This window comes from Anomaloglossus baeobatrachus, chromosome 8 (genome assembly GCF_048569485.1).
Source record: "Anomaloglossus baeobatrachus isolate aAnoBae1 chromosome 8, aAnoBae1.hap1, whole genome shotgun sequence".
Lineage (NCBI taxonomy): Eukaryota > Metazoa > Chordata > Amphibia > Anura > Aromobatidae > Anomaloglossus > Anomaloglossus baeobatrachus.
Window position 1 is genome coordinate 25216152 of NC_134360.1, and position 72089 is coordinate 25288240.

Sequence of the window (72089 nt, forward strand, 5' to 3'; positions counted from 1 at the left end):
CTCTCTACCTGTCCTCCATGTGTAGTGCGGGGTCTGTCACTCTCTACCTGTCCTCCATGTGTAGTTCGGGATCTGTCACTCTCTACCTATCCTCCATGTGTAGTGTGGGATCAGTCACTACCTGTCCTCCATGTGTAATGCGGGGTCTGTCGCTCTCTACCTGCCCTCCATGTGTAGTGTGGGATCTGTCACTCTCTACCTGCCCTCCATGTGTAGTGTGGGATCTGTCACTCTCTACCTGTCCCCCATGTGTAGTGTGGGGTCTGTCACTCTCTACCTGTCCCCCATGTGTAGTGTGGGGTCTGTCACTCTCTACCTGCCCTCCATGTGTAGTGCGGGGTCTGTCACTCTCTACCTGTCCCCCATGTGTAGTGTGGGATCTGTCACTCTCTCCCTGCCCTCCATGTGTAGTGTGGGATCCGTCACTCTCTACCTGTCCTCCATGTGTAGTGTGGGGTCTGTCACTCTCTACCTGTCCTCTATGTGTAGTTCGGGATCTGTCACTCTCTACCTGCCCTCCATGTGTAGTGCGGGGTCTGTCACTATCTACCTGTCCTCCATGTGTAGTGCGGGGTCTGTCACTCTCTACCTGTCCTCCATGGGTAGTGTGGGATAAGTCACTACCTGTCCTCCATGTGTAGTGTGGGGTCTGTCGCTCTCTACCTGCCCTCCATGTGTAGTGTGGGATCTGTCACTCTCTACCTGCCCTCCATGTGTAGTGTGGGATCTGTCACTCTCTACCTGTCCTCCATGTGTAGTGTGGGATCTGTCACTCTCTACCTGTCCCCCATGTGTAGTGTGGGGTCTGTCACTCTCTACCTGTCCCCCATGTGTAGTGTGGGGTCTGTCACTCTCTACCTGTCCCCCATGTGTAGTGTGAGATCTGTCACTCTCTACCTGTCCTCCATGTGTAGTGTGGGATCTGTCACTCTCTACCTGTCCTCCATGTGTAGTGTGGGGTCTGTCACTCTCTCCCTGTCCTCCATGTGTAGTGTGGGGTCTGTCACTCTCTACCTGTCCTCCATGTGTAGTGTGGGATCTGTCACTCTCTACCTGTCCCCCATGTGTAGTGTGGGGTCTGTCACTCTCTACCTGTCCCCCATGTGTAGTGTGAGATCTGTCACTCTCTACCTGTCCCCCATGTGTAGTGTGGGATCTGTCACTCTCTACCTGTCCCCCATGTGTAGTGTGGGGTCTGTCCCTCTCTACCTGTCCCCCTTGTGTAATGTGAGGTCTGTCATTCTCTACCTGCCCTCCATGTGTAGTGTGGGGTCTGTCACTCTCTACCTGTCCCCCATGTGTAGTGTGGGATCTGTCACTCTCTACCTGTCCCCCATGTGTAGTGTGGGGTCTGTCACTCTCTACCTGTCCCCCATGTGTAGTGTGGGGTCTGTCATTCTCTACCTGTCCCCCATGTGTAGTGTGGGGTCTTTCACTCTCTACCTGTCCTCCATGTGTAGTGTGCGGTCTGTCACTCTCTACCTGTCCCCCATGTGTAGTGTGGGGTCTGTCACTCTCTACCTGTCCCCCATGTGTAGTGTGGGGTCTGTCACTCTCTACCTGTCCTCCATGTGTAGTGTGGGGTCTGTCATTCTCTACCTGTCCCCCATGTGTAGTGTGGGATCTGTCACTCTCTCCCTGCCCTCCATGTGTAGTGTGGGATCCGTCACTCTCTACCTGCCCTCCATGTGTAGTGTGGGATCTGTCACTCTCTACCTGTCCCCCATGTGTAGTGTGGGGTCTGTCACTCTCTACCTGCCCTCCATGTGTAGTGCGGTGTCTGTCACTCTCTACCTGCCCTCCATGTGTAGTGCAAGGTCTGTCACTCTCTACCTGTCCTCCATGTGTAGTGTGAGATCTGTCACTCTCTACCTGTCCTCCATGTGTAGTGTGGGATCTGTCCCTCTCTACCTGTCCTCCATGTGTAGTTCGGGATCTGTCACTCTCTACCTGCTCTCCATGTGTAGTGCGGGGTCTGTCACTCTCTACCTGTCCTCCATGGGTAGTGTGGGATCAGTCACCACCTGTCCTCCATGTGTAGTGTGGGGTCTGTCGCTCTCTACCTGCCCTCCATGTTTAGTGTGGGATCTGTCACTCTCTACCTGCCCTCCATGTGTAGTGTGGGATCTGTCACTCTCTACCTGTCCTCCATGTGTAGTGTGGGATCTGTCACTCTCTACCTGTCCCCCATGTGTAGTGTGGGGTGTGTCACTCTCTACCTGTCCCCCATGTGTATTGTGGGGTCTGTCACTCTCTACCTGCCCTCCATGTGTAGTGCGGGGTCTGTCACTCTCTACCTGCCCTCCATGTGTAGTGTGGGGTCTGTCACTCTCTACCTGTCATCCATGTGTATTGTGGGGTCTGTCACTCTCTACCTGCCCTCCATGTGTAGTGTGGGATCCTTCACTCTCTACCTGTCCTCCATGTGTAGTGTGGGGTCTGTCACTCTCTACCTGTCCTCTATGTGTAGTTCGGGATCTGTAACTCTCTACCTGTCCTCCATGGGTAGTGTGGGATCAGTCACTACCTGTCCTCCATGTGTAGTGTGGGGTCTGTCGCTCTCTACATGCCCTCTATGTGTAGTGTGGGATCTCTCACGCTCTACCTGCCCTCCATGTGTAGTGTGGGATCTGTCACTCTCTTCCTGTCCTCCATGTGTAGTGTGGGATCTGTCACTCTCTACCTGTCCCCCATGTGTAGTGTGGGGTGTGTCACTTTCTACCTGTCCCCCATGTGTAGTGTGGGGTCTGTCACTCTCTACCTGTCCCCCATGTGTAGTGTGAGATCTGTCACTCTCTACCTGTCCCCCATGTGTAGTGTGGGATCTGTCACTCTCTACCTGTCCTCCATGTGTAGTGTGGGATCTGTCACTCTCTACCTGTCCCCCATGTGTAGTGTGGGGTCTGTCCCTCTCTACCTGTCCCCCATGTGTAGTGTGGGATCTGTCACTCTCTACCTGTCCCCCATGTGTAGTGTGGGGTCTGTCACTCTCTACCTGTCCCCCATGTGTAGTGTGGGGTCTGTCATTCTCTACCTGTCCCCCATGTGTAGTGTGGGGTCTTTCACTCTCTACCTGTCCTCCATGTGTAGTGTGGGGTCTGTCACTCTCTACCTGTCCCCCATGTGTAGTGTGGGGTCTGTCACTCTCTACCTGTCCCCCATGTGTAGTGTGGGGTCTGTCACTCTCTACCTGTCATCCATGTGTAGTGTGGGGTCTGTCATTCTCTACCTGTCCCCCATGTGTAGTGTGGGATCTGTCACTCTCTCCCTGCCCTCCATGTGTAGTGTGGGATCCGTCACTCTCTACCTGCCCTCCATGTGTAGTGCAAGGTCTGTCATTCTCTACCTGTCCTCCAAGTGTAGTGTGAGATCTGTCACTCTCTACCTGTCCTCCATGTGTAGTGTGGGATCTGTCCCTTTCTACCTGTCCTCCATGTGTAGTTCGAAATCTGTCACTCTCTACCTGTCCTCCATGTGTAGTGTGGGATCTGTCCCTCTCTACCTGTCCTCCATGTGTAGTTCGAGATCTGTCACTCTCTACCTGCACTCCATGTGTAGTGCGGGGTCTGTCACTCTCTACCTGTCCTCCATGGGTAGTGTGGGATCAGTCACTACCTGTCCTCCATGTGTAGTGTGGGGTCTGTCGCTCTCTACCTGCCCTCCATGTGTAGTGTGGGATCTGTCACTCTCTACCTGCCCTCCATGTGTAGTGTGGGATCTGTCACTCTCTACCTGTCCTCCATGTGTAGTGTGGGATCTGTCACTCTCTACCTGTCCCCCATGTGTAGTGTGGGGTCTGTCACTCTCTACCTGTCCCCCATGTGTAGTGTGGGGTCTGTCACTCTCTACCTGTCCCCCATGTGTAGTGTGGGATCTGTCACTCTCTACCTGTCCTCCATGTGTAGTGTGGGATCTGTCACTCTCTACCTGTCCCCCATGTGTAGTGTGGGGTCTGTCACTCTCTACCTGTCCCCCATGTGTAGTGTGGGGTCTGTCATTCTCTACCTGCCCTCCATGTGTAGTGTGGGGTCTGTCACTCTCTACCTGTCCCCCATGTGTAGTGTGGGATCTGTCACTCTCTACCTGTCCCCCATGGGTAGTGTGGGGTCTGTCATTCTCTACCTGTCCCCCATGTGTAGTGTGGGGTCTGTCACTCTCTACCTGTCCTCCATGTGTAGTGTGGGATCTGTCACTCTCTACCTGTCCTCCATGTGTAGTGTGGGATCTGTCACTCTCTACCTGTCCCCCATGTGTAGTGTGGGATCTGTCATTCTCTACCTATCCTCCATGTGTAGTGTGGGATCTGTCACTCTCTACCAGTTCCCCATGTGTAGTGTGGGGTCTGTCACTCTCTACCTGTCCCCCATGTGTAGTGTGGGGTCTATCATTCTCTACCTGCCCTTCATGTGTAGTGTGGGGTCTGTCACTCTCTACCTGTCCCCCATGTGTAGTGTGGGGTCTGTCACTCTCTACCTGTCCCCCATGTGTAGTGTGGGATCTGTCACTCTCTACCTGTCCCCCATGTGTAGTGTGGGGTCTGTCACTCTCTACCTGTCCCCCATGTGTAGTATGCGGTCTGTCACTCTCTACCTGTCCCCCATGTGTAGTGTGGGATCTGTCACTCTCTACCTGTCCCCCATGTGTAGTGTGGGGTCTGTCACTCTCTACCTGTCCCCCATGTATAGTGTGGGGTCTGTCACTCTCTACTTGTCCCCCATGTGTAGTGTGGGGTCTGTCATTCTCTACCTGCCCTCCATGTGTAGTGTGGGATCTGTCACTCTCTACCTGTCCTCCATGTATAATGCAGGGTCTGTCTCTCTCTACTTGCCCTCCATGTGTAGTGTGGGGTCTGTCACTCTCTACCTGTCCCCCATGTGTAGTATGCGGTCTGTCACTCTCTACCTGTCCCCCATGTGTAGTGTGGGATCTGTCACTCTCTACCTGTCCCCCATGTGTAGTGTGGGGTCTGTCACTCTCTACCTGTCCCCCATGTGTAGTATGCGGTCTGTCATTCTCTACCTGTCCCCCATGTGTAGTGTGGGATCTGTCACTCTCTACCTGTCCCCCATGTGTAGTGTGGGGTCTGTCACTCTCTACCTGTCCCCCATGTATAGTGTGGGGTCTGTCACTCTCTACTTGTCCCCCATGTGTAGTGTGGGGTCTGTCATTCTCTACCTGCCCTCCATGTGTAGTGTGGGATCTGTCACTCTCTACCTGTCCTCCATGTGTAGTGTGGGATCCGTCACTCTCTACCTGCCCTCCATGTGTAGTGTGGGATTCGTCACTCTCTACCTGTCCCCCATGTGTAGTGTGGGATCTGTCACTCTCTACCTGTCCCCCTTGTGTAGTGTGGGATCTGTCACTCTCTACCTGTCCTCCATGTGTAGTGTGGGATCTGTCACTCTCTACCTGCCCTCCATGTGTAGTGTGGGATCTGTCACTCTCTACCTGTCCTCCATGTGTAGTGCGGGGTCTGTCTCTCTCTACTTGCCCTCCATGTGTAGTGTGGGGTCTGTCACTCTCTACCTGTCCCCCATGTGTAGTGTGGGGTCTGTCACTCTCTACCTGTCCCCCATGTGTAGTGTGGGGTCTGTCACTCTCTACCTGTCCCCCATGTATAGTGTGGGGTCTGTCACTCTCTACCTGTCCCCCATGTATAGTGTGGGGTCTGTCACTCTCTACCTGTCCCCCATGTGTAGTGTGGGGTCTGTCACTCTCTACCTGTCCCCCATGTATAGTGTGGGGTCTGTCACTCTCTACCTGTCCCCCATGTGTAGTGTGGGATCTGTCACTCTCTACCTGTCCTCCATGTGTAGTGTGGGATCCGTCACTCTCTACTTGCCCTCCATGTGTAGTGTGGGATCCGTCACTCTCTACCTCTCCTCCATGTATAGTGTGGGATCTGTCACTCTCTACCTGTCCTCCATGTGTAGTGCAGGGTCTGTCTCTCTCTACTTGCCCTCCATGTATAATGCAGGGTCTGTCTCTCTCTACTTGCAGGCCAGTTAGGAGTCAAAAGTAATTTGTAGGAATTATATGTGTGTCGCCCTGGGCAAGCCAGGGGACACAAGTCACAACACCACCACACCCCACACTCCAGGTAGGCACACCTGCTAACTACAAATCCTTGTTGCCTTCCTCCAGAGGTTGATGATGCACACCAGGGGGTGGGCCAGGCGGTTGGCTCCGCCCACCAAGGAGCTCACAACACTGGAGGCAGGAAGAAACCAGGCAGTTCTGTCAGGGAGGAGGAAGTGGAAGGAGTGAAGCCCAGGCAGGGCAAGAGTAAAGAGGAGCTAAAGTGGAGGAGTTAAGGGAGGAAAGTAGAAAAGACGGAAAGCAAGTAAAGTGACAGCGAAGGAAGACAGCCTGAGAGCCCAGCTTTGTGTAGGGCCAGAACAGCAAGGTCAGCAACGGCGGTGACTGTTTGGAGGGGGACCGTTTGGAAGTTCCTGGAAGGACCCCGTTGGCTGTGTGCCCGGTGGTCTGGAGCAGTGTTCCGAAGGACAGTCAGCACCAGGGCAGGGGCCTCTCGGACCCCGGCAAGGCTAGGAGTCGCCAAATTTGCCAAATCCGTCAGTGACGGGGACACAGATCCCCCAGCAACCAAGTCCCGATTGACGGCAACAGCCCGACCATTACCGGGGAGACACCGCCACCGCCAAGGCACCAGTTTCCCCAGGGCCAGCGCCTGCGGGAGTGCAGGTGCAGCCGTCTGTGGGACCGTCCTACCAGCCGTTGGTTTACCGTACAAACTGTGTCCGTGTGTCAGGCTGAGTGAGTACCATAGTGCCGCAAGGCACAGCGCTGCCCCCGCGTCCCTGCGCCCTCCAGGCCCTACACTTCACATCTCATCACCGGGCCCCGGGATCACCAACCCCTACCCACGGAGGGGCAACACAACACCTGGCTGCTCCGCATCACCATCCCCGGGACCCCCACACTGAGCAGCGGTGGTGCAATCACCACAACCGTGGGTGGCGTCACGAACTATAACAATCCCCACATCAAACACCCCCCTTTCACTCACGGGCGAGGAGTGTCGCTCGAGACACCCCGGGATCCGGCCCACGGCTCGAGCCACCAGGAGCAGCTGCCGGACCCGAGCAGAAGGGGTGAGCGCGGTGTGCTGACACCCTCCTCCCCGCCCGCGACAACTTGGCGTCATGAACAGGATCTTACCGCTCTGCCGTCAGGTAGAGGTGCGCCTTGTTACCGCCGGAGGCATCCGGCAGAAAAATTTCAGAAGCCGCCATCTTTGGCGCGAAAAGTTCCCGCTCGAGCGTCTTCTCGAGCAGTAGAGGCGCGAAGGCCAAAACCCCGCCCCGAGAGAGGAGGGGCCGGAAAGAGCTAAGGGGGACGGAAACAAGATGTCTGCGCCCGACGGAGCCGCTGGAGGAGCGGTGGTCGCAGCCGCAGCGGCACCCGCGGATGGGAATGGGCCTGCCCAAGTCCCGGTTGTACCGGCGGGAGGTGCCGCGGCCCCCGCGCTTGCTCAGGTCATGCCGTTTTCCTTGCCCTATGCACCCGGAGCTGCCTGGCTACCGCAGTATGACGGGAAACCGGATGCCCTACAGGCTTTCCGGAAGAAGCTTAACCCGTTGCTAGAGCTGTATCCCCTGACTGATAAGCAACGTGCGGCGATAGTGCTAGGCCAGTTAACCGGTGCGGCGGAGCAGGAAGCGGAGACCTGGGCCGAGGGGGACCGGCTCTCTGTAGCCGCCATCTTCGAGAGGCTACAGACTGCCTTCGAGACCCGGACCGAAGCTGAGCTGAGGATGCAGTTTTACCAGTGCCGGCAACGAGCTGGGGATAGCATTCGGGACTATGCTCTACGTCTGCAGACCGCCCTCCGCACGCTGAAGCGGGTGAACTCTATTAATGAGGCGGATAGCAACAAGATGTTAGTGGAGCAATTTGCGCAGGGGATGAGGTCCCCTGAGGATCGTAAACAACTCCGGCTGTGGGCCCTAGAACACCCTGATGTGGACTTTGCTGTGTTAAAGGAGCGGGCTATTAAAGCACTACAGCCCCTGTGCCCATCCCCCACACCTCGGCTGAGGTGGCGCCGGGTTGTCGCTGCAAGGCAGCGCCCAAGGCCATGACACCGCGGGATACGCTACCCACCTTCCTGACAGTGGGTAACGTGCTGGATGTCCCGCGGGGCTCAACCCGTGCGCCGGAACCATACTGGGACAGGGAGCCGACCAAGCTGGGCCTGGAGATCGCGGAGAGGGAGCGAAAGAAAGCCGAGCTGGTGGCCCGAGCCATAAGGGAGAAGGAAAACCTGCGGCAAGCGACCTTCCGTGTCCGGGGCCCGTTCTACGAGGGGCAGGTGAGGCGATTCGATATCCGCCGGGGCTACGGGTTCATATACGAACCGGGCCTGGAGGCCGAGGTGTTTGTAGCCCGGCGGGATGTACATGCTCACCTGCCCGAAGAGCATCCTGGCCGCAATTTGATACCGGGAGACATGGTGCGGTATACTCGGCACTGCGGAGAGAGGGGGTGGTTTGCCCTGGATGTGAAGCTGAGGGGCAGCCCGGAGAGCAAGGTGAGCTCTGCACCCCCTCCCTCGGAAGAAGCCGCAGACGGACCGGAGTAGGGCAGCGGATGCCCGTTGCACCGTCCCCGTGGGGACCACCAGAAGTTTGCTGTTTGTTTGTTAAGTTTGAAAGTTTGAAATGATGAAAATGAAAATGACCGAGTTTTTCACCTGATTTGCTGTGTTGATTTGCAACCGGCCGGAGCCGGCACCGTTGTCCCCGTGGGGACCGTTTAAAATGCATGGGAACTATCCATGGACAAGCCCGTGAACTCTGCAGGGCAACCACAAACGTTAAGTGGCTTGTAAATATGTTGGGTACCGTTACCGTTTCCGCAGTGCCGCCTCCGGAGAGGCAGGTTGGAGGGAGGGCCCTGAGCAGAGCAGGCCAGGGCCCAGCCACCAAAGGAACCGGTGGCTACCCTCTGGAGGGGAAGGACAGATCCCGCTCGGGTGACTTGTGCTGGACTGTGGGTCAAGGGGTGCTGCCTGGGCTTTAGGGACAGCATCAGGGCCAGGTTGCTTGGGTGGGAGAGAGCGGAAACCGTGACCGTATACCGTTGCAACGTTTAAGTAAATGTGCCTCCCGTCTTGGGAAGAGTTTGATTAAAAATGTCATTTATGTTTGATTAACCCTTGTTATCCCCTTTTACAGAAAAATAAAACCGGTGTAGGACGGCAGCCCGTGGACGGTCTGCATTTTGCTAAGGGGGAATGTGTCGCCCTGGGCAAGCCAGGGGACACAAGTCACAACACCACCACACCCCACACTCCAGGTAGGCACACCTGCTAACTACAAATCCTTGTTGCCTTCCTCCAGAGGTTGATGATGCACACCAGGGGGTGGGCCAGGCGGTTGGCTCCGCCCACCAAGGAGCTCACAACACTGGAGGCAGGAAGAAACCAGGCAGTTCTGTCAGGGAGGAGGAAGTGGAAGGAGTGAAGCCCAGGCAGGGCAAGAGTAAAGAGGAGCTAAAGTGGAGGAGTTAAGGGAGGAAAGTAGAAAAGACGGAAAGCAAGTAAAGTGACAGCGAAGGAAGACAGCCTGAGAGCCCAGCTTTGTGTAGGGCCAGAACAGCAAGGTCATCAACGGCGGTGACTGTTTGGAGGGGGACCGTTTGGAAGTTCCTGGAAGGACCCCGTTGGCTATGTGCCCGGTGGTCTGGAGCAGTGTTCCGAAGGACAGTCAGCACCAGGGCAGGGGCCTCTCGGACCCCGGCAAGGCTAGGAGTCGCCAAATTTGCCAAATCCGTCAGTGACGGGGACGCAGATTCCCCCAGCAACCAAGTCCCGATTGACGGCAACAGCCCGACCATTACCGGGGAGACACCGCCACCGCCAAGGCACCAGTTTCCCCAGGGCCAGCGCCTGCGGGCAAAAGTGTAGAGCTCCTCCGGCCCAGATTGCAGTCGGGGAGCGGGTAACCGGAGGGAATCCACCGCTACCATCAGACAACATAGGTGCAAGGAAGAGAAACGTCACCGCTACCTACCGGGAGTGCAGGTGCAGCCGTCTGTGGGACCGTCCTACCAGCCGTTGGTTTACCGTACAAACTGTGTCCGTGTGTCAGGCTGAGTGAGTACCATAGTGCCGCAAGGCACAGCGCTGCCCCCGCGTCCCTGCGCCCTCCAGGCCCTACACTTCACATCTCATCACCGGGCCCCGGGATCACCAACCCCTACCCACGGAGGGGCAACACAACACCTGGCTGCTCCGCATCACCATCCCCGGGACCCCCACACTGAGCAGCGGTGGTGCAATCACCACAACCGTGGGTGGCGTCACGAACTATAACAATCCCCACATCAAACACCCCCCTTTCACTCACGGGCGAGGAGTGTCGCTCGAGACACCCCGGGATCCGGCCCACGGCTCGAGCCACCAGGAGCAGCTGCCGGACCCGAGCAGAAGGGGTGAGCGCGGTGTGCTGACACCCTCCTCCCCGCCCGCGACATATGAAATGTTGGAAATTTCCAAATTGTTTCTGATTTTGGCTTCTTGGGATTCTACCTAGTTCTTGAATTAAGAATCAAATATCTAAATGGATGATGGATGGTCTCCAATCGATGAGGCCATTCAATAGAGTGAAAGTCTTACATGTATCCGTTGAGAATGGAAAGTAATTGCACTTGTAGCAATATAACATATAACAGACAGACTTTTCCTGGTATTTTATCTTATTTTGACTTTTTAAATGTCCAGTCGTCACATTTGTGCCCCCCCATCCCTGTATATGTGTAGACTGCATTTTGCTGTTGATTTCCCTCTAGTTATCAGATGTCAGGCAGATAAGTTGCACGCCTTACATGCTGGCAGCGTATCCATAAGTGAAACACTGACATTGGCATGATACCGTATGTGTTTCTTTTAGAGGAAAGTAAAAATAACACAGCACAACAATGTTTTTGCTACTGAGGGTAAAACATGTGTTCTTTACTAATTTGAACATGCTGATTCCAAATATGAACTCAGAATTTGCACAGCACGTCCAGATTTTGAGTTATACTTAGAAAAGGCCATACGCCTATTCAGGCATTGTTGAAGATATTCTTACACACATTCGTTGACCTCCCCGGACCTATGGGCTTATGCTAGAGTTGGGTTGTAGACATTTTCCAGATCAATGGAGACTGTTCATAGACTCTAGTAAAGCAAGCTTGAAAGCTGTTCTGTTGCACAATGGCAATGAAAAGCCATCTGTCCCCATTGCACATGCGGTTGGAATGAAAGAGACCTATGCTTCTATGCAGATCATTCTGAAATTGATTAAATATTCAGAACATCAATGGAACATTTGTGCTGACCTCAAAGTTGTTGCACTAGTCCTTGGTTTGCAGTTAGGTTACACTAAGCATATGTGCTTTCTGTGCCTATGGAACAGTCGAGATGACAACAACCATTATAAAATTAAACGGTGGCCCAATAGAGATGAACATAAGATTGGTAAGCACAATGTTCAACACGAATCACTTGTCGATCCACTTAAAGTTTATCTTCCACCTCTTCACATTAAACTAGGACTAATGAAAAATTTTGTAGTAGCAATGGATCGTCAAGGGAATGGATTTAAATATCTGAAGGAAAAGTTTAGTGCATTGAAAACTGAGGCCAAACTCAAAGCGGGAATCTTTATTGGTCCTGAAATCCACCAACTAATCCACGATGAAATCTTCAAGAAAGAACTCACCCCACTTGAACTAACTGCATGGGATGCATTTATATTAGTAGTTCAAAACTTCCTTGGAAACGAAAGAGCAGAAAACTATGCTGAACTAATAGACAATATGCTTCAAGCATACGAAATGCATGGTGCCCAAATGTCATTGAAAATGCATTTCCTACATTCACATCTTGACTTCTTTCCTCCAAATATGGGTAATGTCAGTGATGAACATGGTGAGAGATTCCACCAGGACATTTCTACTATGGAAAAAAGATACCCAGGTCGCTTTAACCCCAACATGATGGGCGATTACTGCTGGTTTTTGCAACGGGCCACTAGGATCACTCACAAGCGCAAAAGCAAGTGCCTGAATCACTTTTAAAAGTACTCTGCTGAGTTCAAGGCGATTTCTTAAGCTACTATAAGTGATTTTTAAGTTTTTTGGTTTATTTACCTATACTTCTTTTTCAATAAAAATGATAATACATGTTGTGAAACTGTGGGACATAACGATTCTGTATCTTTATTAATTGCTTATTTTAATTTTCACAAAAATTGGAATAACTTAATATCCTGACGTGCTACAAAAAAACTAACTTCAGATTTGGATTCAGCGCATTCGATTTAGTATAGCGCACATGATTTTTGCCAAGTAGCAGACAAAAAGTGTTTATTTGTTGTGCTGTGAATCAGAGTAATGATGACGATGATGAAACCCGCTATTAAAGGAGCAATAAAGAAAAAAAAAAAAAGTTACCATCAGTCACGTGTGCGTAAAAGTTTCTGGAGTTTCTCTGAACTGTAGAAATAAGAGATAAAGTAGTAATTTTTGGGGGTTGGAATATTTTGCTAGACTTTTTGTCAACCTCAAATAGCTGATAAGAGTAAACAACAAATGTAATTCACAATGGAAAAACATAAGTGCTGTAAAGATGTTTCCACGACCAAAAGCTCCACCGATCCCGAGAACAGGCTCCAATATGCCACGTTTGCGCCATACGCAATCCACCTCTACAATCATCGTCTATGAGACCAGAGAAGATAATTGAGTGATATACTGAGAAATCTTGGGCAGTCACATAGACAAAGAATAGAGCCGTAGTGGTAGCATTCAGACATCCAATTTTCTTGTACAATTGCTATCTGTGGTTTTCGCACTTAGATGTCACACTGGCTGTGAGAGGGCACCCAGCCAGTGCCACAACACAAAGGGAACAACAAGGATAAGTACAAAGAAAGGACCTAACAATAGGGAGAAGGAGATAAAGTCAACCCTAAAGGCCCAGTCACACACAACGACTTACCAGCGATCCCGAAAACGATGCGACCTGATAGGGATCGCAGGTAGGTCGCTGGTAGATCGCAGGTGAGATGTCACACAGTCAGATCTTACCAGCGATGCAGGAACGATACAGGTCACAGTAGCGACCTGTATAATGATCTCAGCAGTCACTGTGACCTTGTCACACAGTATCAAACACAGCGATGTGTCCTGCCCAGCAGGACATCGCCTTTGAAGAAAATGGCCTGGACCATTCAGCAACGACTAGAGATTTCACAGCAGGGGCCTGATCGCTGGTAGGTGTCACACATAACAAGATCGCTAACGGGATCGCTACTGCGTCACGGAAACCGTGACTCAGCTGCGATCTCGCTAGCGATCTCGTTATGTGTGATAGTACCTTAACACTCACTTGAGTCTGATCCCTGCACTCCTTAAATTCACTAGATTGATCTTTTCCCCATGGGCCGCCACGTGTCCAAAGCTTCGCTGGCCCTAAACTCAACCTGACTAGTGTGAAGACAATAGTCTCACTACTGCAATGAAACAACATGAAGAAGGTTTTTAAGGACTAACCGACATAGTGATAAAACCTGCGGATAAAGGCGGGAATGTTGTGTTGTGGCCGGTGCGCATGTATGAGGATGAGGCTTTTAGATTGCTCAATGACAAGCAGTGCTATAAGCGCTTATCCTGCTCTCCCTTAGCTACCTTTTCTCAGGAGCTGAGATCCCTCCTTGATGATGGAGTTGAGGGTAGGGCTATTACATCTAAAATGCGGGATGCCTTGTATCCTGCCTGTCCTACCATTCCTACGTTTTACCTTCTTCCTAAGGTTCACAAGGACCCCCGGTCCCCACCGGGGAGACCCATAGTTTCAGGGATTGGGGGTCTTTGTGAACCTGCTTGTCAGTTTATTGATTTTTATTTGCAGCAAAGTGTCCTGACCTTACCATCCTTTGTTCAGGACACGAATGATGTTCTTAGGAGGCTTGATGGCGTTGTTCTTGAGGATGATATGTGGCTTGTCAGTTGTGATGTGGAGTCCCTTTATACATCTATTCGCCATGAACAGGGTGTAGCAGCATCCCAGTTTTTTCTCACCATGACCAACTTGGAACCGGAATTGAAGGAATTCATCATTCTTCTCCTCCGGTTCATCCTCAGTCGGAATTTTTTCGTGTTCAAGGACCGCCCCTTCCTTCAGCTCCAGGGCACGGCTATGGGGGCTGCTTGTGCACCCTCATACGCCAACCTTTTCCTGGGCCTGTGGGAAAGGGATACGGTCCTTGACACTGAGGGACATGGGGCAGTCATCTCCTGGATGCGCTACATAGATGACATCCTGTTCATCTGGCAGGGCTCCACATCACAACTTGATACCTTCCTCGGCCTCCTTAATCACAACAACAGGAACATTAGACTGACATGGAAGTACAGCCGAGACACAATTGATTTTTTGGACTTATCTATTTCTGTTACGCCCGATGGCTCATTACATACTGATATTTTTCGTAAGAGCACCTCCACCAACTCCCTCCTTCATTTCTCCTCTTCACATCCCTTGCAGCTCAAGCGCTCTATCCCAGTCGGGCAGTTTCTCCGGGCTCGGAGAATTTGTTCTGATGACAATACATTTCATCGGCAGGCATCAGTTCTGTCGCGCCGATTTCGCGATCGGGGCTACAGGCCTATAGACATCACTGCCGGGTACGAACGTGCCTGTCAGACTACAAGACAGTCTTTGCTCTCCAGAAATAGATCTCGGGGTGATTCTGCTGATCAAACCATTCGGTTTATTACCATGTTCAATGCAGAATCCCATGAGATCCGTAATGTTCTGGAGAAACATTGGTCTGTGTTACTTACTGACAGGGATTTGCGCTTGGCTCTTACCCCACATCCAGCTATTACATGGCGTAGATCTCGTAATCTCAAGGATATGTTGACTAAGAGTCATTACATCTCTCCTCGCAGTAAGTTTATTTTTGATAGTCCTGGTCCTCCTTGGGGTTCTTCGTCTTGCGGCACATGTTCTGCTTGTCCGTTTATCCCTAAGAAGTTTGATTTTCTGAGTTCTTGCGGCGGTAAGACCTTCAGAATCGTTCACTCCATTTCTTGTGGTACGGAGGCAGTCATTTACCATCTTACCTGCCCATGCGGTCTTATTTATATTGGCATGACTACACGCACTTTGCGTGTCCGTACCCAAGAACATGTGCGTGACATTAGGAACGCGGCCAAGTCCTTAGAACCCGAAAAACTAAAGACTATCCCCAAACATTTCCGGGCCTGTCATGGATGTAGTCCCCGAGGCCTCTGTGTGCGTGGTATTGACCGCGTTTACATTGGCTCCAGGGGGGGTGATGTTAAACGCAAACTTTTGCAAAAGGAGACAAGATGGATGACGGTCTTGGGTACGGTTGCTCCATTGGGCCTTAATGAGGCAGTTAGCTTTAAATCTTTTTTGTAAACAGCGCGAATTTTATGGTGGGTCTTTGTGTTCTTTTTGGGATTTTAATTTTTTATTCTCTTTCTTAGGCGCCCATTCGCATTCTTGTTGTAGTTATGTCATCACCTGGGACGTCGGGGACAACCGCCTTGAGGAATGCTGTTCCACATGGACCCCTTCCTTTCGCAATTTTATTCCGGATTGGATAAAGTCTGCACGATTATTAATTCTGTGCCTATAATTCTGTATATGTCATTTTTGTATTGAACAACTTTTGATATGTATTCACTCTCTGTATACAAGGGTGTGTATATATGTATGTCGATGCCCTCATGATATGTACATGCTCCATGGCCCTCTAACTATATAATAGACTCTATTTACCATTTATGGAAAATGTATTTCCTACATATTCATGCGTGTCTAGATTCATAGCTTTTGTGAGCATGTTTTTGATGCATAAATTTCGTTCATATGTCTTTTCATCTTTGAGGGTGACATGCATGTATGCCATTTTTTGTACTTTGATGTATTCCGACTATGATACATTTTATTTTGTCCCTTATATGGACATATACTATGATATGTACATGCCTTATGGCCCTTTCACTATATATTAACCCTCATTGATTATATACGGTGAATTTATTCCCTGCATATGTTTGCGGTTTTTGCATCCATATTGCATATGTGCAGGTATTTTATGTACACATGCAGTCTTTGCTAATATATCCTTTGGTCTGTCCAGAGGGTATTATACATATATACAATAATCATTGTATCATTGATATATTCCAATCATGACATTTTCTGTCCCTCTATGTGGATGTATACTATCCCTGCTGCAGCATTTGGCTGTAATAGCCAATGACTGGTTTATCTTTGAATGCTAGCTGCTAATACTATTGTGTTCACACATTTGTGCTCCACTATCAGCTCCCCATGACGTGCTGGCTTCTCTAACACCTATTTGACTGGCATAGACGCGCTCCTGCTATGCGCTGCTAACACTACTGTGTTTGCATACTAGTGATCCATTATCAGCTCCCCATGACGTCCGCGGTCCCTCCTTCATTTACTATGCATCTGATTGGCACAGACACGCCTCTGTGTTTGCATACTAGTGATTCATTATCAGCTCCCCATGACGTCCCCGGTCCCTCCTTCATTTACTATGCATCTGATTGGCACAGACGCGCCTCTGTCATGCGCTGCCTCCTCCCCCCTGCGGCCTGGGCTCGGACGGGTCTCCGTGCTGAGCGTGGGAATGAAGTCACTTCCTTCTCACGCTTTTGATCACGGGACTCGGCGTGCCCTGCCGTTCGGGGGGGCGTGGCAACATGACGCTGCGCGCGCCGATTTGCTAATGGGCCCCTACACTTCCCTATTTATACCCTTCACTTTTAATCTATAGCCACGCCTCCTGACGAAGCCTTTGGTGAAACGCGCGTCGAGGCCCCGCCCCCACGCCAGGAAACATCCACCATCACTGCTCTGACATGACGCAAGGTAAAATAGATTAATCACTTATGCCCCCCTGCCTCTGGGACTTTTTTAGGGGATCCTACAGATCTCCTATGTACAATTGTCTTTCTCACACTGTCCCTTTGGACTCTCTACGGGCCAGTTTATACCTTGTTTATTCCCTCTCTCTATTGCTGCCTGTCAGCAGGTTGTGCCATCTGGTGGTGTGCCCTGGTATTGTTGTGGGTTGTTTCCTGGTAGGCTGTTTCCATCTAGCCTCCTTCCACTGTGTGTCCTGTATCACTTTTTGTATATTCAATAAATTTGTATTTCACTTTGATAATCCGTGGTCCTCTCTCTTTTGTATCCCCACCTCCACCCTTTGGTAAATTGGGGCTACATTATTTTAGGTTTCATATTCTTGTGGACCTCTTCCGGTCATAGGAAAGGTTGTTTAGGTTATGTTGATTTTCTTGTTCCACAGAATCCCATACAGGGTTCATGGATTTTAAAAAACGTGACAGAGCCTGGGTATCACAACTCAGTGCTGTATTTGGCGAACAGGCCACGGTTGGTACGGAAACACAGAATGTTACTGATTTAAAGCTAGAAATTAAGTCTCTTCTCAAGAAACGTGTCAAGGTGTGGTGGAACAAGGCTGCTTTAGAGAACTACCCGCAGAAAAATATAATTCCTAGGGGTTTGAGGGTACAGCTTTTTCCCACCCTTGGTGTGCAGGATACCACCTTTTCTGACAGGTGGGAGGAGGCACTTTCTAAGTGTTCCCTCACTCTTTTGGAACTTCTCATTGGTGCGGACAAAAGGAGCTTGGACACTCTTGAGAAAGATATTGAGAACATCAGGTCCAAGCTGCAGACTGCTCTTTCTGCTGAGGATTTGAAAACTTTTGAGTGCTCCTTAGAGGAAACACTTGATAAGTGGGAACGTGATATCCAGGCCTCTAAGGCCAAAAAATTCCAGCGTGATCTTAATGATTATCAGTGCAATCAGGTCTACCGCTGGCATTTGGGATCTAGGGGCGCCCCTCGCCTACAGTCGGCCTCCAGTGTCTCTTCTCTTTCGGAGGAAGAATGTTCTACTCGTTTTTTAGGAAAACGGTCAGCCCCTGGAGAGGCTCCTGGTCCTACATCTCTACAAATAAAAACATCTACAGGGCGGGGACAACCCCATGGTTACAACACCAGGAAAAGGACCAACAGGAGATTCTAAAGGTAATCAATTTGTCCCCGCATGTACTCACATCATCACAGATCACTGTACTATCTCGTGGTCTTTCTTTCGCACCGGTCAGTAAATTTGATTGTTTTGAGGCCATCAAGGACCTGGAGCTTTTTGCAAGAAAATTAACATTCAAAAAGTATTTCTCTTCGGAGGTTCCATCCTCCTTTTCTGACGTAGAGCTCCAGGCCCTTAGGGACCTTGAGTCCTTGGCCCAGGAACATGATGCCCCCCCTAATTCCTCTGTCCCCACGCATCTGCACCGCCACTCACAGCACTTCCCGCCCAAATACGGCTGTCCTCAAATTGAGATCTTTGTGCGGCTGGTCCGGGACGAGTTTTCTCGCTTGCGGACTCACATCCATCATGACAATCTTTCTCACACTGAAAGGGCGGCCATCCGCTCCCTTAAAGGACTAACCGACATAGTGATAAAACCTGCGGATAAAGGCGGGAATGTTGTGTTGTGGCCGGTGCGCATGTATGAGGATGAGGCTTTTAGATTGCTCAATGACAAGCAGTGCTATAAGCGCTTATCCTGCTCTCCCTTAGCTACCTTTTCTCAGGAGCTGAGATCCCTCCTTGATGATGGAGTTGAGGGTAGGGCTATTACATCTAAAATGCGGGATGCCTTGTATCCTGCCTGTCCTACCATTCCTACGTTTTACCTTCTTCCTAAGGTTCACAAGGACCCCCGGTCCCCACCGGGGAGACCCATAGTTTCAGGGATTGGGGGTCTTTGTGAACCTGCTTGTCAGTTTATTGATTTTTATTTGCAGCAAAGTGTCCTGACCTTACCATCCTTTGTTCAGGACACGAATGATGTTCTTAGGAGGCTTGATGGCGTTGTTCTTGAGGATGATATGTGGCTTGTCAGTTGTGATGTGGAGTCCCTTTATACATCTATTCGCCATGAACAGGGTGTAGCAGCATCCCAGTTTTTTCTCACCATGACCAACTTGGAACCGGAATTGAAGGAATTCATCATTCTTCTCCTCCGGTTCATCCTCAGTCGGAATTTTTTCGTGTTCAAGGACCGCCCCTTCCTTCAGCTCCAGGGCACGGCTATGGGGGCTGCTTGTGCACCCTCATACGCCAACCTTTTCCTGGGCCTGTGGGAAAGGGATACGGTCCTTGACACTGAGGGACATGGGGCAGTCATCTCCTGGATGCGCTACATAGATGACATCCTGTTCATCTGGCAGGGCTCCACATCACAACTTGATACCTTCCTCGGCCTCCTTAATCACAACAACAGGAACATTAGACTGACATGGAAGTACAGCCGAGACACAATTGATTTTTTGGACTTATCTATTTCTGTTACGCCCGATGGCTCATTACATACTGATATTTTTCGTAAGAGCACCTCCACCAACTCCCTCCTTCATTTCTCCTCTTCACATCCCTTGCAGCTCAAGCGCTCTATCCCAGTCGGGCAGTTTCTCCGGGCTCGGAGAATTTGTTCTGATGACAATACATTTCATCGGCAGGCATCAGTTCTGTCGCGCCGATTTCGCGATCGGGGCTACAGGCCTATAGACATCACTGCCGGGTACGAACGTGCCTGTCAGACTACAAGACAGTCTTTGCTCTCCAGAAATAGATCTCGGGGTGATTCTGCTGATCAAACCATTCGGTTTATTACCATGTTCAATGCAGAATCCCATGAGATCCGTAATGTTCTGGAGAAACATTGGTCTGTGTTACTTACTGACAGGGATTTGCGCTTGGCTCTTACCCCACATCCAGCTATTACATGGCGTAGATCTCGTAATCTCAAGGATATGTTGACTAAGAGTCATTACATCTCTCCTCGCAGTAAGTTTATTTTTGATAGTCCTGGTCCTCCTTGGGGTTCTTCGTCTTGCGGCACATGTTCTGCTTGTCCGTTTATCCCTAAGAAGTTTGATTTTCTGAGTTCTTGCGGCGGTAAGACCTTCAGAATCGTTCACTCCATTTCTTGTGGTACGGAGGCAGTCATTTACCATCTTACCTGCCCATGCGGTCTTATTTATATTGGCATGACTACACGCACTTTGCGTGTCCGTACCCAAGAACATGTGCGTGACATTAGGAACGCGGCCAAGTCCTTAGAACCCGAAAAACTAAAGACTATCCCCAAACATTTCCGGGCCTGTCATGGATGTAGTCCCCGAGGCCTCTGTGTGCGTGGTATTGACCGCGTTTACATTGGCTCCAGGGGGGGTGATGTTAAACGCAAACTTTTGCAAAAGGAGACAAGATGGATGACGGTCTTGGGTACGGTTGCTCCATTGGGCCTTAATGAGGCAGTTAGCTTTAAATCTTTTTTGTAAACAGCGCGAATTTTATGGTGGGTCTTTGTGTTCTTTTTGGGATTTTAATTTTTTATTCTCTTTCTTAGGCGCCCATTCGCATTCTTGTTGTAGTTATGTCATCACCTGGGACGTCGGGGACAACCGCCTTGAGGAATGCTGTTCCACATGGACCCCTTCCTTTCGCAATTTTATTCCGGATTGGATAAAGTCTGCACGATTATTAATTCTGTGCCTATAATTCTGTATATGTCATTTTTGTATTGAACAACTTTTGATATGTATTCACTCTCTGTATACAAGGGTGTGTATATATGTATGTCGATGCCCTCATGATATGTACATGCTCCATGGCCCTCTAACTATATAATAGACTCTATTTACCATTTATGGAAAATGTATTTCCTACATATTCATGCGTGTCTAGATTCATAGCTTTTGTGAGCATGTTTTTGATGCATAAATTTCGTTCATATGTCTTTTCATCTTTGAGGGTGACATGCATGTATGCCATTTTTTGTACTTTGATGTATTCCGACTATGATACATTTTATTTTGTCCCTTATATGGACATATACTATGATATGTACATGCCTTATGGCCCTTTCACTATATATTAACCCTCATTGATTATATACGGTGAATTTATTCCCTGCATATGTTTGCGGTTTTTGCATCCATATTGCATATGTGCAGGTATTTTATGTACACATGCAGTCTTTGCTAATATATCCTTTGGTCTGTCCAGAGGGTATTATACATATATACAATAATCATTGTATCATTGATATATTCCAATCATGACATTTTCTGTCCCTCTATGTGGATGTATACTATCCCTGCTGCAGCATTTGGCTGTAATAGCCAATGACTGGTTTATCTTTGAATGCTAGCTGCTAATACTATTGTGTTCACACATTTGTGCTCCACTATCAGCTCCCCATGACGTGCTGGCTTCTCTAACACCTATTTGACTGGCATAGACGCGCTCCTGCTATGCGCTGCTAACACTACTGTGTTTGCATACTAGTGATCCATTATCAGCTCCCCATGACGTCCGCGGTCCCTCCTTCATTTACTATGCATCTGATTGGCACAGACACGCCTCTGTGTTTGCATACTAGTGATTCATTATCAGCTCCCCATGACGTCCCCGGTCCCTCCTTCATTTACTATGCATCTGATTGGCACAGACGCGCCTCTGTCATGCGCTGCCTCCTCCCCCCTGCGGCCTGGGCTCGGACGGGTCTCCGTGCTGAGCGTGGGAATGAAGTCACTTCCTTCTCACGCTTTTGATCACGGGACTCGGCGTGCCCTGCCGTTCGGGGGGGCGTGGCAACATGACGCTGCGCGCGCCGATTTGCTAATGGGCCCCTACACTTCCCTATTTATACCCTTCACTTTTAATCTATAGCCACGCCTCCTGACGAAGCCTTTGGTGAAACGCGCGTCGAGGCCCCGCCCCCACGCCAGGACACATCCACCATCACTGCTCTGACATGACGCAAGGTAAAATAGATTAATCACTTATGCCCCCCTGCCTCTGGGACTTTTTTAGGGGATCCTACAGATCTCCTATGTACAATTGTCTTTCTCACACTGTCCCTTTGGACTCTCTACGGGCCAGTTTATACCTTGTTTATTCCCTCTCTCTATTGCTGCCTGTCAGCAGGTTGTGCCATCTGGTGGTGTGCCCTGGTATTGTTGTGGGTTGTTTCCTGGTAGGCTGTTTCCATCTAGCCTCCTTCCACTGTGTGTCCTGTATCACTTTTTGTATATTCAATAAATTTGTATTTCACTTTGATAATCCGTGGTCCTCTCTCTTTTGTATCCCCACCTCCACCCTTTGGTAAATTGGGGCTACATTATTTTAGGTTTCATATTCTTGTGGACCTCTTCCGGTCATAGGAAAGGTTGTTTAGGTTATAATGTTTTGTGTACTGAGGAAATCATCCAGCCCTTCTATAAAAGCTGTTATAGTATCTGCCATTACTACCTCTTGTGGTCGGCATTCCACAGTCTGACTGCTCTAACTGTAAAGAACCCTTTCCTATTTAGCTGTCGGAATCGCTTTTCTTCCACTCGCAGTGAGTGCGCCCTGGTCCTTAGGGCATCATTCACACCCTTGAAAAATTAAGAGCGATGGTCGCATGATCACCCTGTTTATATGGTGAAGGAGAAGGAGAACACGAAAAACAAGAAGTCATAAACTTTATATTCTTGTCTGGATGGAAAGGGGTGCATGGGCATACACCAGAAAAAAAGGAAAAGGCCTTGTTCATCTTGATTAGAGTCAGTCTGTCAGCATTTTCAGTTGACATGTGGATGCGCCTATCAGTTATTATGCACTAAAAACCCGTTTAGTCAAACGCTATCAGGGCAGGTAGGCAGGCCAGCACCTCTAAGGCGTAGAGGGACAGCTCATGTCACTTGTCCGGCTTGGATACCCAATAGTTGTACAACAGAGAGGACGCTGGTACGGTCGGCTAGGTACTCTTTCACTATGTTGCAAATTTTTTTCCTCCTTCTCAGAGTACCGGCGCATCAGAACCTGGGTGCTGGGAGAGTCTCATTAAACTGCACCAGACCTTTGACAGTGTTCCCCTGCCTTTGTTGGACCTGGTGTGTGTCTCCCTCCTCTCTCCTCCTTGGTTGACCAAGGAAGCATAACCCCAAACGCCAGCATTGTGAGATAGGAGTTCATGTTTTTGATACTTCCATAGTGTGCTGTTTGCTTTTATGTGTATATATACATTATATATACAGTATATATTTATTGTATATGTATAGATAGCAGTATCTCTCTCTCTATATATACTGTATATAATATATATGTGATGCCCTGGCCTGTCGGGTCATCTCGGGGGTACCGTGCAGTCTGCCCTTCTGCGTGGTGCCTGCTCCTCCTTGGTTACGGGTCCTGTTTCTTTGGTGTATATACAAATCCTGAGGCACACTCTGCACCACACCCACCAAACACCCATTGGGCAGCCTGAGGGGAATAGGGCCGCCCAGATGGAGGGATGGTAGAAGTAGGGCCAGAAGTGTCAGTTGTAGTCAGAGAGTGTTAGTGAGCAGTGACAGGTCACGCTGCGGAGCTGGGCTCCTGTACCCGTCCCAGGTGCCGGATGTTGGCCTGGCCTGGAAGGAGCTGGAACCCCGGTCGCAGGGGGTAGTGGCAAGGGGCACGGCACTGCCATGGAGGGCTGTTCAGCAGCCTTGTGCAACAACCGGGCAGGGGCCAGGGCACAATGGGGTACGCGGACCCTAGGCTGGGAAGTAGCTTTATGCAGCCCAGTAATTCACCCGACGAGGACTGAATCTTCATGAACCGCTCTCCACCCGCTCCAAAATCGGGGTACTAGCGCATCGAGAGGGATAGGACTTCCCAAAACCGTCCAGAAAATCCCAAGCGTGAACCCTGAGAGCAAGCTCACCCTGCTAGCCATGCAGGTGAGCGGGACCCAAGTAGTTTTAAATGAAAGGGATCCACCAAGTGTAAACACAGTGCCAAGGGACAAGGCTTCAGACCAACCAGCAATGCCAAAAGGGCACAGACCCAGCGTGTTCGAACTAAAGCTACAGGCCATTCAAGACTTTGGTTTACCCGGTGTCAGTGTCAGCATCTCTGGACTGTGTGAGTACGTTGTGCCCCTTTGCCTCCAACGGGTCCCCACTCTGCCATCACCGAGCCCCGGGACACCTTCCCCTACCCATGGAGGGGTTAACATCACCAGCTGCTATTCCATCGCTCACGGATGCTCCCTCTCTCTCCCAAACGCAGCAGCGGTGGTATTCCGCTTTACCACGACCTGCGGGTGGCGTCACGAACACTATGCAATCCACCCATCATCCCCCCTTTTCTAAATACCTTTCTTCTACCCCCCTTTTCATTTCGAGCATCCGCGCGACCCCGCCTCGGGTCCGGAGACCCCTTGAGCCACTGCGGATCTGGATACGAGCAGCCCTTCGGCTGTCGCGGGGGCGGCACATATATACATATATATATATATATATATATACATATATATATATGTATATATGTGTATACACATATACATATATATATATATGTGTATAAATGAATACACATGGAACCATATATGGCCTGGCAGTGATGTCACAATATCAGTGTTCTATAGAGTGATTATGTCATACAGGTGATGATGTCACAATTGGAACACATGATAAAAAGCCCTGCGCGCGCCACAATTCTCTCTGAGGGTGTTAGAGTTAGTGGAGTTTGGATTTTGTTTTGCATTTCTGTTGAGCAAAATGTCTAAAAATATGCGCAAACGTCGCTTTATTATTGATCCTGATACAGAGAACAGCGGTAGCAATGACCAGGTGAGCGGTGACTCCGATATATTAACCATACTATGGGCCCTATTCGTCGTTTATCGGTTTTTAGGTCACTTTTCTATATTTTTTATCTTGTATTTAATTATATTTTTTGCTTCCAAACTCATCAACATGGTGATGAATTTGGAAGAATGGATCAGGCCCTATGTGTTCGGCAATAATAGTCTTGTAAGTTTCCTCTGTTGCACCCCAGCTCCAATCCTTATACCATATACAAAGTTTGGTACATTTTAAAATTGACCCTTGCTAATGAGACATTTTGGTTAAACGTTTATAGAAATTGGAAGCAAAAATTATTTTATTTTTTAATTCTTTTTTTTTTATACAGTTACAGGTCAAGAAAAAATGCCGCACAGTTTCTGCGTCCGACACAGAGGACGACAACGGTGATGAGAATCTCCATCAGGTGAGCGCTCGCTTCTCTCCAGCGCGGTCGCTCTGTTACGCCGCATTATGTGATTATACCGCTATATCGTTGCTGCTTCTTTATTATACATTTTTGTGTCTTTGTGTTTCTTTTCTTCAGTCTCATCTACTTATTCCGAGGTCTCAGAGGAGCCTTGATGGAGGAGATGTCGGCTCTGTTCCTCAACAGCCATACATAGAGTCAGGTCTGTAACAAAGAATCTAGAAGGATCATAAAATCCTTCAAAGAAATTAGACTTTTTGTTGATTAGGAAAACTAAACGACAAAAAAATAAATGACGATTTTTGTTTTTTTTTTCTCAAGAGCCTCATGCTCCCCAAGTCAGCTTTGTGCAGGAGGAGACAGCGAGGTAATGTATTCCTGTATATCCGTATTATCTGGGTTATGTTCATTTTATCCGGTCACTAGGTGGCGCTGTTATTGTCTACAGGTCGTGTGCGCTCTCAATATATGTATATTTGATGTTTTTTTTCCCCAGGAAACAGAAGTGTCCCATCAATTACTGTATCCTGAGAGATCTGTCTTCTCCCACATCCAAATACGTCACCAGCTTCCATAAGAACAAGGAGGAGCTGAAGAGACGTCTGTACAAGTTTTTTAACCGGACCGTGTTTGAGAACCAGGTATACCACACAGCCCAGTGTAGGGGGTACGGGGGTGACGGGATAGGGCTAGGATCAGTGTGTCCTGTATATATTGTATATACCTCTATATTCAGTATATATAGCGCAATATGAGGGATAGTGAGTTAAAGAGTAAGATTAGTTTATCCAGTGTATATATAGTATATATTGTATATACCCCTATATTCTGTAGGTATAGGGTGATATAGGGGGATAGTGAACAGAGGGTTAGAGCTAGGGATAGTGTATCTAGTATATATGGTATATACCTCAATATTCTGTATGTATAGGGCAATATCGGGAATAATGGATGAAGGGTTAGAGCTAGGGTTAGTGTATCCAGTATGTATGGTATATAGCCCTATATTCTGTAGGTTTAGGGTTATAGGGGAATAGTGAACGGAGGGTTAGCACTACGGATAGTGTATCCAGTATATATTGTGTATACTTCTATATTCTGTATGTATAGGGTGATATAGGGAATACTGGGTGAAGGGTTAGATCTAGGGTTAGTGTATCCATTATTTATGGTATATACCTCTATATTTTGTAGGTATAGGGTTATAGGGGAATAGTGAACGGAGGGTTAGCACTACGGATAGTGTATCCAGTACATATTGTGTATACTTCTATATTCTGTATGTATAGGGTGATATAGGGAATATTGGGTGAAGGGTTAGATCTAGGGTTAGTGTATCCATTATTTATGGTATATACCTCTATATTTTGTAGGTATAGGGTTATAGGGGAATAGTGAACGGAGGGTTAGCACTACGGATAGTGTATCCAGTATATATTGTGTATACCTCTATATTCTGTATGTATAGGGTGATATAGGGAATATTGGGTGAAGGGTTAGATCTAGGGTTAGTGTATCCATTATTTATGGTATATACCTCTATATTTTGTAGGTATAGGGTTATAGGGGAATAGTGAACGGAGGATTAGAGTGCAGGTTAGTGTATCTATTATGTATGGTATATAGCCCTATATTCTGTAGGTATAGGGTTATAGGGAAATAGTGAACGAAGAGTTAGAGCTAGGGATAGTGTATACATTATGTATGGTCTATAGCTCTATATTCTGTAGGTATAGGGTTATAGGGATATAGTGAAAAGAGGGTAAGTGTGCCCCGTGTATATACCGTAGTATATACTGCTCTATACTAAATTATCTCTTTCCTACCTCCGTAGCTTCCTGCAGATGTGGACATCAGCTGGAATAAAAGGCTGAGAGTAACAGCTGGCCGCACCGGCGGTTTCACGATGAAGAACGGGGAGCGCCACGCCTTCATTGAGATATCAGATAAAATCTGCGATTCTGCAGGTAGGACTCACATCGGGCACAATTTATAGATTATCTGTGGTGAAATCTTCCGTACGTCTTTACTGATTGTAATTATTTGCTGCTTTCTCCTCAGATCGACTTCGAGACACATTGATACATGAGATGTGTCATGTTGCCTGCTGGATCATTGATGGCAATGGAATATTTGCCCATCACCAGCTATGGGAGCAATATTGTGGGAAGGTGGCACAGATCCACCCAGATCTCCCACGCATTACTGAATTTCACAATTGGGAGATCCACTACCCAGTGATGTATGAATGCTCTGGCTGCCAGAACAGGTAAGATCGCATAAACTATGGACATGGAGGGGGGGAAATATTCTTGTATGTTTCTGTAAATGTGTTCATGGCTTTAGGTTTCTACAATGAAAGGGGCTCTGTCATTGATTTTGATGTGTTTGGACCTTTTGGATCAGTCTTTAATACAAGCTTTGTCTCCCACCATAGATTTGGACGTTGGACAGATTCTCTCAATACTGAGAAGTTTGGCTGCTACTACTGTGACAGCGATATGGTCCTTGTAACGTAACCCAAACCTGAGAAGATCAATCAGCCAGAACATGGCAGTAGATGGATGAAGTCATCCAGAAGACCAGAACATGGCAATAGATGGATGAAGTCATCTAGAAGACCAGAACATGGCAATAGATGGATGAAGTCATCCAGAAGACCAGAACATGGCAGTAGATGGATAAAGTCATCCAGAAGACCAGAGCATGGCAATAGATGGATGAAGTCATCCAGAAGACCGGTGGAAAGTCATATCTTAGTCTTCCACCATAATGGCGTCTTCTTGCCATCTCTTGGGCGGCACGGTGACTCAGTGGTAAGCACTGGTATCTGCATGGAGTTTGTATATTCTCGCCGTGTCTGCGTGGGTTTCCTCCGGGTTCTCCCACACTCCAAAAATATACTGATAGATTGCAGATAGTACTTGTAACCCAAGCCTGAGAAGATCCATCACTGACCAATCAAGATGGCAGCACATGGATGAAGTCATCAAGAAGACAGGTGGAAAGTCACATCTTAGTCTTCCACCATAATGGCATCTTCTCGCAATCTCTTGGGCGGCACGGTGGCTCAGTGGTAAGCACTGATGTCTGTATGGAGTTTGTATGTTCTCCCCGTGTCTGCGTGGGTTTCTTCCGGGTACTCCGGCTTCCTCCTACACTCCAAAATATACTGATAGGTTACAGATAGTTCTTGTAACCCAAGCCTGAGAAGATCCATCACTGACCATCCAAGATGGCAGCACATGGATGAAGTCATCCAGAAGACAGGTGGAAAGTCACATCTTAGTCTTCCACCATAATGGCATCTTCTTGCCATCTCTTGGGCGGCACGGTGGCTCAGTGGTTAGCACTGGTGTCTGCATGGAGTTTGTATGTTCTCCCCGTGTCTGCGTGGGTTTCCTCCGGGTACTCCGGTTTCCTCCCACATTAAAAAAATATACTGATAGGAAATTTGGCAACTTCTAATATGAATGATGGTCATCCCTTTACAGCGCCGCAGAACATGTTGGTGTTATAATATCAAGCGGGAATAAATGAATCATCAATAAAATGTCAAACTCATTTATTGTTTCTTGGTGTCAGTCATTCAGTGTACACATCTTTTTACAGAAAAAATGGGACCCCTAGAAACATGAGCTAAACTAGAAGAGTCAAAGAGGTTCTGCAGCAGTTGACGTGTGTATTATAACATATTGCTCAGAGTCCAAACTGCTGCTACATCTGAAAATAGAAAATCAGAACTTCAGTGAAAACCTGAAGACACTTCTTTAGTATCAAACTGCCCCAGCCATAGGATTTCTGGTCCAAAACCTGGGACAAGATGGAGTCTGTCCTCTCCCTCAGCACTAGCTCCTCCCCCCAAGGCCTAATCCCAACTGCGAACCTGACTCTGGGCGCCATTATTTAAAGAACTTACCGCCGACATCTTCAGAATGGCCCGTGCCTCTCTGCACGCCCACCCGCTACACAGAACCTCACTGCTTGCCCACCGTACAAAGCCTCGCTGTCTGCCCGCCACACAGAGCCTCACTGTCTGCCCGCCACACAGAGCCTCACTGCCCGCCCGCCACACAGAACCTCACTGCCCGCCCGCCACACAGAACCTCACTGCCTGCCCACCGCACAGAGCCTCGCTGTCTGCCCGCCACACAGAGCCTCACTGCCCGCCCGCCACACAGAACCTCACTGCCCGCCCGCCACACAGAACCTCACTGCCTGCCCACTGCACAGAGCCTCGCTGTCCGCCCGCCACACAGAGCCTCACTGCCCGCTCGCCACACAGAGCCTCACTGCCCGCCCACCACACAGAGCCTCGCGGCCCACACACCACACAGAGCCTCGCTGCCCGCCAGCTGCACCGAGCCTCACTGCCCACCCACCACACAGAGCCTCGCTGCTTTCCCACCGCACAGCGCCTCCCTGCCCGCCCACCACACATAGCCTCACTGCTCGCCTGCCGCACCAAGCCTCAATGCCCGTCCACCACACAGAGCCTCGGTGCTCGCCTGCCACACAGCGCCTCGCTGCCCGCCCACCACACACAGCCTCGCTGCCCTCCCGCCGCACAGCCCCTCACTGCCCGCCCACCACACAGAGCCTCGCTGCTCGCCTGCCGCACCAAGCCTCGCTGCCCGCCCACCATAAAGAGCCTCACTGCTTGCCCGCCGCACAGAGCCTCACTGCCCACCAACCGTACAGAGCTTTGCTGCCCACTAGCCGCACAGAACAGCACCGCAGAGAGCAGCACAGCACACAGCATTGTCCTGCCTCCTGTGACCCCTGTCCACCACCCCCTGTTAAGCTGCATTCGGATTTTAAGACGCACCCCTCATTTTCTTCCCAAATTTTTGGAGGAAAAGTGTGTCTTATAATCTCAAAAATACGGTACATAGAACATGTCTACATAAGCCGCCTTCATCAATTCCCCAAAACTTATTCTCCCGGAATAAATTCAGATTATAGAGCCGAAAATAAGTTCAGCATCGAAAACTCCCAAATTATTACAGAATCAGATTAGATCCCAGAATTAATAAAGACCCCAGACCAGACCACCAAAGGTTAAAACTGCAGGAATAGCCAAAGGATTCATAATAACTTGCTGATCAGCGGAGATCTCAGGGGACTTGGCTATCTCGGGCTGTCCCATAGACAATGAAAAGAGTGGAGGGGCACATCTACTGCCACCAATCTACTGACCTACTAATTGGACTCTTGTCAATCAGTAAATTATCCTCTTTTCTTTGATTGGTCACTGTCATGGAAAAATTATATATCCATGAGATATCTCTCTGAAGGGACAAACATACATTTACCCTTATGCATTGAAGACATGGGATCAGTTGTAACTGATGAGTAGAGATGAGCTAACTTTGTATGAAAAAGTTTGCAAATCTCAAATTTGGCACAAGCCTTGCCCATTCGGATTCCCAAACACTTTTCTCAAAATTGGCAAAATTTGGACTTTGTTGGGCAACTCTTAACATTTGCACTAATGCTTTTCTTCTACCTTATTATGACTTTGGCTAGGATAGTGGTGCTGTATGATGAGTTGGGGAAGGTGTTTGATGAGAAGATTATTTACCAATCCTCGCATGCGTGACTATCACACTGCTTCTGGGTCTGCTCATTGCATCTCATGCATATGCACTGCTTCCTCCACCCACCGTCGGTGAAAGCGTCTGTAATTGGTTGCAGTCATACTGCGTGGCTATCACACTGCTTCTGGGTCTGCTCATTACATCTCATGCATATTCACTGCTTTCCCCGCCCACCTCCTGTGAGAGTGTCTGTGATTGGTTGCAGTCAGACAGCCAGCGTGCCGGTGTCTCTGAATGGATGCTCTCACAGAGGCTGTCTGGGTCCCCTATTGGAATGTAAAAATAAATAAATTAAAAAAAGAAGGGCCAAATTTCTGCACCAAATCTGCATCTCCTGGAAAAAACCTCGTTGCGTTTTGATGCAGGTTTTATTTTGCCAGGAGATGTAGTATTGGGGCAGGAATTTGGTGAATAAATGCCAGCCCCAAATCTGCATCTCTTGTCAAAAAACCCGCTGTTTTCTGCCACAAGATGCAGGTCTCATTGAACTCAATGAGTTCACCTGAGGTGAGGTTACTGAGTTCAATGAGTTCACCTGAGGTGAGTTTACCTGAGGTCACAGGTGGGGTACCATGGGAAACCCCTAGCTGTTACCGCAAGTAACCTCAGTAACATTACCACTAGTTGGATGGTTATGTTCTTTAATGTACTTGCACACTGCGACTTCATTATGTAGCAGAGCCTGGATTTTCAATGGACCTCGTGTGGATTAAGTCGGACCTGGGTGTTTTAGGGGTTAATAAATTAAAGAAAGATTTTTTTTTAATAAAGGATTTTCTGTGTTTTGTGTTTATTTCTTTCCCCTTAATGGGGGGGTGTCTTGCTAAATTCTACTAAAAAGGGGGCTGAAAGCCCGTACTTACGAAGCGCTCACTGATATCCTAATCAGGCACGAATACTAATATTCTTTATAGCAAGATACTATTTATTTTAATAGCACATGAATAGTTAATGGTACATAGGCATTTAGAACTATAGTCATAGAATCTTATACAATAACAGAAATATGCATCAACATTACCGTTTGTTGTAGCAATCCTTTCACATCGGAGGGAACTCGATTTAATGATAAAGGAAACAACATGGCATCTTCCATCACAGGAGCAGTGCGTACACTTCAATGTCCTGGAAGGTTTCCCTTAACATTAAGTGAGTCCGGTGTATTTTTATAGGAAAACTTTGTAGGTTGTGTTTAAATGGTCACCAGCATGTGACAGCTGAGTCATGTTCATGTAACTTGACCACAAACTGCTGTGGGCACCAGCAGCTTCCTGCACATTTCCTGCACATTTAGCCAGTTGTCAACTGGCCGACCACAGTTGACCATAGGGTTAGTGAAATATTGCAATGAGCCGTAAATTTCATATGCAAGCTTCCTTAAACCTGTCTTTAAGCCAACCACAAGTTTCCGGTAAGTGGAACTGTAAATGTTACTTCCTCATTATCTTATTCCTTGGTCATCATAGTGAAATTGGTTATCCAAAGGACATCTCTTTGATACTGAATTATTGATAGGTCAAATAATATCTGGGATCACTCCTATCTTTTGATTATGATTCCTATCTAATCACACATTCTTTCAGTCATATCACATTGGTATCACAGGGGGTTTCTTAGACTCCTATCTATTACTAATCCAGGGTTTAGTGGCAACTGGGATTTTTGACAAATCAATGCTTCATTAACTCTTCATATTATCCCAATTGCCACCACACTAAGGCAATCAGGATGAGGCAGGTAAAGTGTCGGAATTGTTGTATCTAAGGCCGGCTTTGCACACTACGACATCGCAGCTGTGATGTCGGTGGGGTCAAATCGAAAGTGACGCACATCCGGCGTCGCAGTCGATATCGTAGTGTGTAAATCCTTTTTGATACAATTAACGAGCACAAAAACGTCAAAATCGTATCATCGGTGTAGCGTCGGTCATTTACATAATTTGGGAAGGACCGATGTTACGATGTTGTTCTCGTTCCAGCGGCAGCACACATGTGTGTGTGAAGCCGCAGGAGCGAGGAACATTACCTTACCTGCGTCCTGCGGCTCATGCCGGCTATGCGGAAGGACGGAGGTGGGCGGGATGTTTACGTCCTGCTCATCTCCGCCCCTCCGCTTCTATTGACTGCCTGCCGTGTGACGTCGCTATGACGCCGCACGACCTGCCCCTTAATAAGAGGCGGTTCGCCGGCCAGAGCGACGTCGCAGGGCAGGTGAGTGCATGTGAAGCTGCCGTATCGATAATGTTCGCTACGGCAGCTATCACCATGATATCGCAGCTGCGACAGGGGCGGGGACTATCGCGCTCGGCATCACAGCATTGGCTTGCGATGTCGTAGTGTGCAAAGCGCCCCTAATGGATGTCACAATCTGGAACAGCTGCAGGCTGCTATTTTTTGGCTGGGGGTCCATAACCATGGGCCTCCCCAGCCTGAGTATACCAGCTCCCAGCTGTCTGCTTTATTTTGGTTGAGTATCAAAATTGTGGGGAACTGCATGTTGTTTTTTTTTAATTTTTTATTTAGATAATAAAAAAAGCCGCATGGGGTCTCTTATATTTTGATACACAAACAAGATAATGTGCATAGCTGGGGGCTGCAGCCTGTAGCTATATGCTTCATCTGCGCTGGGTATCAATATATGAAGGACCCGAAGTAATTTTTATTTATTGATCTATAAGTGGTGTCACAGAGAGTGGGGGCAGAATCTGTCACTCTAACTTCCCTCCATGTGTAGTGTGGGATCTGTCACTCTCTACCTGCCCTCCATGTGTAGTGCGGGGTCTGTCACTTTCTACCTGTCCTCCATGTGTAATGTGGGGTCTGTCACTTTCTACCTGTCCTCCATGTGTAATGTGGGATCTGTCACTCTCTATCTGTCCTCCATGTGTAGTGCGGGGTCTGTCACTCTCTACCTGTCCTCCATGTGTAGTGTGGGATCTGTCACTCTCTACCTGCCCTCCATGTGTAGTGTGGGGTCTGTCACTCGTTACCTGTCCTCCATGTGTAGTGCGGGGCCTGTCACTCTCTACCTGTCCTCTATGTGTAGTGTGGGATCTGTCCCTCTCTACCTGTACTCCATGTGTAGTGCGGGATCTGTCACTCTCTACCTGTCCTCCATGTGTAGTGCGGGATCTGTCACTCTCTACCTGCCCTCCATGTGTAGTGTGGGATCTGTCACTCTCTACCTTCCCTCCATGTGTAGTGTGGGGTCTGTCACTCGCTACCTGTCCTCCATGTGTAGTGCGGGGTCTGTCACTCTCTACCTGTCCTCTATGTTTAGTGTGGGATCTGTCCCTCTCTACCTGTCCTCCATGTGTAGTGTTGGATCTGTCCCTCTCTACCTGTCCTCCATGTGTAGTTCGGGATCTGTCACTCTCTACCTGTCCTCCATGTGTAGTGTGGGATTCGTCACTACCTGTCCTCCATGTGTAGTGTGGAGTCTGTCGCTCTCTACCTGCCCTCCATGTGTAGTGTGGGATCTGTCACTCTCTACCTGCCCTCCATGTGTAGTGCGGGGTCTGTCACTCTCTACCTGCCCTCCATATGTAATGTGGGATCTGTCACTCTCTACCTGCCCTCCATGTGTAGTACAAGGTCTGTCACTCTCTCCCTGCCCTCCATGTGTAGTGTGGGATCTGTCACTCTCTACCTGTCCTCCATGTGTAGTGTGGGATCCGTCACTACCTGTCCTCCATGTGTAGTGTGGAGTCTGTCGCTCTCTACCTGCCCTCCATGTGTAGTGTGGGATCTGTCACTCTCTACCTGCCCTCCATGTGTAGTGCGGGGTCTGTCACTCTCTACCTGCCCTCCATGTGTAGTGTGGGATCTGTCACTCTCTACCTGCCCTCCATGTGTAGTGCGGGGTCTGTCACTCTCTACCTGCCCTCCATGTGTAGTGTGGGATCTGTCACTCTCTACCTGCCCTCCATGTGTAGTGCAAGGTCTGTCACTCTCTCCCTGCCCTCCATGTGTAGTGTGGGGTCTGAAACTCTCTACCTGCCCTCCATGTGTAGTGTGAGATCTGTCACTCTCTCCCTGCCCTCCATGTGTAGTGTGGGGTCTGTCACTCTCTACCTGTCCTCCATGTGTAGTGTGGGATCCGTCACTACCTGTCCTCCATGTGTAGTGTGGGATCTGTCACTCTCTACCTGTCCTCCATGTGTAGTGTGGGATCTGTCACTCTCTACCAGTCCTCCATGTGTAGTGCGGGGTCTGTCACTCTCTACCTGCCCTCCATGTGTAGTGTGGGATCTGTCACTCTCTACTTGCCCTCCATGTGTAGTGCAAGGTCTGTCACTCTCTCCCTGCCCTCTATGTGTAGTGTGAGATCTGTCACTCTCTACCTGCCCTCCATGTGTAGTGTGGCATCTGTCACTCTCTATCTGCCCTCCATGTGTAGTGTGGCATCTGTGACTCTCTACCTGTCTTCCATGTATAGTGTGGGATCTGTCACTCTCTACCTGTCCTCCATGTTGAGTGTGGGATCTGTCACTCTCTACCTGTCCTCCATGTGTAGTGTGGGATCTGTCACTCTCTACCTGTCCTCCATGTGTAGTGTGGGATCTGTCACTCTCTACCTGTCCCTCATGTGTAGTGTGGGGTCTGTCACTCTCTACCTGCCCTCCATGTGTAGTGTGGGGTCTGTCACTCTCTACCTGCCCTCCATGTGTAGTGTGGGGTCTGTCACTCTCTACCTGCCCTCCATGTGTAGTGTGGGAACTGTCACTCTCTACCTGCCCTCCATGTGTAGTGTGGGGTCTGTCACTCTCTACCTGCCCTCCATGTGTAGTGTGGGGTCTGTCACTCTCTACCTGTCCTCCATGTGTAGTGTGGGGTCTGTCACTCTCTCCCTGCCCTCCATGTGTAGTGTGGGATCCGTCACTCTCTACCTGCCCTCCATGTGTAGTGTGGGATCTGTCACTCTCTACCTGCCCTCCATGTGTAGTGCAAGGTCTGTCACTCTCTACCTGCCCTCCATGTGTAGTGTGGGGTCTGTCACTCTCTACCTGCCCTCCATGTGTAGTGTGGGGTCTGTCACTCTCTACCTGCCCTCCTTGTGTAGTGTGGGATCTGTCACTCTCTACCTGCCCTCCATGTGTAGTGTGGGGTCTGTCACTCTCTACCTGCCCTCCATGTGTAGTGTGGGGTCTGTCACTCTCTACCTGTCCTCCATGTGTAGTGTGGGGTCTGTCACTCTCTCCCTGCCCTCCATGTGTAGTGTGGGATCCGTCACTCTCTACCTGCCCTCCATGTGTAGTGTGGGATCTGTCACTCTCTACCTGCCCTCCATGTGTAGTGCAAGGTCTGTCACTCTCTACCTGTCCTCCATGTGTAGTGTGAGATCTGTCACTCTCTACCTGTCCTCCATGTGTAGTGCGGGGTCTGTCATTCTCTAGCTGTCCTCCATGTGTAGTGCGGGGTCTGTCACTCTCTACCTGTCCTCCATGTGTAGTGTGGGATCTGTCCCTCTCTACCTGTACTCCATGTGTAGTGCGGGATCTGTCACTCTCTACCTGTCCTCCATGGGTAGTGTGGGATCAGTCACTACCTGTCCTCCATGTGTAGTGTGGGATCTGTCACTCTCTACCTGCCCTCCATGTGTAGTGTGGGGTCTGTCACTCTCTACCTGTCCTCCATGTGTAGTGTGGGATCTGTCACTCTCTACCTGTCCTCCATGTGTAGTGTGGGATCTGTCACTTTCTACCTGTTCTCCATGTGTAGTGTGGGATCTGTCACTCTCTACCTGTCCTCCATGTGTAGTGTGAGGTCTGTCACTCTCTACCTGTCCTCCATGTGTAGTGTGGGATCTGTCACTCTCTACCTGTCCTCCATGTGTAGTGTGGGATCTGTCACTCTCTACCCGCCCTCCATGTGTAGTGCGAGGTCTGTCACTCTCTACCTGTCCTCCATGTGTAGTGTGAGATCTGTCACTCTCTACCTGTCCTCCATGTGTAGTGTGGGGTCTGTCCCTCTCTACCTGTCCTCCATGTGTAGTTCGGGATCTGTCACTCTCTACCTGTCCTCCATGTGTAGTGCGGGGTCTGTCACTTTCTACCTGTCCTCCATGTGTAGTGTGGGATCTGTCCCTCTCTACCTGTCCTCCATGTGTAGTGTGGGGTCTGTCACTCTCTACCTGCCCTCCATGTGTAGTTCGGGATCTGTCACTCTCTACCTGTCCTCCATGTGTAGTTCGGGATCTGTCACTCTCTACCTGTCCTCCATGTGTAGTGCGGGGTCTGTCACTTTCTACCTGTCCTCCATGTGTAGTGTGGGATCTGTCGCTCTCTACCTGTCCTCCATGTGTAGTGTGGGGTCTGTCACTCTCTACCTGTCCTCCATGTGTAGTGTGGGATCTGTCACTCTCTACCTGTCCTCCATGTGTAGTGTGGGATCCGTCACTCTCTACCTGTCCTCCATGTGTAGTGTGGGGTCTGTCACTCTCTACCTGTCCTCCATGTGTAGTGTGGGATCTGTCACTCTCTACCTGTCCTCCATGTGTAGTGTGGGATCTGTCACTCTCTACCTGTCCTCCATGTGTAGTGTGGGGTCTGTCACTCTCTACCTGTCCTCCATGTGTAGTGTGAGGTCTGTTACTCTCTACCTGCCCTCCATGTGTAGTGTGGGGTCTGTCACTCTCTACCTGTCCTCCATGTGTAGTGTGGGGTCTGTCACTCTCTACCTGTCCTCCATGTGTAGTGTGGGATCCGTCACTCTCTACCTGTCCTCCATGTGTAGTGTGGGGTCTGTCACTCTCTACCTGTCCTCCATGTGTAGTGTGGGATCTGTCACTCTCTACCTGTCCTCCATGTGTAGTGTGGGATCTGTCACTCTCTACCTGTCCTCCATGTGTAGTGTGGGGTCTGTCACTCTCTACCTGTCCTCCATGTGTAGTGTGGGGTCTGTTACTCTCTACCTGCCCTCCATGTGTAGTGTGGGGTCTGTCACTCTCTACCTGCCCTCCATGTGTAGTGTGGGGTCTGTCACTCTCTACCTGTCCTCCATGTGTAGTGTGGGATCCGTCACTCTCTACCTGTCCTCCATGTGTAGTGTGGGGTCTGTCACTCTCTACCTGCCCTCCATGTGTAGTGTGGGGTCTGTCACTCTCTACCTGCCCTCCATGTGTAGTGTGGGGTCTGTCACTCTCTACCTGCCCTCCATGTGTAGTGTGGGGTCTGTCACTCTCTACCTGTCCTCCATGTGTAGTGTGGGATCTGTCACTCTCTACCTGCCCTCCATGTGTAGTGCGGGGTCTGTCATTCTCTAGCTGTCCTCCATGTGTAGTGTGGGATCTGTCACTCTCTACCTGCCCTCCATGTGTAGTGTGGGGTCTGTCACTCTCTACCTGTCCTCCATGTGTAGTGTGGGATCTGTCACTCTCTACCTGCCCTCCATGTGTAGTGTGGGATCTGTCACTCTCTACCTGCCCTCCATGTGTAGTGTGGGATCTGTCACTCTCTACCTGCCCTCCATGTGTAGTGTGGGGTCTGTCACTCTCTACCTGTCCTCCATGTGTAGTGTGGGATCTGTCACTCTCTACCTGCCCTCCATGTGTAGTGTGGGATCTGTCACTCTCTACCTGCCCTCCATGTGTAGTGTGGGATCTGTCACTCTCTACCTGTCCTCCATGTGTAGTGTGGGGTCTGTCACTCTCTACCTGCCCTCCATGTGTAGTGTGGGATCTGTCACTCTCTACTTGCCCTCCATGTGTAGTGTGGGATCTGTCACTCTCTACTTGCCCTCCATGTGTAGTGTGGGATCTGTCACTCTCTACCTGCCCTCCATGTGTAGTGTGGGATCTGTCACTCTCTACCTGCCCTCCATGTGTAGTGTGGGGTCTGTCACTCTCTACCTGTCCTCCATGTGTAGTGTGGGATCTGTCACTCTCTACTTGCCCTCCATGTGTAGTGTGGGATCTGTCACTCTCTACCTGCCCTCCATGTGTAGTGTGGGATCTGTCACTCTCTACCTGCCCTCCATGTGTAGTGTGGGATCCGTCACTCTCTACCTGCCCTCCATGTGTAGTGTGGGATCCGTCACTCTCTACCTGTCCCCCATGTGTAGTGTGGGGTCTGTCACTCTCTACCTGCCCTCCATGTATAATGCAGGGTCTGTCTCTCTCTACTTGCAGGCCAGTTAGGAGTCAAAAGTAATTTGTAGGAATTATATGAAATGTTGGAAATTTCCAAATTGTTTCTGATTTTGGCTTCTTGGGATTCTATCTAGCTCTTGAATTAAGAATCAAATATCTAAATGGATGATGGATGGTCTCCAATCGATGAGGCCATTCAATAGAGTGAAAGTCTTGCATGTATCCGTTAAGAATGGAAAGTAATTGCACTTGTAGCAATATAAAATATAACAGCCAGACTTTTCCTGGTATTTTATCTTATTTTGACTTTTTAAATGTCCAGTCGTCACATTTGTGCCCCCCCCATCCCTGTATACGTCTAGACTGCATTTTGCTGCTGATTTCCCTCTAGTTATCAGATGTCAGGCAGATAATAAGTTGTACGCCTTACATGCTGGCAGCGTATCCATAAGTGATACACTGACATTGGCATGATATGTGTTTTCAGAGGAAAGTAAAAATAATCAGAGTAATGATGACGATGATGAAACCCGCTATTAAAGGAGCAATAAAGAAAAAAAAAAAAGTTACCATCAGTCACGTGTGCGTAAAAGTTTCTGGAGTTTCTCTGAACTGTAGAAATATGAGATAAAGTAGTAATTTTTGGGGGTTGGAATATTTTGCTAGACGTTTTGTCAACCTCAAATAGCTGATAACAGTGAACAACAAATGTAATTCACAATGGAAAAACATAAGGGCTGTAAAGATGTTTCCACGACCCAAAGCTCCACCGATCCCGAGAACAGGCTCCAATATGCCACGTTTGCACCATACGCAATCCACCTCTACAATCATCGTCTATGAGACCAGAGAAGATAATTGAGTGATATACTGAGAAATCTTGGGCAGTCACATAGACAAAAAATAGAGCCGTAGTGGTAGCATTCAGACATCCAATTTTCTTGTACAATTGCTATCTGTGGTTTTCACACTTAGATGTCACACTGACTGTGAGAGGGCACCCAGCCAGTGCCACAACACAAAGGGAACAACAAGGATAAGTACAAAGAAAGGACCTAACAATAGGGAGAAGGAGATAAAGTCAACCCTAACACTCACTTGAGTCTGATCCCTGCACTCCTTAAATTCACTAGATTGATCTTTTCCCCATGGGCCGCCACGTGTCCAAAGCTTCGCTGGCCCTAAACTCAACCTGACTAGTGTGAAGACAATAGTCTCACTACTGCAATGAAACAACATGAAGAAGGTAAAACAATCAGGTGGATAAACACACAACAAATAGTACTCTTCAACTTCTTCAGCAGTAAACTTCTCAGCTGGAACAGAAACAAACACCTCAGTTTCTCCAGAGAAATGTTCTTTCAAAGAAGTCAGTACAGAAGAACTATAACCAGCATGGAGTGAAGCCAGGGGTGGGTAATATTGTGAAAGGGAGTGAAGATACAATGCTTCCACTGTGATTAAGGCTATGGGTAATCTCAGCCAGAAGGGACAGGGTCCTTAACCACTTTAGCATCAAATGAAAGTGAATCCACACGAATACAAGATAACAGTCAAGTGGGCTCCACAAAGGACATGCAATCAATCTCAAGTATTGAGACCTCCGGAGATAACTGAGTGATATATTGAGAAATCTTGGGCCATCCCATAGACAATGAATGAATAAAGTGGTAATGCACATTCTTGGCCACCGTTCCATTCAAATTGAGTACTTCTCAATTACAGCAATCATTAAGCTATGGAGTTTGGCAGATGACTATTAAGACCCCCATACACACTAGACTTACATTGGCTGAACCAACCAATATTGACTTTTTTTACGGTTTAATGTGTTTGGGGTCCGAGATAAGCCGCGATCAGAACTGTCTGGCAGAGATCACAGGAGCTGTGTATGGCGCTGTCGGGGGATATAGCTGCTGTTAGAACAATTGGCTGAACCATCATCTGATTGACAGATATCCAAAGTTTATGGGGGCCTTTAGTATGATGTATTTTGCACCTATCTTGAATCGCTACACTTGAGAAAGCTTCCCTCAAAGAGCAAAGTACTGCATGAGAGATTCCAGAGAGCCCAACTACAGAGACGCAAGACGTCTTGAGGTCTGAATTAAGCACATAGACAGCAGAGTCTCCCGACATTAGAAGTCCATTGCTGGTTGAGAACAGAGTCTCCATTCATTTAGATTAAAAGTTCAAGTTGGCAAAGCAAAAAGTTGCCCTACATCTTAAAAATGTGAGACCTATGGAAAGTACAACTAGATGATCCAGGGAAGCAATGTTTGGCCACCTATGAACTTTAAGGATACGGGTCACTCGGTGACATTTGAGATAGGCACATGAGGTACCTTTAAACAAAATGTCCGGGCTGTCCATAAAGTGGGCCACAAACAAGAAAAATAATTGTCCTTTCTTTGCAGGACAACAGAATACACAGTCCTAACAAAAGGCACTACAATGTCAGTTTAGCATACAAGTCCAGACATGGTGACTTCACGCAGGAGGACTTCTTACCTCCACACACAGACACCTAATGACTCCATCTCGACTGTCTTATGTCCACCATACCACTCCCTGATGTGGGGATATGTGAGCAGCCGCCGTCACCCATCTCACTGACTGCTCATAATCCTGGCCCTTGTCAGCACTATTAACCCCCTCAAAATGTCCAGGCTGTCCATAAAGAGGGCCACAAGCAAGAAAAATAAATGGCCTTTCTTTACAGGACAACAGAATACACAATCCTTACAAAGGCACTACAATGTCAGTGCAGCACACAAGTCCAAGGATGGAGACTTCACACAGGAGGACTTCTCACCTCCACACACAGACAACTAATGACCCCACCTGGACTTTCTTATGTCCATCATACCACACCCCAAGGTGGTGATATGTGAGCAACTGTTCCCAGACATCTCACTGACTGCTCATAAACCTGGCCTTTGTCAGCCCTATTAACCCTCTCATTACCATATGTAATGGAGCTAGCTTCCAGGCTTACAACATAGAGGATAACCACCTCTGTGATACATATATCCCCTCCATGACGTGTCCGGCAGCCATCTTACAGTGAACGTCATGGTGCTCATTGCTGTTGCGGTACTTCAAAGAAAGATTGTTCTAAGCTAATGATATTGATGAGCTATCCTTGGGAAAGGTCATGGTGATGCTAGCCACTACTTACGGGAAGTAGGGACGGAAGAGTAGTCAGGAAAGCCGGGGTCTGGTAACGGAGGACACGTATGAGCACAAAGAGTAAACAGGGGCGTTGTCAGGTCAATATCCGAGGATCAGAAATCCAGGAGAGCAAGTAATAAGTTAGGGAGAAAGCAGAGACGTGGTCAGGTAACGGTCCAAGGTCAAAAGGCAGGAGATAACGACAGGAACAGGGAGCAGGCAAAGAGGAGTCAAATAACAGTACGGGGTCAGAAAACAAAGATCAGAACTCAAGCACAAACACAAGTCAACAGCACAACCGCAGAACCAGAGAATACAACTGGCAAGGTTCTGGGCGAGCATGCTCTGTAAAGAAGCCAGGAAGGAGGAACACCTGAGAAATCAGCACCAACATGGAATCCTGCGCTGTCAGACAAACTGCTAGCTCAGTAACTCATGAAAGTGCAACAGAGTGTCGCGGGCGGAGGGGACGCGCTCGCCACGCTCGGGTCCAGGGCTTCTGCTGCTGCTGCTCGGTGGCTCGAGCGGTGGGCCGGACTCGGGGACTCGAGCAGCGCTCCTCACCCGTGAGTGAAAAGGGATGGTTTGTTTGAGGAGAGAGTTCGTGACGCAACCCACGGGACGTGGTGATGATGGCACCACCGCTGCTGGTGACGGGGATCCCGGGAGAGATGGTAGGGAGCAGCTAGGATGTTGTCCCCTCCGTGGGTAGGGGTTGGTGATCCCGGGGCCCGGTGGTGTAACGAGGAGGCTGGATGGCTGGGATGCAGGGTTGCAGGGACAGCGCGGCGTGGTGCCGGACGGCACTGGTGTACTCACTCGGACAATCAATGACAGAGTCTCTAGTAAACCAAAACGGCCGGATGGATGGGTTCCGCAGCCAGCCGGCTGCAGTGTTGTTGTGCTCTCCCCGGACGGCTGATGGTGGCTGTCTTTCCCTGCACCTGTTAGAATGTTCTGACTCCTGTGGTTGCCCATCGGTAGTCCGCTCCCCGGAGTATAGGTGCCGTAGGAGCCCGTTTTGCCCGCAGGCGCTGGCCCTTGGATCTCTAGCCTGTGGCGGTGGCTGTATATCCTCACGGTGTGGACTTTTGCCTTCTGTCGGGTCTTGGTTGTTGGGAAACCCCTGGGGTTCCTGTCACACTCGGATTTGACTATTGTCGGCGGCTCCAAGCCTGGTCGAGGTTCGATGGCCCTGCCTGTGTGCTTAACTTCACTCCGGTCCCCGATTCGGTACCGGTGGGCCACCGCCCAACCCCGGTCCTACGGTTCTGCAGAGATCCGTTAACTCCTGCAGACGGCCACCACCGTCTGCCAACCTTGCTGTCAGTGCCTGGGCTCCAACCCAGACACTTGCAGTCTCTGTCCTCTCCCTTTCACCTCTAACGCTGAACTGTCACTTTTCCCGCCTCCAGGCCTGTGAACTCCTCGGTGGGTGGGGCCAACCGCCTGGCTCCGCCCCACCTGATGTGGACATCAGACCCTGGAGGGAGCCAACAAGGGTTTTTTGTCTGACTGTTGTAACTGTCTAGGGTGGGGGTGTGTATGGTGTTAGGTCTGTGACTACTTGGCTAGTCCAGGGCGTCACAAGAGCATCTCCAAAGGCAAGATGCTCTGCACAGAGGAATAGTGTCACTGCCAGGTCTGTAGTCCAGGAAAATCAGCAGAGCATCTTCAAGTCTGCAAGATGCTCTGCACAGAGGAATCGTGACAGTCATCATTTAGATCGGTGGAGGTCCAACAACCCCATAAATCAACTGTTGTCAGCTCCAAGGTAGTCGGATGAAACAATGAACGGAACAGTTCTTTACACTTTGTAGCAGCCATTGGTGAGAGCTGCAGAGAAGATTAGATGAACTGAAGGAGGATAAATTAGTTATTGTTTACTCCAAAATATGTATCATATTTGTAAATACAGAGTCGTCCTCTAGACTTTATCCGTCCTTTATCACGTCAGACACTTGACCAAGTCCAATCTTCTTCAGCATCTTGTCCCAATAACAGATCTAAATGTTTTAATAAAAGTTTTAACAGAAAAATAAAAGTTGTCTGAGCGCTCCGTCTAACAAAGAATTCAGTATAGGTAGGTTTTTTTTTTAAAACAGAAAAGTAAGAAAGAAAATAAAAAAATACTTCAAGGATTCCTTTTGTAAAATCATCTTTGCAAGATTGCCACGAAAGAGTAAAAACACAAGAAAATAGAACTTCAAAGTCTTTTATCTTTAAAAGAGTCGTGATTACATAAACACTTTAGAAAACTTCTATTTTTAACTTTTTTTAACATTTTTTTAGGAAAAGACAGTGATCTCAGGTTCTGCAATTCTTTGAAGACAGAATTGCTGCTTCCAACCATATTTTATCACTGATTTACAATGCTTTAATAAAAGTCTACTTCATGTTGTGATGCTAGTCACTACTTACGGGGAGTGTGGGCAGAAGCATAGTCAGGAAAGCCGGGGTCTATTAACAGGAGGAGATGTATGAGCACAAAAAGAAAACAGAGGCGTAGTCAGGGCAATATCCGAGGTCAGAAGTCCAGGAGAGCACTAATATGTTTAGGGGGAAAACAGAGATGTAGTCAAGTAACAATCCGAGGTCAAAAGGCAGGAGGTAACGACAGGAACAGGGAGCGGGCAGAGAAGGGGTCAAATAACGGTCCAGGGTCAGAGAAGAAAGATGAGAACAGAGACACACAGACAGGGGTGTAGTCAGGTCAATATCCTACTGTCAGAAATCCAGGAGAGCACATAATAAGTTCAGGGAGAAAGGAGAGACGTGGTCAGGTAACGGTCCGAGGTCAAGAGGGAGGATGTCACAATAGGAACAGGAAGCGGAGCAGCAAGGAGTCAAATAACACTAGTAGAAGCACAAGCAAACAGCACAACTGCAGAACCAGAAAATACAACTGGCAAAGTTCTGGGCGAGCATGCTCAGTAAAGAAGCCTGAGCAATAACCAGGAAGGTGGAACACCTGAGTAATCAGCACCAACATGGAATCCTGCGCTGTCAAACACACTGCTACCTCAGTAACCCAGGAAAGTGCAGCAGAGCATCTCCAAAGGCAAGATGCTCTGCAGAGAGGAATAGTGACACAACTTGGACACTGTTAGATTCTCAATTTTTGGCTCATTTTGACGGCACTTTGAAAGTGGCTTTAATTCATTTCATTTCTGTATATGGAAATTAAAGGGGTTGTCTAGGAACAGGTATTGCTATGGATAGTTCTATCCATACTTCTGCACTACTTTTTGTTGGCGTGTACCTCTAATGTATAAAATACAATCTTCTTCATCCAGGAAAGCACAAAATTGTGTTGCCAGAACACAAGACATGACTTTGTCTCTAATATAAATGATGATGTACTGTGTACAAAGCAAAATATCTAAGGTATAGCTAATTAATATCTAAGTAAAGGAATGTTTAGTCAAAAATGACACCTTTATCATAAACATTTATTTTCATCTTGAAATATTGCAGTTTTTACATTGGATATAAAACCTGTTTCCATAATCTGATACTTTCTATTTGCTGTAAATTATTTGGGTTTTTAGCTTTACTGTACAGACTGAGGCAGAATATGCAGAGCCATCCATCTTTTGGCTTTTGAATATATGGATGGACTTTATTTCATACTAGCTGTACTACCCGGTTAATAACTGTTGTTAACAAAATAGAATGTATTAACAAAAATGTATTCTGCACACAAAAACCACAAAACAAATAGATAGAAATGTAATTATTAAAAGGCAAAAACTAAGCTAATAGAAGCATTTCACAACATATATTTCTACACCACAGATATTCCACACAGATTTAAGTAAATTGGCCAAGTAATGTGCTCCGTCTGTCTCTTTCCAGATCTGTCTCTTTCACCGTCTGTCTCTGTCTGTATCTTTCACCGTCTGTCTCTGTCTCTTTCACCATCTGTCTCTGTCTGTATCTTTCCCTGTCTGTCTCTGTCTCTTTCCCTGTCTGTCTCTTTCCCTGTCTGTCTCTTTCCCTGCCTGTCTCTATGTCTGTCTCTCTATCTCTCTGTCTCTTTCCCTGCCGGTCTCTATCTCTATGTCTCTTTCCTGTCTGTCTCTCTCTGTCTCTCTCTGTCTGTCTCTCTCTATCCGTCTCCCCACCGACATCTTATTACCTCACATATAAGCTTCTTATACTATGAATGTCTTTTGTTCCTATAGCAACCAATCACAGCTCCTACTAATAACCTGTAGTTCCAGGCTCCATTTACTTTAATGGAGGCATGTTTTTTGGAGAGTAACTGTAAAGCGCGGGGTTAAATTTTCCTGTCAAAATATAGTCTACGACGTTCCCTGGGTCACATGAGGTGTCTGTGCAAAATTCCGTGATTATAAATGCAACGGTGCGGATACACTTTTCGTTTCACTTTTTCACCATTATGTAGATAGGGGCAAAATTGATTGGTAAATTGGAACGCGCAGGGTTAAAATTTTGCCTCACAACATAGCCTATGACGCTCTCGGGGTCCAGAAGTGTGAGTGGTGAGTGTGCAAAATTTTGTGGCGGTAGCTGCGACGGTGCAGATGCCAATCCCGGACACACACACACACACATTCAGCTTTATTATTTCGTATTCTTCTATTTGTCATGGCCGCACATGATGCATTTTGGCAATTTTCTTGGCCGAGAGACTGCTATTGATGAGCTGGAGGACGCTGTTTCTCTTTTTTTGGAAAATCTTCTTCATGGCTGCTTCTCGATTCCAACCAGTGACCTTTCTCTTGGGAATCAACCTAATAACACACTGAGCTATTAGGGATTGAGAGAACAGGTTGTAATTTGTAGTATACAGGAAGAAAAAGGTACAAGACAGTAACAATGCAGTGATATGACAACAATCTGCATAACTAATCATATGCTAAATAGCTGAAAGTCGCATTTCTGTATGAGATAGCCAAGATGATTGTCTATAAAATGAAGGTCGTCTCACGCCTCAAAGCTGTAGTGGATGGTGAGATACGGAGCCTCAAAGTCAAAAGTCCAAAACACTGTGTCACAATGACTATGGGATAGCGGGGAACCGGGACTTCTAAGCTGTCCCTTAAGCTAGGGGGCCCTATGCTATCTTTATTCTCAGGGATACTCCTAATGGTGGAAAGGACTGAGTCTCCTTCCTGGCCCTGCTCCTGACCAGACCTGATCTGATTCCCCCCACAAGGGAGGAACAGGACAGGAGTGTGTTGAAACTACAGAAAAAAGTCAGACATGGAAAAAACAAAACTCTGTCACACTGCACGCAAACACACAGGGTAAGTGTGTGGCCTCCCTTCCAACACTCTTGCACCCCTCCAATCTATCCTAAACACTGCGGCCCGCTTAATCCACCTCTCCCCTCGCTACTCCCCAGCCTCGCCACTCTGCCAAGCCCTTCACTGGCTTCCCATTGCCCAACGACTCCAGTTCAAAACACTAACCATGACCTACAAAGCCATCCACAACCTGTATCCTCCTTACATCTGTGACCTAGTCTCCCGGTACCTACCTGCACACAACCTCAGATCCTCACAAGATCCTTCTCTGCTCCTCTCTTATTTCCTCTTCCCACAATCGCGTACAAGATTTCTCCCGTGCCTCCCCCATACTCTGGAATGCTCTACCTCAGCATATCAGACTCTCCCCTACCGTGGAAAGCTTCAAGAGGAACCTCAAGACCCACCTCTTCCAACAAGCCTACAACCTACAATAACCCACAGTCCAGTACACCACTGAGCAACCAGCTCTGTCCTCACCTATTGTACCATCACCCATTCCCTGTAGACTGTGAGCCCTCGCGGGCAGGGTCCTCTCTCGTCCTATACCAGTCTGTTTTGTACTGTTAATGATTGTTGTACGTATACCCTCTTTCACTTGTACAGCGCCATGGAATAAATGGCGCTATAATAATAAATAATAATAATAATATAAGACAGTAAGAGATTCAGGAAGAAAATAAGTGCAGGACGGAAGCAGCAAAACAACAGGGGTAAACTCCACAACCACACCAAGCAATAAGCACAACTTTCACCAGTAAAGGGGGCTTTACATGCAGCAATATCGCTAACGAGATGCCGTTGGGGGTCACGGAATTCGTGACGCACATCCGGCCTCATTAGCGACGTCGTTGCGTGTGAAACATACAAGCGACCACTAACAATCAAAAATACTCACCTAATCGTTCATCGTTGACACGTCGTTCAAATCCCAAATATCGTTGCTGGTGCTGGACGCAGGTTGCTCGTCATTCCAGAGGCAGCACACATCGCTATATGTGACACCCCAGGAACGACGAACAACACCGTACCTCCGTCCTCCGGCAACGAGGTGGGCGTGACTTTCCTGTGGCTGCTCTCTGCCCCTCCACTTCTATTGGACGCCTGCTGTGTAACGTCGCTGTGACGCCGCACGAACCGCCCCCTTAGAAAAGAGGCAGTTCAATGTCGTTAGGCAGGTAAGTATGTGGGACGCGTACTAGCGATATTGTGCACCACGGGCAGCGATTTGCCCATGACGCACAAACGACGGGGGCGGGTGCTTTCACGAGTAACATCACTAGCGATGTCGCTGCGTGTAAAGCAGCCTTAAGTCTGGGACACCACACCTCACAGACCAACATAGAATAAAATATAGCTGGCATGGATGGAAGGATTCCACCAGTATAAATAGGAGGGGAACAGAAGTAATAGGCCTCCCCACAACATGCGATTTAAAAAGCAAGCAGACCAGCAGAGATTAACTCTTGATAGCCTGCCTATGAATCAGCACACAGCAAGTCGACGCCCGAGTCTGCCTGTGTTGATCCCAGACACCAGAGAAACCATCAGGTGGAGTATCCGAATCTGCAATCTGGGCAGAGTCCAATGCAGCCATGGCAGATGATGAAGTTTGTGCAAAATTTGTGTGTCATATTGATACCCTTTTGCTCATCAGTATCTATCCATAGACTAAATATATTTATATAACCTCATAATATTCACTTGCTAAATGCAACTTTTTGCATTTGAGAACAACCACAAGAAACACACATTTATTGAGCTTTATGTAAAAGCTCTGCTCAGTTTTTGAAGTTTTGCTCAGATTAGCCTTGGTTATCAGATTTCAGCATGAGGATCCTTTAAGGAAAGAAAAAAAACACTCACAGGTTAATGAAAAAAGGCTGAAAGAAATGAACTGGCCGGAGTCGTCTCAGGTGCTGCGAGCGCGCGTGCTTTAAGGATAAAGAAAAGAGACTTTGTCTAACACCTGTCAACATATCATAGAAAGTTCATTCATGAGAAAAGGGGCAGGTATCGTCAGCTGAAAAGAAATACAAGAATTTATGGAAATACTTTAAAAACTTAATGTAAATGACTTTATATCCACTATTACTTACTATTATAAAAAAAATAAATATTCTAAAGTAATACTATATTGAAAAAGTCTCAATCTGCAAAATATTTTACTTGTTAGAGCAGCATTTTTTTCTCTCCACGTTTGAGAATAACGGATGACCCTTGGACCACAGTCTGCTCAAAGTTTGATCCAAAAAAATGTGTTTTTCTCATATGTTGGAAAAATCGGACGACTGAATGAGCCCTTAATCAAAAATAGGACTTCCAATGTAAAGATTGCAGCTGATTGAATAATGCAAAGTCCAAACTTTTGAATGTGAATAAATTGTAATCGCATATAATGGCAAAAATTGTGATACAGGGATACAATGTATAAAGAATAAAACATGTTTTTAAGGGGGGGGCTTGGCGAGCAGGCAGCAGGAGCGGTCGCATCTGAGAGCAGCTCCGCAGTCCAACGCTGATATTTCTTATTAATCCTGCCGAAATTGGTGCCTAAATACACCTCCGGATTACCTGTGGTGCGGTGATCATTCTGACAGGTAATATGAGTAGAGGTCGCAGTGCTGCGGCGGCTGAGAAGCTGAGGAAGTTTGCCCGAGACTCCCAGCAAGATGGCGCCGGTAAACAGACAGAGCGGGAAGCCAGTGAGGCGGAGGAGGAGGACATGGAGGCCGGATCCAGGGGATCGCAGGAGCTGACCTTGCAGCAAGTCACTACGCAATTACTTGCAGCGATACAGGATTCAAAAGTGTCGCTGACGGGCAAAATTGAGGAGGTTAAGATCGATGTGGGTCTCCTCAGGCTGGATCTGCAAAATCTGAGAGAGCGGGTAAAGGAGACAGAGCAGCGGATCTCCACGCTGGAGGACGACGCAAGAGCGACGCCGGGCAGATTATCCTCTTTGGAAAGTGCGGCAAACAACTGGGCACAGAGGGCCGATGATCTGGAAAATCGTCTGCGTCGCAACAATTTAAGAATCCTAGGGATGCCGGAGAGAACAGAAGGGAGCGACCCATGTAAGTTCATGGAAACATGGCTCTCCGAAACTTTCCCTGATGCAACGTTGTCACCAGCCTTTGCCATAGAGAGAGCCCACCGGGTGCCGGCCAGACCTCCTCCTCCAGGAGCGCAGCCCAGACCCCTCCTGGCTCGACTGTTGAGCAGCAGGGATAGAGACGCGATCCTTGGTGCGGCGAGACGCAAGGGCCCGATCTCACATAACAACGCTTCCATATTAATCTTCCCTTACTTCTCTGCGTCTCTCCAGAAAACAAGGGCATCCTTCATCCACGTGAAAAAACGCCTCAGAGAACACTAAATTGCCTACTCCATGATCTTTCCAGCACGTCTTAGAGTGGTCCATCAAGAGCGTTCCCTGTTTTTCACTTCTCCTGCAGAAGCGGATGACTGGATCAACTCCCTGAAGAGGAAGCGCTGATGCGCTGCAGTTACGGGCGATGTCCGGAAGGTTGTTGTGCTGGCGTCGCGGCTTTGTCCCAATTATTTCTTCTTCTCCGGAGTGAGGTCGGTAATGCGATTCTAATTCCTGGGACGTTGTGTTTGAGATCGCTGTTGCGATCGCTTTATGATCCTCCACTGTTGGTATTCAGCGTCCCTTGATACTGAAGGCGCGAAATATTTTTGTTTTCTCCTCCTCTCCTGTCATGTGAGTGGATCGGGGCTCGGGATCGTTGTTGCGCCCGTTCCCTGATTCCCTGGTTCCAGATCGCTGATGATCCTGGCAGGATGCGCTGGTGCGCTTGCGGCCCTCCGGAAGCATGTGAGCTACTGGGTGCGTTCATTATTGGCCTTCCATTGAGCCGGTTTCCTGGTCGGCCCCCTCACGCCTGGTTGCCTGGAGGTCCCGTCTTTGGATGTGACGTGGCCTGCGATTACTGCTTGTTGCAGCTTGAGCTCCAGATTACTCGGTCGCAGGTGCGTCGCTTATAGGACCGGACCGAGGCGAAATCAGGCGGGACTTGGGCCAGACCGAGGTTGCGGCACCAAGAACACTTTCAAGCAAACTCATTCCATCCTGCGATTTCGCTCCAATACGGGACTTTATTTTGGGTTCGCAACATTTGGCAACGCACTTAAGTTCATAATGTTGATTTCTATATTAGAGCTGTATTGAGTCTCTTAGGTTACCATGTATCATAGTATCTTATAACCTAAGGCTACCTACAAATATATTCCTCTCATTTCCTTCACACCTCCATCCCTTCTCTCCCCCTCCTTCCTCTTTGCTTAACCCCTCACCCCCTCTCCCCCCCTTACCCCCCCCTTTTTTTTTTTAATCTCTCTCTTTCCCCTTTCTTTTCTCTCTCTCTTCTCCTCTCTCCCATCTCTTTTCTCCCCTTTTTCTTTCTCTCCCCCCTCCCCTTTTTCTTCTTTCTTTCTCCCCCCTTCTTTTCTCCCTTATCTCTATATCCCTCTATCCTTGACCCTTTTAATTATGCATGTTAATGGCTATGTAGCAGGGTAATTAACAAAATTCAAGTTATTGGACTGCAGGAGACGCTTAAGTCCTTGTTTGAGGACACCCCCGTACCAAGTACACCATCTAGCCACGTTGGTTCACCCTAGTCGTTGCTAGGGAAAATCTCTCCTGGTCACACTTCTGGACCAGTTCTTGTCGGCTGTGTGAGTGCAGCCGACTGTTTGTATTTCAGGGTACGTTTACCCAAGTTCTACTGTAGGTTAAGTTTTTGACATTTTCCATTCAATCTAGCAAGTGGTATCTTTCAATGGCTTTAAGCTTGATGACATGGAATGTTTGGGGACTGGGCACATCCAGGAAAAGGGCGGCAGTATTCGCACATATCAAAAGGTCCAAAGCTCAGATTGTATGTTTACAAGTGACCCATTTATTGTTGGAGACCACTAGAGTGCTCCAGAAGCCTTGGGTTCAATGGTCAGCTCATTCTGTTCATTCCTCATATTCTAGGGGAGTATCAGTGCTAATCCACAAAACACTGCGTTGGGACCCGGGTAAGATTATAAGGGATAATGATGGGAGGTATGTGTTTATCCAGGCTCATATCGATGGGATAATGATAGTGATCCTAGCCATATACATCCCCCCTGCGATGGGAATCTCGATTCTGTATGAGGCGGCTAAGTTTACCTCACAATTCCCACAAGCCTTGGTGATCTGCATGGGAGATTTTAATTTGATTAATAACCCAGGACTGGATAGATTCAGCACCCGACAGGTCCCGATCTCCCCTACGATACAAACTAGACTGAGTGCATTCCTACAGGAGGTGGGATAGTGCGACATGTGGCGGTTTTATAACCCAGTACTGAGAGAATATACATGTTATACTCCTGGAAAAAATTCTCTATCTAGAATTGACTACATCTGTGGAAACGAAAGAGTCTGTGCCCATATACAATCGGTATGTCACCTGCCCAGATCAGTAGCAGACCACTCCCCGGTATTTGTAGGTATTAAATGGGAAGGATGTAAATCACGTAAACTATCACGGAAGATTAACCCTTGGTGGCTTTCACTCTTTGGAACCAACGATAGGATTCCTGATCAAATCAGGGCATATACTGAGACGAACTCCGTGGAAGAGAATCACTCGGCTTATTGGGATGCACTTAAAGCGTATCTGAGGGGATGCTGTCACTCCTCTATCTCCTATCTCAAGAAACAGGAGGCCAGAGAGGAGGAGGAATTGGCCACTCAAAATAGAGTGCTAGAACATAGATTTACCTCGGACCCTTCTGAGGAAAATAGATCTCAATGACTACAGGCTGGAAGGAAATATCTCTTGTACTTGCAAGATAAGGCTAAGAGATATGTCTTCTTCACGAGCCAGAGGTATTTTGAGCAAGGGAACCAGTCTAGTAGTTTACTAGCATTCTTGGTGCACCAATATAATAGTCCACCTGCGGTCCTTAAGATTAGAGGCCCTAGCGGCGAACCAGTCACTTCCGTCAATGGTATTCTGGAGGTGTTCTTGGACTTCTATAGGAACCTATATGAATCCAGACTGACAGTGTCACGGGAGGAGATCGCTGATTATTTAAGAGATCTGGAGTTTCCAAGATCGATCTCTGGGCCGCAGTCAGCCTTGGATGAGCCCATTAGTATGGAGGAGATGGTGGAGGCGATGGGGGCCCTTAATAAGGGTAGGGCGTCCGGGCCGGACGGACTCCCGATTGAAATATTTGACAAATATCAAGGGGGGCTGGCTCCAGCCCTCCTGGAAACGGTTGAGGCTTCATTCCGCAAGGGACGGTTGCCTGACTCTTTCTATGAGGCAACCATCGTCCTGCTGTTGAAACCAGATAAGGACCCCTTGGATTGTGGCTCGTACAGACCGATCTCTTTGTTGAACTCTGACTATAAAATTCTTACCAAAATACTAGCAACTAGACTCAATAAAGTGATCTCCTCCATAATACATGAAGACCAGTCTGGATTCATCCCGGGTAGGAGTACCTCGGATGACTTGGGAAGGGCGCAGGTGGTCTTACAAATGGGCACCAAGTTAGAAGAGGATTGGGCTTTGGTCTCACTGGATGCGGCCAAGGCCTTTGACTCTATAGAGTGGCCATACCTGCTGGAGGTGCTGCGGGCATTTGGTTTCGGCAACAAATTCATTAGATGGATTGAGATTATATATAAAGCACCATCTGCTAACATTCAGGTAGGTGGCGGGGTGGCGGAAACTTTTCCTCTGGGGAGGGGAACCAGACAGGGATGTCCCCTATCCCCTCTCCTGTTCGCCCTGGCCATGGAACCGTTGGCGGTGCGCATTTGGGCGGACCCAATTTACCGAGGAGTGAGGCACCGTAAGGGAGATTAACGTTTGTCTCTGTATGCAGACGACTTGTTATTGTTTGCATCCGATCCGGATTCCTCCATTCCTAGAGCTGTGGAATTAATTGACCGATTCGGGGAGTTCTCGGGTCTGTCAATAAACTGGTCAAAGTCGTACCTCCTCTTTCTGTCTCGGGACAGAGAGGAAATGGCGAACACCCACATATGTATGGTTCCAGTAGTGGACCACTTTAAATACCTTGGGATTATACTGGCAAGAAGCCCTTCGGAGATGATAGCAATAAATATTGCCCCCCTGTTATCACACCTCGGGGAGAAATTTAATAGATGGAGCCAGCTCCCGCTTTCAGTGGCGGGAAGGATTAACCTCCTTAAAATGATAGTGCAACCAAAGTGTCTTTACATTACCCAGCATGTATTTGTGCAGATCCCCCGCTCCTTCTTTCGGACCCTGGAATCCTTAATGATCACCTTTGTCTGGGGTGCCTCCAGATCAAAAGTCCAATTGGCCAAATTACAGAGACCCAAAGACCTGGGGGGTATGGCCCTTCCTGATCTTTATATATATTATCTGGCTGGACAATTGAAATATCTGGGTCAATGGACACTTCCTGGGGTGAGAGGTTCTCCGGAGGGACTCTTGGCAGAGTTCACAGGTGTGGATCTTCTGTGGTCATTGTTGACGGATCACAAGAGAGCCCCTGAGGGTCGGGTCCTCCCGATACACAAACTAGGGGCCAGGATCTGGAAAGAGGCTAAAGCCATATTCGGGTTTCACGACATACCAACTGAGACCCCCTTATGGGATAACCTGGACCTTCCACACTTTTGTGGGTTGCCGGGATTTGGTGAATGGAGGAATCGCGGAATAGTCTCCCTGGCTTCAATTGTCCGTGATGGTGAACTCTGCCCTTTTGCGCAACTGCGAGCGGAATTCGATCTGCCGGAATCTTATGGGTTTCAGTACCTCCAGATCAGGCACGCCTTTCGGGCTCAGTTCTCTGGTTGGGGGGCTAGATTCTCTTCCTTTCCAGTCATTGGAATTATTAGATCACAGGGCCCTGGCGGTCTTATTTCCAAACTATACTCCTCCCTCATTCGGGCCAAAGCCATGAACAGTCCTCTTTCTGTCCGGGAGAGGTGGAGTGCCAGGATTCCTGAAATTGATGATGTAGTGTGGGATGACATTGTCGAATCCCACACTTTGGTCTCTCCCGCAATTAATAATAGACTGATCCAATTATATATAATACACCAGAGTTATATCACTCCCCAGAGACTGAAAAAGATGAACAAGATGAACAATTTAGTGGGGGTGGGCTGTCCAAGATGCGGGAGAGACGGTGCTGATTTCTGGCACATGATATGGGATTGCCGGGTCATTCTCTCCTATTGGGGTGAGATTGTTGCGACTCTCTCCACCATATTTCAAAAAGTGGTTGCTATGAGCCCAATCCTGTGTTTATTCGGGGTGGTGGATGTACACTCCTGGTCCCAAGATGAGAATCTATTAATGAAAAAGGTCCTGTTTTTGGCCCGGAAGGGCATCATACTAAATTGGATGAGCACTCATTCCCCAACTAGAGCCTCTTGGATTGCATTGGTAAATGCTATAATTCTGTTAGAACAATTTGTATACAAGACGAGAGGTTCTTTACATAAATTTGACAAAATATGGGGTAGATGGCTGGGTTCGCCCTTGACCGGAGGATCACCCGGTTCCCTGACCGATAACCTACAGTCATTACTATCGCAGTAATATCCGATATTGCTCCAGTGATGGGAAAGGAGAAGTATGTAATCCATGAATTTCGTATCAGTTATGTGACGTAGTTCTTGACACCTGGGTTGTACATTCCTTGTCAATTTGGGCTTTTGCCCCAGGTCAGATATGGTTCGCGAGCTGACACCTTTGAATTATCTACTGTACTAATGCCATGCTGAAAGCTATAGATGTTGATTTGATTGTTGATGCATTATTAATCTAGCTATTGACCAATTTACTCTTATTTGTAATGTACAAATTGCTGATTTGCCTTTTATTGTAATGATTTACTTAACCTTCAATAAAACGAGTTTAAAAAAAACCAACATGTTTCTAAAACAACAAATGTTCATTGACATCACACTTAGGGGTACTTTGCACGTTGCGATATCGCTACTGCGATATAGTCGGGGTCAAATCGAAAGTGACGGACATCCGGCGCTGGTAACGACGTCGCAACGTGTAAAGCCTAGATGCGCCGATAAACGATCGCAAAAGCATTGTAAATCGGTGATCTGTGTAGTGTCAGACATTTCCATAATGTCGCACCAATAGGAGATACTATGTTGTTCCTCGTTCCTGCGGCAGCGCACATCGCTGTGTGCGAAGCCGCAGGAGCGAGGAACATCTCCTTACCTGCCTCCACCGACTATGAGGACGGAAGGAGGTGGGCGGGATGTTTACGTCCCGCTCATATCCGCCCCTCCGCTTCTATTGGCCGCCTGCCGTGTGACGTCGCTGTGACGCCGCACGACCCGCCCCCTTAGGAAGGAGGCGGGTCGCCGGCCAGAGCGACGTCGCAGAGCAGGTAAGTGCGTGTGAAGCTGCCGTAATGATAATGTTCGCTACGGCAACTATCACAAGATATCGCATCTGCAACGGGGGGCGGGGACTATCACGCTCAGCATCGCTACAATCGGCTAACGATGTCGCAGCGTGCAAAGTACCGCTTAGGCTTTTGTGTACTGTTGGCAACTCTGACCAGGACCGTGCCCCACCCAGGGTGTTTCCCAAGTGTTTTTAGAGAACTAGAACCTGAGGAGCTATCATATGCAAAACAAACCCTCTAATCTGACATATCGGTAGAATTTTGCACATGAATTTTAAGATCCAGTCACCGAAGAAATGATGCAAAAGAGAAATATACTCTATCAATATCCCAAGCTTCCCAAGACCAGTCGTGTAACCCATCATTTGCAGAAATTATTATGAACTGATATTTAGAGACTAATTACTGCATTTTTCTTTGCACATGTCTACAATCTCTACCTGAAAACACTCATACCTGCTGGATAGCTCTCTGCTAGCTTTCTGCTGGTTAACTAATCATTTGCTGTAAGCATCACAAACATTTTTTAGAGACTGTTCACATTAAAGGGGTTATTCGGCTTATTTTGACTTTTTTTTATTATTACCCTATTGGGCTACATTGGGGCAGGTAAATAGATAGTGACCACTTACCTGCCCTGCTGTCAGCCCCTCTCCCCCGGCTCAGAGTGGTCATGTGACCGCTCCTGCCGCGATTTTGCTGCTTCCGGTCATTTCATGTCAACATGGGCAGGGCCATGTTGACATGCAAATCTGGAAGCAGCATGTTGCCGCCCTGCTGGGCGGGTACAGTGTGTGGAGTCCCCGCCCCCCTTCCCTGCACGCTCCCACACATTCCTCCGCACCCTGTACTCTCCCCGCCCACTGTGTCACCGCCAGCATCGGGCCCCCTGCTCAGGATAGCAGGAGTGCCCGTGCGGTCTGTGTCCCGCTCCAGCCCCACGGCTGCCCGCACTGCAGTATCAGCAGCTTCTCACACTGCAGTGCGGGCAGCTGCGTGGATGACGAGCGCTGCTGTCAGGAGGTTAGATGAGATCATTATCTGTTGTGACGATCTCCTGTACTCCTGACGTCAGCGCTGTCATTGCCCTCTATGCCCGCCGCGTTCTCACATCAAGTCTCGGGGGGCGGCCCGAGACTGTCACTAGCGGTGACGTCACGGGCTCCCGCGATTCTTCGCTGTGAATGCGGCGGGCAATGGAAGTCAGTGACAGCGCTGACATCAGGAGTACAGGAGATCGTCACAGCAGGTAATGATCTCATCTAACCTCCTGACAGCAGCACTCGTCATCCCCTGCAGTGACCTGGGCTGACCTATTGATGTTAGCTTAGGTCACTGCACTGCTCTCCCAGCCAATGGGGAACATTCTGTTCTTCATTGACTGGGACAGTGACTATGGTATGGATTATCGTGAGACCCCCTTATTAGTTACACTGGATCCGGATTTGTTTTTCTTTTCAATAAATTGGTGAAAGAGGGAATGTTTTGGGGAGTGTTTTTTCAAATAAAACTTTTTTTGTTGTCTATTTTTTTTTATTACTGACTGAGTTTGTGATGTCGGGTATCTGATAGACGCCGTGACATCACTAACCCCAGGGCTTGATGCCAGGTGACATTACACATCTGGTATCAACCCCATATATTAACCTGTTTGCCACCGCACTAGGGCACAGGATGAGTTGGGGCGGAGCGCCAGGATTGGCACATCTAATGGATGCGCCACTTCTGGGCCTGCTATTTTTAGGCTGGGGAGTGTCCAATAACAGTGGACCTCCCTAGTCTGAGAATACCAGACCACAGTTGTCTACTTTACCTTGGCTGGTGATGCAATTTGGGGGGGAACCCCGTGTTTTTTGTTTTAAATTATTTATTTAATTTAAAATAACAGCGTGGGGTGCCCTCTGTTTTGGATTACCAGCCAAGGTGAAGCTGCCAGCTGCGGTCTACAGGCTGCAGCCGTCTGCTTTACCCTAGCTGGCTACAAAAGATAAGGGGGACCCCACGTCGTTTTTTTTTATTAATTATTTAGTTATTTTTTGGCTAAATACAAGGCTAAGCACCCTTTAGTGCCACATGAAAGGCACTAAAGGGTGCCAGCTTAGAATATGCAGGGGGGTGGGACATTATATAGGTCTTTCTCATCCATCCATCCATCCATCCATCCATCCATCCATCTATCTATCTCTCTGTTCATTCATTCATCCATTCATTCATTCATCCATCCCTCTATCTCTCTGTCTCTATATCTATCTATCCATCTCTAGATCTACTCATCTATTTATCTTTCTTGCTGCTTCCGTTTTTTGCGGTACGCAAAAACAACCGGAAGGCACACGGATGACACACGGATGCATCCGTGAAAAAAACGAACCGTTTTTTGCGAACCTCAAAAACGGAACGGTCATGTGAATGTAGCCTACATGTGTGCTCTATGGACGTAGGGGTCGGTACAGAACGATGGTGGTGGGGGGGATCGGTGCAGAATGATAGGGAGGGGTCGATACAGAGCGCCATGTGTGTGTGAGGGGAGGGTTGCAGAGCTTGATGTGGTGTGGGGTGCAGAGCCCGATGTGTGTGTGTGTGTGGGGGGCACAGAGCCTAATGTGTGTGTGTGTTGGGAGCAGAGCCCGATGTGTGTGTGTGTGTGGCACAGAGCCCGATATGTGTGTGTGGGGCGCAGAGCCCGATGTGTGTGTGTGGGACACAGAGCCCGATGTGTGTGTGTGGGGCGCAGAGCCCGATGTGTGTGTGTTTGTGGGGCGTAGAGCCTGATGTGTGTGTGTGTGTGTGGGGCTCAGTGTGGGTGTGTCTGTGATGTGTGTGTCTGTGTGTGTGTGTGTGTGTGTGGGGCGCAGAGCCCGATGTGTGTGTGGGGCTCAGTGTGGGTGTGTCTGTGATGTGTGTGTCTGTGTGTGTGTGGGGCGCAGAGCCCGATGTGAGTGTGTGTGGGGCCCAGAGCCCAATGTGTGTGTGGGGTGCAGAGCCCGATGTGTGTGTGTGGGGTGCAGAGCCCGATGTGTGTGTGTGTGGGGGGCGCAGAGCCTGATGTGTGTGTGTGTGGGGGGGGGGCGCAGAGCCCGATGTGTGTGTGTGTGTGTGGGGGGGGGGCACAGGGCCCGATGTGTGTGTGTGTGTGTGGGGCGCAGAGCCCGATGTGTGTGTATGTGTGTGGGGTGCAGAGCCCGATGTGTGTGTGTGTGTGGGGTGGAGAGCCCGATGTGTGTGTCTGTTTGGCACAGAGCCCGATGTGTGTGTGTGTCTGTGTGTGTGTGTGTGGGGCGCAGAGCTCGATGTGTGTGTGTGTGTGTGGGGTGCAGAGCCCGATGTGTGTGTGGGGTGCAGAGCCCGATGTGTCTGTGGGGCGCAGAGCCCGATGTCTGTGTGGGACGCAGAGCCCGATGTGTGTGTGTGCGTGTATGTGTGGGGTGCAGAGCCCGATGTGTGTGTGTGTGTGTGTGTGGGGCGCAGAGCCCGATGTGTGTGTGGGACGCAGAGCCCAATGTGGTGTGGGGCGTAGAGCCCGATGTGTGTGTGGGGCGTAGAGCGTGTGTGGGGTGATATGTCCAATGCTAGAGTGATAACAGGTCAGGTGCTGGGGCAGAATACTGACAGCCAATGAGTGTGCAGAGGGAGGGCAGAGGGTGGAGCTGGACACTGAGGCCGGGCGGTGCCAGCTGTGACTGGGAGGTTTAGCACAGGAAGTTATCATGTTTGCTGGAGCTGAATGTAAACAAAGAGCTGCAGAGAATAAAGCAAGAGGAACAAAAGTTAGAAAACAAAAAGTAAAAATGTAGAGGTGATTTATATGACAATACAGCACAGATAAACTCAAAAATGTTTTTGGTAAGCTAATGTCGGACAATCCCTTTAAGCAATTTTGACACTTACATCTGTGTGCTACTTCAGACTTGCCTTTATCCTTTTGAATCTATGGCATCTAGAGTGTCGTGCCTCACCTATTGGTTGGCCAACCAGCTTCACAAGACCAGCCGGGTAACCCATCATTTGCAGAAATTATTATGAACTGATATTTAGAGACTACTGCATTTTTCTTTGCAAGTGCCTATAATCTCTACCTGCAAACCCTCATATCTGCTGGCTAAGGGGTACTTTGCACACTACGACATCGCAGGTGCGATGTCAGTGGGGTCAAATCGAAAGTGATGCACATCCGACGTTGCTGTCAATATCGGAGTATGTGAATCCTTTTTGATACGATTAACGAGTGCAAAAGCGTCGTAATCGTATCATCGGTGTAGTGTCCGACATTTTCATATTTTCACTGCAGCGACGGTACGATGTTGTTCCTCGTTCCCCTGCGGCAGCACACATCGCTGTGTGTGAAGCTGCAGGAGCAAGGAACATCAGCTTACCTGCGTCACCGCGGCTCACACCGGCTATGCGGAAGGACGGAGGTGGGCGGGTTCTTTACATCCCGCTCATCTCCGCCCCTCCGCTTCTATTGGCCGCCTGCTGTGTGACGTTGCTGTGACGCCGCACGACCCGCCCCCTTAGGAAGGAAGCGGGTCGCCGGCCAGAGCGACGTCGCAGGGCAGGTAAGTGCATGTGAAGCTGTCGTAGCGATAATGTTCGCTACGGCAGCTATCACAAGATATCGCTGCTGCGACGGGGGCAGGGACTATCGCGCTCGGCATCGCAAGCATCGGGTTGTGATGTCGTAGTGTGCAAAGTACCCCTAACTCTCTGCTAGCTCTCTGTTGGTCACCCAATCATTCGCTGTGAGCATCACAAACTACTTTTAAGGACTGTTCACATTAAGCAATTTTAACACCTATCTATTGCTACTTCAGACTTGTCATTATCCTTTTCATCTCCCCTCTTGGATCTATGGCTTCTAGGGTGTCCTGCCTCACCTGTAGGTCTACCATCCAGCATAACCAGTTGTCCAGATCCTACTGCTCTACGTGATTTCCAGCCTGCTGTGACAATGCTCTGGGTACATGTGTCCACCCTGACCTGTCACTTGCTGAATTCACCTCACCAGTTGAGCCTAAAGGCCCCGTTACACGCAACAACATCGCTAACGAGATGTCGTTGGGGTCACGGAATTCGTGACGCACATCCAGCCTCGTTAGCGATGTCGCTGCGTGTAAAGCCCCCTTAACACAATCGTTGAAGGGCAGGCGCAGAGGACGATTGCTTCCACTGTCTTGGACAGGGAAGTGCGCATGCGCCAAGCTTCAACTCAATGTTAATAACTTGCTCAGTTCCTTCTGCTTTCACAATATGAGAAACTGAATTCCAACCAGCGAAGACCTAAAATGAGCCACTCCGAGAACAACGCAATACCATTCAGTTTAATAATATAGTGTATGTAATATAAAGTGTTAATTTCTTTACTTCCTTTTTTTTTATTTCAAAATCAATATACAATTTTGGCAATAAACATATTTTCCCAGTGGGACCTATGAATAATATTACATTTGACCTAGAGGACAGGGAATAAAATGTAATATACGATAAGAAATGATGAACTGGAATATGACAGTAATAAATATACATGTAACATGTACGGCCCTTATATTCTGCTGGGAAAATGTTTAATTTAGACTTCATTTGTTACATCCTACCTCTTGTCAAAGCAATATCAGAATTATGATTAAATCTGATTTTAATATTATTTTTCATATATGGATCACCTTGTTGTTTATGGTGAGTATTGATGGTCAATGTCATGGAGGTATGTATCATAGATGGAGCCTAGGCAGCTGCCATAGGTCCTACGTAGAGTGGACGCCCAAGTTCAGACCGGTTTTCCTCCTTTTGCCTAATGGTCAGAATGAATGGACAATCCAACCATTCCTCGGATAGAGAAGTGGGGTCCAGGGGTTGGAAAAATCACACAATGGTGTCATTGAGCCACAAGAACTAGCACCACAATGAACAATCCAGGCTTGGGGTGAATAGAATAGTCCAGGAGCGGGAGAAAGAGTACTAACATGGGGAGAAAGGTCCAGGCACAGAGAGAAAAGCCTAGGCATGGGGAGAAGAGCCCAGGAATAAGGAGAAGAATCTAAGCATGGAGAGAAGAGTCTTGACACAGGGAAAAAAGTCCAGGATATGGAGAAGAGTCTAGAGACAGGGAAGAGAGTCCAGACATATGGAGAAGAGTCTAGAGACAGGGAAGAGAGTCCAGACATATGGAGAAGAGTCTAGAGACAGGGAAAAGAGTCCAGACATATGGAGAAGAGTCTAGAGACAGGGAAGAGAGTCCAGACATATGGAGAAAAGTCTAGAGACAGGGAAAAGAGTCCAGACATATGGAGAAGAGTCTAGAGACAGGGAAGAGAGTCCAGACATATGGAGAAAAGGCTAGAGCCATGGAAAAGAGTCCAGACATATGGAGAAAAGGCTAGAGCCATGGAAAAGAGTCCAGGCATTATGGAGAAGAGTCTATACACGGGAAAAAGAGTCAAAACATTGGAAGAACAATCTAGGCTTGAGGTGAATAGAATAGTCCAAGAGCAGTAGAAAGAATTCTAGCATGGGTAGATGGGTCCATGCACAGGGAGAAGAGCCTAAGCACAAGTAAAAGAGTCCAGGAATAGGGAGAAGAATCTAAGCATGGAGAGAAGAGTCTAGACACAGGAAAAAGAGTCCAGGCATGTGGAGAAGACTCCAGGCATGGAGAGAAGAGTCTAGACACAGGGAAAAAGAGTCCAGGCATGTGGAGAAGTCTCCAGGCATGGAGAGAAGAGTCTAGACACAGGGAAAAGAGTCCAGGCATGTGGAGAAGACTCCGGGCATGGAGAGAAGATTCCAAGCATGGAGACAAAAGAGAAAAAAGTTCAGGCATGTGGAGAAGACTCCAGGCATGGAGAGAAGAGTCTAGACACAGAGAAAATAGTTCAGGCATGTGGAGAAGACTCCAGGCATGGAGAGAAGAGTCCCGACACAGAGAAAAAAGTTCAGGCATGTGGAGGAGAATCTATGCACAGGAAAAAAAAGAGTCCAAACATGGGGAGGACAATCCAGGCTTGAGGTAAATAGAATAGTCCAGGAGCAGTAGAAAGAGTCCTAGCATGGAAAGAACAATGCAGGCAAAGGGAGAAGACCCTAGGCATGTGGAGAAGAGTCTAGAGACAGGAAAAAGAGTCCAGGCATATGAAGAAGAGTCCTGACACAGGGAAAAAAGTCCAAGCAAGTAGAGGAGAATCTACCCACAGGAAAAAGAGTCCAACCATGAGGAGAACAATCCAGGCTTGAGGTGAATAGAATAGTTCATGAGCAGAAGAAAGAGTCCTAGCATCGACAGAAAGGTCCAGGCACAGGAAAAAGAGTCCAGGCACATCATGGAGACGTGTGCTTGCATGGAAAGAAGAATCCACAAGACGGCTCCATTCTATCGCATCCCCTGTACACGCATAAGTGTCTCTACATGCTGCAGCATTTCAGATGAAGCACAGCTCCATGTAATGAGAGAACTAGAGATGAGTGGTGAATCTGGATAGTGAGAGGACATCACAGTTTACAGTTAGCCATAGAGATAGGAAGAGAAACACATAAGCCTGTATAAAAGCCGAGACAGGGAACGAAGCAGATATTTTGGGGTGAATCTTGACAGTGAGAGGACATCACAGCTCGTTGTTAACCATAGAGATAGGAAGAGAAACATATAAAACTCGCCCATTTCTAGAGGAACCGCTCAGGACTTCGTGCTGGATAAAACCGCTGGCATTTTCCCTTTAAGACTTGCCGAATACTAACAATTCCAAACAATTGCAACAAGCTTGTAAAATATGGTAAATGATCCCAAGCGAAAAAGATTTTGCACAGAACTCGGTAACAGTTTGTGATTAATGAGTACATTTCTCGGCTCTGAAGAATCACCCATCCATATATATTTAGCTTGGGGAATAGCAATGTTTTCGAGTCTGTAATATATGACTGTGTTTTGTAATTATTTGCCTCAAATCTCCAAATTATTACATTATTTCTTGTAATTTTTTTACAACATATGTTTCAACATCCATCACATTGCACCAAAGTACATTGTACCCTGTCACGGTGAAGGATGCGTGTACGTCTGGCATATTTTCACCAGAAATAGTTTTGTAACCGCCATCTGTGTACCCAGAATTTCCCGGTACGGATATTGTGCGAATCGCTTTCGTCAGTGTCACTACTCTCCGTCCGCCCTGCGTCTGTCTCTGCACCCTAAGCCCTCGGTTTGTGTAGGGCTGCCTGGAAACATCCCATATGACGTCCGAAAATCCTGCTTGTTTAATGGGCTCGCTGGGTTAAGGAATTCGCGGGGCCTGGCTAACTTGTCCAACTTTTTACTTCTGCCTCATGTAACAATAAGGGTGTCAGTAGGTCATATTGTTCGCCGGCTGCCAGTTTGCATCACCTGGACGGATATTAAACTTTCTTAACGCCACGGTACCCACGGAATGTTCCAAATACATGGCAGCGAAACGTGAGCGAAGGGGTTAAAAAAAGCTTTGATGTCAACGCATTCCTTTGCAGCAGATATAAATATTCACATGAGGACAAGTCCAGGAACCCGAGATGGAGAAATATATTTCTCATGGTAAAATAAACTGTCAGCGGCGAGTTGTACAAGTGAAATGTAGTGAAAGCAAAATGTTCTGTTTGCAAACATTAGAAGGGAGGGGATGCGGGAGACGGCAGCGGGCGCTGGAGAAGAATATCTGAACCGCGGTTAGGAATGATACATTTTTTGGGGGAAATACCCTTTAATTTTGAGTCATGCATGAGGGGATAATCAAGTAATTTACACCAAATTTCGTGGACTGGGACAAATAATTGTGCTGCTGTGACGCCCTGGACTAGTCAGGTCGTCACAGGGTTCTGCACAATCTTTCTCTCCCAGTGTGGGACTCAACCCCCCATGGTTCTGGGTCCCCATCCTGCAGTACTGCCTCCACCAGCATCCACGAATCCTAGTGACACCTCGCACCACACCCTGTCAGGCACATCAGTGGGCTGCTAAGCTGGAATAGGGTCGCCCACCTAGGGGTCAGGCAGGGAGGTGGGAGGTGACAAGTGAGTTGAGTAGTAGCCCTCGAGCTGTGAGGAGCTTGGAGGAAGCTGGGAGTTGGAGCTCCCAGGCAGAAAGGGACTAGGTCGCAGATGGTGGTCTGGACCCGGAGGAGTCGGAGACCCGGTCACGGGAGATTGGGACTGGGTGCTTCGCTACTCTTGGAGGATAGCCAGCAGCCACAGTTCAATAGCTGGGCTGGGACAGAAGGCACATCGGGGTACATGGACCCTAGGTTGGGGAGAAGCTTCAAGCAACCCGGCAATTAACCTGCGGAGGACATGGCCTATATGGACTGTTCCCATGAAGCTCAGAGATCGGGGGCACTAGCGCAACGAGGGGGATATGGCTTTCCAAACAAGCAGCCCACTGAAATCCCAAGCGTGAGCTAGTGAGAGCAACCTTTTCTGCCTCCATTAGTAGGGAGCGGGGCCCGGAAAGCTCAAAGCTGATGGGCCACTTAAACACTCTAGAATACGGTGCCATGAGGCAGGCCACAGACCACCAGGCAGTGCTGCAGGGGATGGGACCTGGGCGAGCTCCCCCAAGAGGGCAGCGGCAACCAGAGACTTTGTTTACCAAGTTGTCAGCGTCTGCTTTCGTGCTGATGTGACGCCCTGGACTAGTCAGGTCATCCCAGGTAGTCCCATGCACACACACCCACCCTCCCTAAAAAGGTGACAGCAGCCAAACTTAAAAACCTTGTCACCACCCTCCAGGTTTGATGTCCACACTAGGGGGGCGGAGCCAGGTGGTTGGCTCCGCCCACCGAGGAGTTCACAGGCCTGGAGGCGGGAAAAAGACACAAGTTTGGAGTGTAGTAGTCTAGTCTTGACAGTGAAGGAGAGAGGTCGAGTTCAAGGGCAGACCTGTGACCAGGCCTGCCAATAGTCTACTCAGGTGGCTGGGTTGGAGCCCAGTCACCTCTGGCAAGGAGGCAGACGGTGGTGGCCGCCTGCAGGAGCTGGGATTACAGCCGGTGGAACCGTACGGACAGGGGTCGGGCGGTGGCCCGCCGGTACCAAACCGGGGAACAGATTGGAAACCAGAGCACCAGGAGGGGTACTCAGACCCAGTACGAAGCCCCAAACCAACAGGGCCGAGTCAAATCAACTGATTGAAGACTGGACTTAAGGACCTTTCCCACACAAGACCCGTTAGAAGACAACAGCCCAACCATACCGGGTAAAGCCACCGCCAAGGCATAGAGACCCAAGGGGCCAGCATCTACGGGCAAACAGGGCTCTTCCGACACCCAGCAAGCCGGGGAGCGGACTACCGTTGCTTAGGCATAGGAGTCAAACATTCACACAAAGAGGTGCAGGAGAAAGGTGGAAACCACCAACCTGAAAAGGGAGAAGCTGCAGCCGGCTGCAGGCCCCGTTCATCATCCCGTTTGGTTTACCAGAGACTCCAGTGTATTGTTTCATAGTGAGTACACCAGCGCCTTCGGGCCGCGCACCGCGCCGCACCAGCATCCAGCACGCACCTGTCCCCAAGCCTCAGCACCTCCCTCGGGCCCCCGGGACCATCACTCCCCTACCCACGGAGGGGTCAACACCAAGCTGCGCAACACCGTCCCTGGGAGGCCTAGTTAACGGCAGTGGTGGTGTCCATCCATTCACCACAACCCGTGGGTGGCGTCACGCACTTACATCCCTTCCAAACCACTGCGGCCCCGGCCGTGGAACTCCCCACCGAAGTCCCTGCGTGTAGCGCCAACCCCCTTGCGAAGCGATGTGACCCCCGGGTCCGTGAGGCGCTCGAGCCACCCACCGTACGAGCACGTATCCGAGCGGCTCGGCGGCCGCAGCCGAGCCCGCGGGGCGGTACACTGAGTGAGTACCTGATTAACCCCTGCAACCAGCGAGCCTGAGCTCCCCCTGCACCCCCATACCACCATCCAGAGTCCCGGGGCCTTCCCTACCCGTGGAGGCTAACGTCATTTAGCTGCCCCACTCGATCACCCCGGGTACTCCCAATGGCAGCGGCGGTACTCCCTATTACCGCACACCACGGGTGCCATCACAAACTATATTTCCCCTGTAAATAGCCCCTTATTCATTTGAGTGTGGCCCGCGGCCCCCGGGAGGAAACTCTTGAGCCACGAGTAATTACACCTGGATCCGAGCGGTTCAACCGCTGCAGGGGCGGCACATTACACTTGTGTATACACCATTCCCGACACTTTTCTAAAAATTGGAGGGGTCCACCAAAATGTTGAGGCCAAGTGTGACCTGCCAGATTCAATATAATTCATGCCCGGACGTGGTGGAAATCTACTCTAGTTCATAGCTTAAATTAATACATAGTTGGCGATTTGCAAATTAACAATATGGATGTCCTATGGAGATTTTCACAAATTTTACCGACTGTCATGGTGGCATCAGGTTCTGTTCAGATTACATATTCGGACACTCCACCTGAAAAATTCTCTGTCTGGGATCAATGCAGGCAGACTCAGGGGTTCACCTGCTGTGTGCTGAGTCATAGGCAGGCTAGCAAGAGTTAATCACTGTTAGTCTGCTTGTTAGTCTCCTTTGATCACATGGTGAGGGGAAGCCAATCACTTCTGCTTTTCTACTATTTATGCTGGCTGAATCCTTCCACCTATACCAGCTATAGTTTACCTTAGTTGGACTGATGTGGTGTGGTGTTCCAAACCATCTCTCGGAAGTTGTGTTTATTGCTTTGTGTGGTTGTGGTGTTTACCCCTGTTGTCTTTTGTAGCTACCTTACTGCTCTGGTTAAATAGCTTTCCTTTACTAAGACTGTATGGGAGCCAATGTGCTGCTCTTGATCTCCGATCTGCAGTGTTCACGTTTTGGAGCTTGACCTGCAGTCTAGCCTTCTCCTGGTATGGGGATTCAGTATTCAGTCTTCTGTCCTTAACTTGTGAAGTTTGGCCTTCTCCTGGAATGGAGATTCGGTCTTCAGTAACTGACCTGCGGAGTCTGGCTTTCTCCTGGTATGGGGATTCGGTGTTCGTATTTAATGCTTGACCTGCAGAGTCTGGCTTTCTCCTGGTATGGGATTCGGTGTTGTATTTGGTACTTGACCTGTGGAGTCTAACCTTCTCCTGGTATGGGGATTTGGCATTTGGTCTTCATTACTTGACCTGCGGAGTCTGGCCTTCTCCTTGAATGGGAATTCGGCATTCGGTACTTGACCTGTGGAGTCTGATGTTCTCCTTGTATGGGTATTTGGTATTCAGTCTTCAGTACTTGACGTGCAGAGTCTGGCCTTTTCCTGGTAAGGGAATTCAGGATTTGACCTTTGGTGCTTGACCTGCGGGGTCTGGCCTTCTCTTAGAATGGCGATTCAGTATTGAGTGCTTGACCTGCAGAGTCTGGCCTTCTCCTAGTATGGGGATTCAGTATTCGGTCTTCGGACCTTGATCTGCAGAGTCTGTCCTTCTCCTGGTATGGGGATTCAGTATTCGGTCTTCGGACCTTGATCTGCAGAATCTGGCCTTCTGCTGGTAAGAGGATTCGGTATTCAGTCTTCGACTTGCAGAGTCTGGCCTTCTCCAGGAACTGGTATTTGGTATTCAGTCTTCAGGATTCTCCTGCAGTCGATATGGCTCAGGTTTTCACCAGGTTCTGCTTTCCTCTAGGTGCCTTCGTCGCATTGACATGGGCCTTCTCTGCTGTGTGCACGTCTGCTTCCCAGCAAGTCTTGCCGTCAACTGCTCCCATTCTCGGCATCCCGACCTTTTATATTTTGCACTTGCGCCACAGCTGTCACCTGACCCGGTATCTCCTTTAAACTCTTCCCCTGAAGAAACACACTTATCATGATTTAGTTCTGGTTGGTTCTGTCTAACCAGACGTTTGTTTGTAATACGAGCAGCAGTTGTCGGCCGTCCTCTTCCACATGGACATATGGTCCATGTTAAAATACGGACATGTAGAGATCCCCATAGGTTAGAATTAGTACGCCTGGTATCCATGAAAAAAATGGATGCCACATGTACATGTGATTGGTGGGGCTTATAGTGTAAAGCGGGCTTTACACGCTACGATATCGTTAATGAATTATCGTCAGGGTCACGGTGTTTGTGACGCACATCCGGCGTCATTAACGATATCGCAGCGTGTGACACTTATGAGCGACCTTAATCGCAAAAGTGGTCAAAATCGTTTGCCGCAGAGAGGTCTTCCTGAAACAAAAAATTGTTTTCTGCTTATTAGCGATGTTGTTACTCGTTCCTGCGGCACCACACATCGCTGTGTGTAACACCGCAGGAACGACGAACATCTCCTTACCTGGGTCAACCAGCAATGAGGAAGGAGATGGGCGGGATGTTACGTCCCGCTCATCTCCGCTCCTCCTCTGCTATTGGATGGCTGCCGTGTGATGTCGCTGTGACGCCGCACGAACCGCCCCCTTAGAAAGGAGGCGGATCGCCGGCCAGAGCGACGTCCCAGGGAAGGTAAGTCCTTGTGACGGGTGTTAGCGATGTTATGCGCCATGGGCAGCGATTTGCCCGTGTCGCACAACCGACGGGGGCGGGTACGCTCGCTAGCGATATCAGTACCGATATCGCAGCGTGTAAAGTACCCTTTAGGGTCAATGAAGAAGTTGGACAGCACTCTGATGGCATCCTAGTTGCATTCTAGTGGTGATGTTCATTTCACGGATGGTTTCATAGAAGACGCTTAAAGGGGTTAAAGTCTACAGTCACCCTATTTGACTGCGGAATTATGGATCCTCACAGTGTGTAGTGTTTGTTCTGTCAGGATTCTGCAGTGCCAGTGCCATGAGTAGGTGACCATGTGGTAGCAAGTACACAATTTCCATACTTCCAGACACATTCCTACTAAACAAGTCCGGTCTCACTCAATTCACTTGTATTGAACGAGGTTGCCCATGTCTAGTTGGCAGGTGACCGCATGTCTGCTCCTGATGCTATTACCGATAAAAGTCTAATGGTCAATGAAGAACTTGGACAACATGCTGATGGCATGTTCATTTCATGGGCAGTTTCATAGAAGACGCTTAAAGGGGTTGAAGTCTGCAGTCATGCTATTTGACTGCAGACTTATGGATTCTCATAGCGTGTAGTGTGCGTACTGTCAGGATTCTGCCGGTGCCATGAGCGGGTAACCATGTGGTAGCAAGTACGTGATTTACAGTCATATGAAAAAGTTTGGGCACCCCTATTAATGTTAACCTTTTTTCGTTATGACAATTTGGGTTTTTGCAACAGCTATTTCAGTGTCATACAGTTAGGTCCAGAAATATTTGGACAGTGACACAATTTTGGCGAGTTGGGCTCTGCATGCCACCACATTGGATTTGAAATGAAACCTCTACAACAGAATTCAAGTGCAGATTGTAACGTTTAATTTGAAGGTTTGAACAAAAATATCTGATAGAAATTGTAGGAATTGTACACATTTCTTTACAAACACTCCACATTTTAGGAGGTCAAAAGTAATTGGACAAATAAACCAAACCCAAACAAAATATTTTTATTTTCAATATTTTGTTGCGAATCCTTTGGAGGCAATCACTGCCTTAAGTCTGGAACCCATGGACATCACCAAACGCTGGGTTTCCTCCTTCTTAATGCTTTGCCAGGCCTTTACAGCCGCAGCCTTCAGGTCTTGCTTGTTTGTGGGTCTTTCCGTCTTAAGTCTGGATTTGAGCAAGTGAAATGCATGCTCAATTGGGTTAAGATCTGGTGATTGACTTGGCCATTGCAGAATGCTCCACTTTTTTGCACTCATGAACTCCTGGGTAGCTTTGGCTGTATGCTTGGGGTCATTGTCCATCTGTACTATGAAGCGCCGTCCGATCAACTTTGCGGCATTTGGCTGAATCTGGGCTGAAAGTATACCCCGGTACACTTCAGAATTCATCCGGCTACTCTTGTCTGCTGTTATGTCATCAATAAACACAAGTGACCCAGTGCCATTGAAAGCCATGCATGCCCATGCCATCACGTTGCCTCCACCATGTTTTACAGAGGATGTGGTGTGCCTTGGATCATGTGCCGTTCCCTTTCTTCTCCAAACTTTTTTCTTCCCATCATTCTGGTACAGGTTGATCTTGGTCTCATCTGTCCATAGAATACTTTTCCAGAACTGAGCTGGCTTCATGAGGTGTTTTTCAGCAAATTTAACTCTGGCCTGTCTATTTTTGGAATTGATGAATGGTTTGCATCTAGATGTGAACCCTTTGTATTTACTTTCATGGAGTCTTCTCTTTACTGTTGACTTAAAGACAGATACACCTACTTCACTGAGAGTGTT

The 72089-nt window shown here is 48.6% G+C and overlaps 1 protein-coding gene across 1 annotated transcript; it reads left to right on the forward strand.

Annotated features, from left to right (window-relative positions):
- The first annotated feature begins 24708 nt into the window (after positions 1 to 24708).
- Positions 24709 to 28739, forward strand: LOC142249102 (germ cell nuclear acidic protein-like). Its single transcript, XM_075320695.1, has 8 exons — positions 24709 to 24789; positions 25133 to 25210; positions 25331 to 25415; positions 25535 to 25580; positions 25710 to 25854; positions 27048 to 27180; positions 27275 to 27482; positions 27651 to 28739. The coding sequence occupies exons 1-8, from the start codon at positions 24718 to 24720 to the stop codon at positions 27730 to 27732; spliced, it is 849 nt and encodes a 282-aa protein (XP_075176810.1). The 5' UTR covers positions 24709 to 24717; the 3' UTR covers positions 27733 to 28739.
- Positions 28740 to 72089: the final 43350 nt, after the last annotated feature.

Coding starts and splice junctions, on each gene's coding strand:
- LOC142249102 (XM_075320695.1), top strand. CDS start 24,718: ATGTCTAAAAATATGCGCAAACGTCGCTTTATTATTGATCCTGATACA. Junction 25,581..25,709: donor GTGCAGGAGGAGACAGCGAG/GTAATGTATTCC, acceptor TTTTTTCCCCAG/GAAACAGAAGTGTCCCATCA. Junction 25,855..27,047: donor GGACCGTGTTTGAGAACCAG/GTATACCACACA, acceptor CTACCTCCGTAG/CTTCCTGCAGATGTGGACAT.